This window comes from Phalangium opilio, unplaced genomic scaffold (assembly GCF_054372755.1).
Source record: "Phalangium opilio isolate 3A_F unplaced genomic scaffold, DU_Popi_V2 ptg000002l_1, whole genome shotgun sequence".
Lineage (NCBI taxonomy): Eukaryota > Metazoa > Arthropoda > Arachnida > Opiliones > Phalangiidae > Phalangium > Phalangium opilio.
This window is the reverse complement of record NW_028324144.1, coordinates 17,424,280-17,479,647: the sequence shown is the minus strand read 5'-3', so window position 1 is coordinate 17,479,647 and position 55,368 is coordinate 17,424,280. Positions and strand designations below refer to the sequence as shown.

Sequence of the window (55,368 nt, the reverse complement as noted above, 5' to 3'; positions counted from 1 at the left end):
AATTATAATAAAGTTCCTACTTAATATTTGAATGGAGTATTTGCTAGATAATTTATATTTTCCTTTATATCTCCGTTATTTTACAACAATTGCTTTCTAGTTTTTTCCCTACAATTTCTTCCTAGTTTTTCCCCCACAATTTCTCCCAAGTTTTTCCCCTGCAATTTCATTATTTTCTCGGTAACATTTTACGCCAATATCTGCGTATATTTCAAGGGCAAATTTCCCATGTTTCCTTAATTTACCACTTTTTATTGATCACTCTGAACAACGCCAGTTTTGCTGGGTTCTCTTTAAAAAAGAGAGACTTTCTCTAGAAGGATGATTGAGACGTCAGTCAAGTTACTGAGGAATCTGTCTCGCTTGGTGATTGTTGTGTCACTAACCTCGTACCAGCTGTTATCTTTTCGAATAAAGTTTAGATAGTGACCTTGGTTTAAAGAAGAACCTTTATGAATGATCACGCCCCTAGTTTTGTAAACGCTGTGGTTTAAAACCACTTTCTGATTTTCGAATCCAGATATTTTGGTTAAAATCTTAATTGGGTGACCATTTACTACAGTATCTCTTGGAAACCACAGAAATACGTACTTACCGGCTGAAATCAATACATCACGTTCATCAATCTCTCTGCGTTTACAAGTTTCGCAAGGCATCATTGTTGGTCTCATCCTTTCGACTAATAGTTTCCAATCAATTTTACAGAGGTTTGGCAAAGGAAGAGTGAAGATGCAGCTTTGGATAATGTTTCCAGAACTTTTTTCCAGGTGACAGCTGGGGCATTTGGTAACGTTTTGCGACTTTGTCCATAATAGTTCCCGTAGAGCGTTAGAGTCAGGAGTTTCCATTTCTTCGCAAAGTCTTGGCAAGAGAACCCATAAGAATTCACTAGCATCTTGCTGTTCGTTGTGGGTAAAAGGCAACCCAACAGCCGTTCGCAAATTGAAACCATCGTCGCTGAAACTCTCATTGGAATTTTCAACATGCTCAATAGTGTTACGAAGGCAAGTCAAAATGGGCTTATCGCTCAATGATCCTTTGTGCTCTTTAATAATGTTCCTTAATTCCGGAATCAGTAACAACAATTGCAAAACGCTATTTGCGTAGCACGTTACTCCATCTCCATTTTCAAATCCCTTCAAGGGAAAAATGTCTATACTCTGAAGACCTAGTCTGATCTTTTTATTTGGTCTTTCTTTTGCCGTTTCATCAGATCTCTCTCCTTCAACTTCTAAAATACACCTCGACGTCGGCCTTTTTGTACCTCTCTTTCCTTCCGACCCGACGATTTCTATAAGTGGAAGATCAGGTCTGTGTTTTTGACGCAGCCTGTTATACTCCGCAATGGCTCGTCCATCTGCCGTAATTTTATTCGGGTCTAATTGCAAGAGATGGAGACCGGCCAAGGAAGTCACTCGCGATAAAGCGACGTATGCCATGCCAGTTCCAAATAAATTTGATCCCAAATCCATAATTGCGCATTTTAAACTCATTCCCTGGCTTTTGTGTATAGTAATGGCATATGCCAAGATTACCGGAAATTGCGTTCGTTTGACGTATAAATTGGTCATTAGCAAGAACTTGACGCTCATTTTCTCGACTAAAAAGTCGGGCTTATTGTTCTCGTCGCTTGGTTCCCGATCTACTCTGATACGGATACCAGTGATGTTCCCACTGTCGTTCTTTTGGAATCCCGTTATAATGGCCATGGTGCCGTTAATAACACCTTCTTCAAAATTGATGTTTCTCCTAACCATTATTCGAGATCCAACGCAGAGATACAGCTTGCTCTCTAGACCTCCAGTTTTTGACGGCTCATTGTCTAACATTTTCAATCTCCTGACAATGTTTTTGGTAATTTTTTTGTCGTAATCAACGAGTTTGTCTTCGCATTGAACGCATTCAACTTTCTGTCGGCTTTCCTCTAGCATTTTTATGTTGAATTTATCGCACATGGCCAATTTCGGCATCAAACAGATGGGATGAAATCCTTCTTTAACCAGCTTAAGGTAAAGATTCATAGCCACCTGAATTTTGTTCCCTCCCGTAACTAGTCTACTTTCTAAGGTTGAAACGTCATCTTTCGTAACAGTTCCGACTCTAATTCGGTTAAGAAGGTCGCCATAAACTCGGTCGTCCGCCTGACGAACGTTTTGCGTTAGTTCATCGTATCCGAAATACTTCCAAAGATCAGTGCCTCCAATGCTATTAAATCTTAGTCTAGCTTCCTGGGAAGTGACTTTTAAAAACGCAGGATTACCCTGTACAGGCGGCAATTGGAAGAAATCTCCAAAAACAAGAACGCAAACCACACCGCCGAAAGGCTTGTTCATTTCCCAAAATTCATTTAGCCTCAAATGAACGTAAGTTAGTAGTACCGAAGACACCATAGAAATCTCATCGACAATCAAGAGTTTCAAATTTCCCAGAGTTTGTTTCATAATGGAAATATTTTCGGAATTGAGGGAATGGTATTCCGCGGTACGCCCATGTTCTACTGGCAACATAAGTAATCTGTGCAACGTTACGCCGTTGACATTTAGGGCAGCCAAGCCCGTAGGAGCGGCTATCGCGACGCTACCGGCATTTTTAAAGTGACGTCTAACGGCGTTGGCGATAGTAGCAATAAGAAAGGACTTTCCAGTGCCGCCCGGACCAGATACAAAGTGGCAGAAATTCTCAAATTTTCCTCCCTCTTGAGTGAAGTGATCCATGACTTTGTCATAAACCCTTTTTTGATCATTGTTGAGTAACGCAACTTGGTCTAGTGCCGTGCCCTCGAAATCAATTTCCATAGCGGCTTCGACATCATGCATCGCATTTTCTGTTTCAACGACGATTTCTTTCCCTTGAAGGGCATTTTCATCGTCATAGCTTTCTGCATCCGAAATCGCGGCAATCTCTTTAGCCTTTTCGGAGGCTTTGCGCTTCTTTAGAACTTCTTTGGATACCGAGAATTTCTCGTGGTATTCTCTCATGGGTTTTAGCGTTGATAATGTGCTTTCGAAAGCTTCAGCGAAGGTTGCAAACTCGCCCAATAACTCAGTCTCGTTTCGCCATGGTTTGAACAGAATTAGTAGAGCGTGGCAGTACTTTTCTGGTTCCTCTATTGGGTCGTGAACGTAATGTTCTATTATGTAGGGCTTAATCCTCTTTCTCATCAAACCGAGATTATTTTTCAACTCGATTACATTTTCAGATTTTTTCGCTCCCTCCGAGTACTTTACGTAATCGTAAAACCGTCCGAACTCTCGCAAGCTTAAATCTTCCAAACTATCGGGTCTGTTGGGATACTTGTCGTCCACAAACCCTTTTAGGCAAATGTCTTCGCTGTCAGGATCAATTTCCCTCAAGCGTGCAAGATCCTTGTAACATTTCAAAACTTTGCATCGGTTTTCTTTCACGTTAGTGTTAATAAACTTGGTGCTGTCAGACTTTTGAAACAATTTCTGACCCAACATCATGTCCAAAGCTTCGTAAATTCCGACCGACTTATTTGTGAAAGATTTCAGTCCATAAGCGAACAATCTTTTTGACAAGCTTTCGTGTGCCAACTCAGCGAAACACTGATCCATTTCAGCCCGATCTCCCTTTGTCACGTACGACGTGACGTATATCGCCACTTGTTCCGAGGAATCGGCGACAAACTGCAAATCCATATTGGCTTTCAAAGCCAAAAGTAATGCCGGATTGTAGTCATTGATAAAAACTTCGTTTTCATTTCTGGGCAAATCGTACAAACGTTTTTGGCCTCGTTTCAATTTACGATGACGCGTAACTGATTCAACAGAGTTCAAAGTCGCAACGTTTGTTACGTTTCGAGGAAAACCGTAGCGACACACTTTCAGCTCCTTATTTCCTCTCTTAACCTTTCGGTAGCAACTGCTGCAACATTTATGTGTTTGAAATTTTTTTATTAGCCGGTAAAGTTCTGGACTTTCAGCAGCTTTTGGGATTGAACACGTGACATACTTCTGCACGTACTCCAAAATAGCTATTGCCGAACAGGAACCAATCATGGGAGCTTCCTCAGCCCACAACAAGCAATGATAATGCGCCAAGCCGCGAGATTGGTACTCGACGCGCACAAAATGATGCGCTATCGGTCCAAGAACCGGATTTTCTTTACATAGCACAAAGTTGTTTAGTAGCGACCTCACTTTGTTGTGAAAATGCAAACTGACGCTAAGTGGATCTAAATTTAATAGTTCAGCCACCGACATAGATTCGATCCCTGGCACGTCAGCATTCACCCGTCGTAGGTGGTCGTGAAGTTCAATGTCATCGTATTCGGCCGGATTAAAGGTTAAAAGCCAAGTAGGTGGGCCATACTCTCTAATCATGGCCAAAACACATTTGAGAACTTTATACCAATAATCCTTAGTTCCTCGAATGTGGCCCATGAAAGTCGCTAAATTACTCTCGAGCTCGGAGTCTCGAGATTCAACTTGATTCACGAGATTATTGACAGATACGTTCATGGGTTTTTTCACTCGTAGAACGTAATTCAAACTACTGTTAATGGATTTCATTTCGGCCTCTTGGTATAAATGGAACATGAACGCATAATCTCGTCTAAACATTGGATTCGCGTTCAAAAGACGAGAAAGTCGGTATTCAGTTTCCGTCATTTTCCCAAACGGTCTTTCGTCGTGCTTGCCATAGCGAGCCATTGGGAACAAGTGCACGAATGACATGTATTCTAGATTTTTGTCCCAATTACTGATAGGCTCGGCTTCGACACGCTTCATTTGGTAAGAAGCCAACAAATCTTTTGACGGCTGAACATTCACCGGGTGAATTGTATAGTGATCGTACAGCTCATTCACTTCATCTTTTGAGAGTTTTCGCAACAGTGCCTCAGGTTGAGTTAAAATTTTATAACGGTCGTCTTGCGAAAGATTTGATTCGATCACACCATCGTTGATAACATCGATATCGATTTGGTGCGATTCCGCTTGCGGATTTTTTTCAACTGTAGTGAAGCCGATTTTATTGACCTCGTCGAGGTTGTTTAACAGCGCCAGCGGATCCGTTTTTACCATTAATTCATCGGGAGTTAATGAATTTTCATGTTCAATAGTTCCGTTAATCTCTTCGGTGCCATAAATATAATCCTCATTGATCTGAGTAATATCTATGTCTTTGTACAGGGGATTAATTTTTTTCAGCTCAGTGACGGCCCTTTTCAAAGCATCAAGGCGAACAATTTTTTGCCAAACCTTTTTGTCACTAGTGGGCAGACCATTAACCAAGACGTGCAATTCGTGATCTTTAGGCAGTGCTGTTGGTATCATATCCAAATTTTTTTGGACTGGAATTGGCAAGTATATGATTCTACCTTTCAAAGCTTTCACCGCACCAAACTGCATATTGGAATTAGTTTTGGTACCTAACCGGACCACAGTGTGAAATGCTTTCACAAGCTGAATTAAGGCCTTTTCAAACATGTTCAAACTCGTGACTTCTGTCGGAGGGACGTCAACTCCCAAGCCGTTGAGGAAACATCTAATTGGAATTTTTCCCTTTCGCAACTCTTTAGAACAATAAGGGCATAAAAGCATGTCCATTTCTCTAAAGTCAGGATTTTTCAATAGCAAACCAGCTCTTAAAATGAGAAAGGCGTGGTTGTCAAAAACTGAAGTGCATCCCAGTTTTTCCACTGTCCTCAAATCTGAATTTTTTAATAATCTAGCGCAACAATCGCAAGATGTGTCGTGAAATTCATTAATATCACGCTCAGCTCTAGCAAATTGTTTATTGTAGAAAGCCAAGATTTCACTCTCATCGAGACAAGGCCTTATATCACTTTCATCGCCTTTCGCCGCCTCGTTTTCCGCATTCGACATTTTCAAGCCACGTGCCTCAACAATTTTTCTCATTTTGGGTATAACATTTTGAAGAGATTCGAAATCACCATGATCTATCTCATCAGTCAATGTTGATAAAGCGCTAAGCAACGCTCGAACAGAGTAGAGTTTACTCAAAATTGTTCTGATCCCCGAGTAATGCGAAGCCAATTCTCTGAAGGCTCTCAAGTAACTTTGGCATTCCTCGCTTTCAGAGCAATATAAGAAATGACCAAGATACGGAAGAACTTGCACTTCAAAATCTGAATCGTCCGATGGCAATTTGACAATGGATTTCTGGCAAAACTTATTTTTGTAGGAGCAAACGTCAAAATCAGAACTCAAAAGTTCATTTAAGACGCTATCACTGGCCTTTGCCGCCTGATTAATGAAAGCTATGACTTTAAAAATAGTCCGCTCTCTAACGTTGCAAATGTCACTGCATTCCCAATAAGAAGCTTTTTCTTTGGTTTCAATAAACCCAGATTCGTTAATTACGATATTCGCTTTGGGATTTTTGTCCTTTGAAACGTTTTCTACTGCATTGAATAGATTCGTGACAACACCGAAATCATTAACTTGCAAGCAGCGTTCAATGCCTCTGTTCAGTCTTTTCTGGTCAATAAAATTACCAGTTTCATCAACCCATAATTCATTAACATTTTCGCCGCTACGAGAGCTTTCTCGTAGCACCTTTATTAGAAGACCATTTTCGTCGAACTGCAAAATCTTTTCAAAACGTGTTTCGTGGTCCTCGTTTTTTAAAATTCTGCCATCATTCCCCAAAGTAAAATATGTTGTCTCGTGATAAAAAGCTTCTTCAAGACTATTGTGAAGCCTTTTTCCTCCAATGACTTTGATAAAATTGTCACTATCTACCAATCCAATTTCTTGCACTTTCTTGGCAAAACTTTTGAAATCTTCAATAAGTAACGAACGTCTTGCCTGGAAGGCCGAATATATTTGCCTTTTTAAGTGAAATGTTTTTCCAGATAGCAACTGGCATTGGAGTTTGTGGGATGTAAATTTGGAACTTTGCTTTTTACATGAATTTGCAGAAGTTTTTGTCGTCATCAACCGTTCCGTAAGTCGCGTGATCAAAAACCGCTTGAAACTTTCGGCAATCATCTTTTTATTTTTTGTTTTAAAAATTCCTTTGTTGAAGGAGATTTTTTTAACATAATAATTGGTAGGGTTCGTACCACCTTTTCTTTGTCGCGAAGCGCCACCTATTTTAGGGGCCTGCAAAACCTTTTGTATTTTTGTTGAACTTGTCAATAATGACTTGCGATTGAGGCCATCACTCGATTTTTTACTCTGAGAGAGGTGTTTTTTTTTTAAATAGTACCTTTTACACCTAACTCGGTTTGTTGCAGATTTTTCCAAAATCTTTTTCATCCTAGCCTGAGCTTGGTCTTTCAACGCCATTCGCTTTATATGTTTTAGGCGTTCTTTTTGTTTCTTAGCACGTTGAGAAACCATTTTAGTTCTCTTTCAAAGCCAGAAAAGCTTCTTTTAGAGCAAGAAAGGACCCCCTCTCTGTTGAGCCACGAAAAAAGGTCTCTCTGTTGAGCCACGAAAAAAGGCCTCTCTGTTGAGCCACGAAAAAAGGTCTCTCTGTTGAGCCACGAAAAAAGGTCTCTCTGTTGAGCCACGAAAAAAGGTCTCTCTGTTGAGCCACGAAAAAAGGTCTCTCTGTTGAGCCACGAAAAAAGGTCTCTTTGTTGAGCCACGAAAAAAGGTCTCTCTGTTGAGCCACGAAAAAAGGTCTCATAAAACACAAATTGAAACAATACACAGACAATGAAGTAAGAAAATTTTCCTTACCTTTAAAAAGACGCTAAGAAACAGCAATGTACAGCTTAGTCCGCTTTTAGAAAAGCGTCAAACCCAAGTGAACTGAAATGCTGCTTAGCAAATTCCACAACTGAAAAAATTAAAACTTAAACTCTTGAAAATGTAATTAGGCTTACCTATAACCTTTCACGAGTAAAGTGAATGTCTTTGCCTGAAGCGCTTCAACCAGCAGAACGTGACCGGACGAACTTAATATTCAGTTCAGTTTAGTTCACATGTAGATCAAAAAATCTATTTCTTGCAGTCACTGTCCCACTGGGCCTATTTAGCCAACTCGATCACGCGCTCAACGACGAAACCTGCAGCAGGCTTGGAAATAAGGTTTATTTCTGAACTAGTCATCCGGACCAGTGACCCCTATGTCTTAAATATGAAACTGGTCCCGGGACCAGTGACCCTTCCCCTATTTATTTTTCTACTGGTCCCAGGACTTCTAAAAAAATCTCTCTCGGCTTAGGGTTGTATACACAACTGGACTCATGGAGTCGAAATTTATGTTAAAATGAAAATAATTAAAGAGGTCCCCATATCAATTTTTAATAAAAGTAGGAATTAATAAACTAGTGATTGGGACCAGTGACCCTCACGTTTTGAATAAAAAAAGTGGTCCAAGCTATTAATAAACTGGTTTTTGACTTGTAAACCTGTCTTATTTCCTAGCCTGACCTGCAGAGCCTGCTCCTGTAAGTGTAAGCCCATCATCATTGCTCGATAGAAAGTTTCTACTGAAACTTCTCCAAGCTAGTATTTATACTCTATGGCAGGTCTAGGGAACATTTTGTATGCCATTTACAATGGTTTTTTCTATGGAGTAATTATCTTGGATTGAGATTTGAGAACGAAACCAAATTTCGAATTGCATTAAAGGGAGGGTGAAGAGGAAAATCAAGTGATTTTTTTATCGATTCTTCTACTAATTATAAGACCAGCCTGCATAGTGAAACATTCAGGAAATACTTCCGAATGATTTTAAAATTCAAATTAGGTTCAGATTTTGACTTAAATAAATAAATAAATTATTTCTTTGTTTTTCAATAGTTCTTTTATTGGTAAAAAAATAATAATAATACTTATAATAGTTAAAATGAAAAGAAATAAATTATAAAATTTTTTAACAGAAAAAAAAAGTTTTTGTTACAAAAAAAATAATAATAATAATGGGGAAAAAAATGACAATATGGAAAAAAAGTAATAATGAGAAAATGGTTTGTTTTCTTTAAAAAAAAAATATTATCAAAATTAAAAAAAGTTATCATTAAAAAAAAATTATTTATTGATTCCCACCCTGCAGTAAAATCAATATATATTATTAAAAATTGGCATAGTCTAAAGGAAAATTATCAAACAATTATGCGCAAGTTTCAAAATTAAGAAGACTAGCTGTTAAAAGATTGTTAAAGGGAGTATGAACTGGCCATAGAACAATTTTTTATCAAATTTATATTTTTAAAATAACATGAAAATCATTGATAAAATTTACAGCAAATTCTACTGTCAAATTACTTTTTAATTATTTTTCAAGGTATCAAAAGTCGATTCTCTAAGCCTAAGAATGGTCTAAGTAAATTGCATAATATAATTGTAATTTTCTTAACAAAATTTGAATATCTCTAATCTAACCTCTTATTTTAGAGAAAACATTACTGTATTGTTTTGAAAACCTATTTTCCCACGATTAAAAGTGCACGCTGTTGCTAAGCAAAGGCAAACTCTAAGCACCCCTTTTTGATTACTAATTGCTTTTCATAAAAGTACAGTTAGCGTTTCTCCAAAATTAGAATTATGCTTAGAGAGCACACTTTTGAAATTTTTAAAATGGCAATCAATTAATTGGTATAAGTCTTATCAATGATTTCAAAGTTATTTTTGGTTGTCTGACCATTGTATTCTCCCTTTTAAAGATGTAAAATCAATGTTTTGTCTACTAATGGAAAGCTTTCGTCTTTTAAAATCAGACACAGCAGAAAAAGTATTGATGAAATAAGCTTTTTGGTAAAATTTCCCTGTAGACCATTCCATTAAATATTTGCCGGGAAACCAACTCACAGGGGCGCTTGTGGTGCTTCTTATCGGGAGGGAAACTAGCCTAATATGGCGGGCTTGCCTATGTGCTGTTTACTTTCCTATGGCATTACAGGAATGGTCTATTGGTCATCTATCTCGAACCTTATATTTGTTTTGTGCCCAACACTTAATTTTTTAGGTTAATTTTATAATTTTAGATGTCCTTAGCTAATACTAGTCATAATAGTTTGATAGAATCCCTCTGGTAGAACCTGTAAAGCTACTTACGAATCCATCTGCTCCTTCAATTCCTGAAGGAGCTTTTCCACCGTAGCGGCGTCTTTAGGAGCGGCCGCCTCACCGACAGGCGCCACCTCTGACCCCGCCGCCTCCCCCAACTCCATCCCCACCTGGGACTCCTCCGCCCCCTCAGAATCCATCGGTAGGGGCACCTGGGTGCCCTCCGCCCCCGATGACACGGGCAACTGGGACCCCACTGCCCCCTCCGCCGGCTCCTGCGCCGCCCCCTCCACCGGCCCCTGCGCCGCCCCCTCCGCCGCGACTTGCGTGGCCACTTGTTGGCTTCGTGGGCCTGTTTTATTAATAATAAAATTTTAGAATACGTACAGCATTTTATATCGTTTAGCAATGAATGAATTACTATACCTTGTTGACCCCAGCAATCACGGCCTAGGTGGCCGTAGCGGTGACAATGATTGCATCGGCGTCTTCTACCGATGCCGCCGCTACGGCCAAAATTTTGTGCGCTGCCCGCGCCCGGCTGACCCCTTCCGGTTCCACGCCCTCTTCTGGGCCCACGCCCACGCCCACGCCCCCTTCCTCGCCCCCGCCCCGTATCACTGGCTAAGGCACCGTTAAAATTTACATTAACGGTGGAATGTGCACCACTCACGCTGAAGTATTTATCCATTTGAAACTAAATTTGGAAATAAATAGAGACTCTTGAAATGAGATTTCGTGGCAACTCTGGTGCGGAGGGAACAGAGGTTTTGCGCCAAACTACATGTTATAATTTTAGTGTGAAACACAACAACAGTTTATAAAACCAAGTACCATTTATTATACCATTTTTTGTATAATACCCTTTTCAGACGAGGATTAGAAACCCTGTATAATAAACCAAAGTTTGTTTCATAAATTATATAGTTATAGTGTCATATACCACTTAACCTTTTTCATGGAAAACACTTCTTACTGCGGTTTATGAAACAATCTTCGGTTTATTGTACCCGGTTTCTATTCCTCGTCTGAAGAGGGTATTATATAAAAACCCGGTGTAATAAAAGAAACTTTGTTTGACAATCTTTGATAAGTTCCAAATCACGCTTAATCTTTTCCGTGTGAAACACTGACCACGGTTTCATTATCCCACATTTTTTTTAATTATACCCGCTTCAGACGAAATGTAAAAACCTGGTAAAATAGACCGATGTTTGTTTCATAAACTGAGGTTAGCGCCAAATTAGTGTCAGACGCTAACCACAGTTTATGAAAATATCTTTGGTTGGTAACACACAAGGTTTTTACACATCATCCGACGAGGGCTTCACGTGGCATGATTCATGCACTCTTCAGATAGCTGCAATCGCGCAATTGAAACGAACAAAGTAAACAGCGCTCATTAGCCAAGGCTTAATATCTATATGGTCAAGAAAACGTTTTAAAATATTTATTAAACTATAGATATAAACTATGTGTCGCGGAGAGAGTGTAAAATAAGATATTCTAAGCTTAAAATTATATAATTTGTTACTAAATTTTGAGTTTAAGAACGTAAGGAAATAAAATTAGAAGCTCCGTATTAAAACCACTTACTTGTTTTTTCGCGTCTAAAAAGGAAATGACTGCGTTCAGCAACCAACATCAATGCACCGGTTTACTACGGCATCATTGTTCTCTTTATGGTACGGCTGACCAGCCATTTAACCACTTTTTTCGGTGGTTTAGCTGAACGCACTCAAATAAACCGCGAGAAACCTTTAAATGCTACAGATAATATTGTTTATTCACTATTAAAAGTTAGAGTCTGGTGTTTGAAGCACACACAAGGGAAAAAGTAGGCAACCGATATAATTTTATTGCTTTTCTTGAATTAGAATTTAGAAAAACCCACATAATGGTTTTAAAAGTGGCGGTATAACAGATTTGTCCGGTTTCAAGCGACTTCTCACGGGAAAAGTGATAAACATATATCATAATCTTTCACAGAACAAACAAAAATAAGATTTCTGCTGGATAATGGATTATAGTGTAAATTTTTTAAGTCAATTTTACCCTATGATTTCATTTACTGAATTGCAATTAAACGTTATTCGTGAACATAACTTAAAGGATATTTGGTGTCAGTATTTTCGCCTAAGGGAAATTATCATTTCTCAACAAAACCATATCACCAAGACCAACAGAAGGGGGCAATCCTCAGCTTGTAGATATAGTAAGCAGTATATAAAGCTAAAAACGTATCACCAAAGGTAAAGGTTTCCTAGATTATGTTACATTGACATATATCATAATCTTTCACAGAACAAACAAAAATAAGATTTCTGCTGGATAATGGATTATAGTGTAAATTTTTTAAGTCAATTTTACCCTATGATTTCATTTACTGAATTGCAATTAAACGTTATTCGTGAACATAACTTAAAGGATATTTGGTGTCAGTATTTTCGCCTAAGGGAAATTATCATTTCTCAACAAAACCATATCACCAAGACCAACAGAAGGGGGCAATCCTCAGCTTGTAGATATAGTAAGCAGTATATAAAGCTAAAAACGTATCACCAAAGGTAAAGGTTTCCTAGATTATGTTACATTGACTGGTAGAAGTGTTACTTCTTGGTCTTGGTGATATGGTTTTGTTGAGAAATGATAATTTCCCTTAGGCGAAAATACTGACACCAAATATCCTTTAAGTTATGTTCACGAATAACGTTTAATTGCAATTCAGTAAATGAAATCATAGGGTAAAATTGACTTAAAAAATTTACACTATAATCCATTATCCAGCAGAAATCTTATTTTTGTTTGTTCTGTGAAAGATTATGATATATGTCAATGTAACATAATCTAGGAAACCTTTACCTTTGGTGATACGTTTTTAGCTTTATATACTGCTTACTATATCTACAAGCTGAGGATTGCCCCCTTCTGTTGGTCTTGGTGATATGGTTTTGTTGAGAAATGATAATTTCCCTTAGGCGAAAATACTGACACCAAATATCCTTTAAGTTATGTTCACGAATAACGTTTAATTGCAATTCAGTAAATGAAATCATAGGGTAAAATTGACTTAAAAAATTTACACTATAATCCATTATCCAGCAGAAATCTTATTTTTGTTTGTTCTGTGAAAGATTATGATATATGTTTATCACTTTTCCCGTGAGAAGTCGCTTGAAACCGGACAAATCTGTTATACCGCCACTTTTAAAACCATTATGTGGGTTTTTCTAAATTCTAATTCAAGAAAAGCAATAAAATTATATCGGTTGCCTACTTTTTCCCTTGTGTGTGCTTCAAACACCAGACTCTAACTTTTAATAGTGAATAAACAATATTATCTGTAGCATTTAAAGGTTTCTCGCGGTTTATTTGAGTGCGTTCAGCTAAACCACCGAAAAAAGTGGTTAAATGGCTGGTCAGCCGTACCATAAAGAGAACAATGATGCCGTAGTAAACCGGTGCATTGATGTTGGTTGCTGAACGCAGTCATTTCCTTTTTAGACGCGAAAAAACAAGTAAGTGGTTTTAATACGGAGCTTCTAATTTTATTTCCTTACGTTCTTAAACTCAAAATTTAGTAACAAATTATATAATTTTAAGCTTAGAATATCTTATTTTACACTCTCTCCGCGACACATAGTTTATATCTATAGTTTAATAAATATTTTAAAACGTTTTCTTGACCATATAGATATTAAGCCTTGGCTAATGAGCGCTGTTTACTTTGTTCGTTTCAATTGCGCGATTGCAGCTATCTGAAGAGTGCATGAATCATGCCACGTGAAGCCCTCGTCGGATGATGTGTAAAAACCTTGTGTGTTACCAACCAAAGATATTTTCATAAACTGTGGTTAGCGTCTGACACTAATTTGGCGCTAACCTCAGTTTATGAAACAAACATCGGTCTATTTTACCAGGTTTTTACATTTCGTCTGAAGCGGGTATAATTAAAAAAAATGTGGGATAATGAAACCGTGGTCAGTGTTTCACACGGAAAAGATTAAGCGTGATTTGGAACTTATCAAAGATTGTCAAACAAAGTTTCTTTTATTACACCGGGTTTTTATATAATACCCTCTTCAGACGAGGAATAGAAACCGGGTACAATAAACCGAAGATTGTTTCATAAACCGCAGTAAGAAGTGTTTTCCATGAAAAAGGTTAAGTGGTATATGACACTATAACTATATAATTTATGAAACAAACTTTGGTTTATTATACAGGGTTTCTAATCCTCGTCTGAAAAGGGTATTATACAAAAAATGGTATAATAAATGGTACTTGGTTTTATAAACTGTTGTTGTGTTTCACACTAAAATTATAACATGTAGTTTGGCGCAAAACCTCTGTTCCCTCCGCACCAGAGTTGCCACGAAATCTCATTTCAAGAGTCTCTATTTATTTCCAAATTTAGTTTCAAATGGATAAATACTTCAGCGTGAGTGGTGCACATTCCACCGTTAATGTAAATTTTAACGGTGCCTTAGCCAGTGATACGGGGCGGGGGCGAGGAAGGGGGCGTGGGCGTGGGCCCAGAAGAGGGCGTGGAACCGGAAGGGGTCAGCCGGGCGCGGGCAGCGCACAAAATTTTGGCCGTAGCGGCGGCATCGGTAGAAGACGCCGATGCAATCATTGTCACCGCTACGGCCACCTAGGCCGTGATTGCTGGGGTCAACAAGGTATAGTAATTCATTCATTGCTAAACGATATAAAATGCTGTACGTATTCTAAAATTTTATTATTAATAAAACAGGCCCACGAAGCCAACAAGTGGCCACGCAAGTCGCGGCGGAGGGGGCGGCGCAGGGGCCGGTGGAGGGGGCGGCGCAGGAGCCGGCGGAGGGGGCAGTGGGGTCCCAGTTGCCCGTGTCATCGGGGGCGGAGGGCACCCAGGTGCCCCTACCGATGGATTCTGAGGGGGCGGAGGAGTCCCAGGTGGGGATGGAGTTGGGGGAGGCGGCGGGGTCAGAGGTGGCGCCTGTCGGTGAGGCGGCCGCTCCTAAAGACGCCGCTACGGTGGAAAAGCTCCTTCAGGAATTGAAGGAGCAGATGGATTCGTAAGTAGCTTTACAGGTTCTACCAGAGGGATTCTATCAAACTATTATGACTAGTATTAGCTAAGGACATCTAAAATTATAAAATTAACCTAAAAAATTAAGTGTTGGGCACAAAACAAATATAAGGTTCGAGATAGATGACCAATAGACCATTCCTGTAATGCCATAGGAAAGTAAACAGCACATAGGCAAGCCCGCCATATTAGGCTAGTTTCCCTCCCGATAAGAAGCACCACAAGCGCCCCTGTGAGTTGGTTTCCCGGCAAATATTTAATGGAATGGTCTACAGGGAAATTTTACCAAAAAGCTTATTTCATCAATACTTTTTCTGCTGTGTCTGATTTTAAAAGACGAAAGCTTTCCATTAGTAGACAAAACATTGATTTTACATCTTTAAAAGGGAGAATACAATGGTCAGACAACCAAAAATAACTTTGAAATCATTGATAAGACTTATACCAATTAATTGATTGCCATTTTAAAAATTTCAAAAGTGTGCTCTCTAAGCATAATTCTAATTTTGGAGAAACGCTAACTGTACTTTTATGAAAAGCAATTAGTAATCAAAAAGGGGTGCTTAGAGTTTGCCTTTGCTTAGCAACAGCGTGCACTTTTAATCGTGGGAAAATAGGTTTTCAAAACAATACAGTAATGTTTTCTCTAAAATAAGAGGTTAGATTAGAGATATTCAAATTTTGTTAAGAAAATTACAATTATATTATGCAATTTACTTAGACCATTCTTAGGCTTAGAGAATCGACTTTTGATACCTTGAAAAATAATTAAAAAGTAATTTGACAGTAGAATTTGCTGTAAATTTTATCAATGATTTTCATGTTATTTTAAAAATATAAATTTGATAAAAAATTGTTCTATGGCCAGTTCATACTCCCTTTAACAATCTTTTAACAGCTAGTCTTCTTAATTTTGAAACTTGCGCATAATTGTTTGATAATTTTCCTTTAGACTATGCCAATTTTTAATAATATATATTGATTTTACTGCAGGGTGGGAATCAATAAATAATTTTTTTTTAATGATAACTTTTTTTAATTTTGATAATATTTTTTTTTTAAAGAAAACAAACCATTTTCTCATTATTACTTTTTTTCCATATTGTCATTTTTTTCCCCATTATTATTATTATTTTTTTTGTAACAAAAACTTTTTTTTTCTGTTAAAAAATTTTATAATTTATTTCTTTTCATTTTAACTATTATAAGTATTATTATTATTTTTTTACCAATAAAAGAACTATTGAAAAACAAAGAAATAATTTATTTATTTATTTAAGTCAAAATCTGAACCTAATTTGAATTTTAAAATCATTCGGAAGTATTTCCTGAATGTTTCACTATGCAGGCTGGTCTTATAATTAGTAGAAGAATCGATAAAAAAATCACTTGATTTTCCTCTTCACCCTCCCTTTAATGCAATTCGAAATTTGGTTTCGTTCTCAAATCTCAATCCAAGATAATTACTCCATAGAAAAAACCATTGTAAATGGCATACAAAATGTTCCCTAGACCTGCCATAGAGTATAAATACTAGCTTGGAGAAGTTTCAGTAGAAACTTTCTATCGAGCAATGATGATGGGCTTACACTTACAGGAGCAGGCTCTGCAGGTCAGGCTAGGAAATAAGACAGGTTTACAAGTCAAAAACCAGTTTATTAATAGCTTGGACCACTTTTTTTATTCAAAACGTGAGGGTCACTGGTCCCAATCACTAGTTTATTAATTCCTACTTTTATTAAAAATTGATATGGGGGCCTCTTTAATTATTTTCATTTTAACATAAATTTCGACTCCATGAGTCCAGTTGTGTATACAACCCTAAGCCGAGAGAGATTTTTTTAGAAGTCCTGGGACCAGTAGAAAAATAAATAGGGGAAGGGTCACTGGTCCCGGGACCAGTTTCATATTTAAGACATAGGGGTCACTGGTCCGGATGACTAGTTCAGAAATAAACCTTATTTCCAAGCCTGCTGCAGGTTTCGTCGTTGAGCGCGTGATCGAGTTGGCTAAATAGGCCCAGTGGGACAGTGACTGCAAGAAATAGATTTTTTGATCTACATGTGAACTAAACTGAACTGAATATTAAGTTCGTCCGGTCACGTTCTGCTGGTTGAAGCGCTTCAGGCAAAGACATTCACTTTACTCGTGAAAGGTTATAGGTAAGCCTAATTACATTTTCAAGAGTTTAAGTTTTAATTTTTTCAGTTGTGGAATTTGCTAAGCAGCATTTCAGTTCACTTGGGTTTGACGCTTTTCTAAAAGCGGACTAAGCTGTACATTGCTGTTTCTTAGCGTCTTTTTAAAGGTAAGGAAAATTTTCTTACTTCATTGTCTGTGTATTGTTTCAATTTGTGTTTTATGAGACCTTTTTTCGTGGCTCAACAGAGAGACCTTTTTTCGTGGCTCAACAAAGAGACCTTTTTTCGTGGCTCAACAGAGAGACCTTTTTTCGTGGCTCAACAGAGAGACCTTTTTTCGTGGCTCAACAGAGAGACCTTTTTTCGTGGCTCAACAGAGAGACCTTTTTTCGTGGCTCAACAGAGAGGCCTTTTTTCGTGGCTCAACAGAGAGACCTTTTTTCGTGGCTCAACAGAGAGGGGGTCCTTTCTTGCTCTAAAAGAAGCTTTTCTGGCTTTGAAAGAGAACTAAAATGGTTTCTCAACGTGCTAAGAAACAAAAAGAACGCCTAAAACATATAAAGCGAATGGCGTTGAAAGACCAAGCTCAGGCTAGGATGAAAAAGATTTTGGAAAAATCTGCAACAAACCGAGTTAGGTGTAAAAGGTACTATTTAAAAAAAAAACACCTCTCTCAGAGTAAAAAATCGAGTGATGGCCTCAATCGCAAGTCATTATTGACAAGTTCAACAAAAATACAAAAGGTTTTGCAGGCCCCTAAAATAGGTGGCGCTTCGCGACAAAGAAAAGGTGGTACGAACCCTACCAATTATTATGTTAAAAAAATCTCCTTCAACAAAGGAATTTTTAAAACAAAAAATAAAAAGATGATTGCCGAAAGTTTCAAGCGGTTTTTGATCACGCGACTTACGGAACGGTTGATGACGACAAAAACTTCTGCAAATTCATGTAAAAAGCAAAGTTCCAAATTTACATCCCACAAACTCCAATGCCAGTTGCTATCTGGAAAAACATTTCACTTAAAAAGGCAAATATATTCGGCCTTCCAGGCAAGACGTTCGTTACTTATTGAAGATTTCAAAAGTTTTGCCAAGAAAGTGCAAGAAATTGGATTGGTAGATAGTGACAATTTTATCAAAGTCATTGGAGGAAAAAGGCTTCACAATAGTCTTGAAGAAGCTTTTTATCACGAGACAACATATTTTACTTTGGGGAATGATGGCAGAATTTTAAAAAACGAGGACCACGAAACACGTTTTGAAAAGATTTTGCAGTTCGACGAAAATGGTCTTCTAATAAAGGTGCTACGAGAAAGCTCTCGTAGCGGCGAAAATGTTAATGAATTATGGGTTGATGAAACTGGTAATTTTATTGACCAGAAAAGACTGAACAGAGGCATTGAACGCTGCTTGCAAGTTAATGATTTCGGTGTTGTCACGAATCTATTCAATGCAGTAGAAAACGTTTCAAAGGACAAAAATCCCAAAGCGAATATCGTAATTAACGAATCTGGGTTTATTGAAACCAAAGAAAAAGCTTCTTATTGGGAATGCAGTGACATTTGCAACGTTAGAGAGCGGACTATTTTTAAAGTCATAGCTTTCATTAATCAGGCGGCAAAGGCCAGTGATAGCGTCTTAAATGAACTTTTGAGTTCTGATTTTGACGTTTGCTCCTACAAAAATAAGTTTTGCCAGAAATCCATTGTCAAATTGCCATCGGACGATTCAGATTTTGAAGTGCAAGTTCTTCCGTATCTTGGTCATTTCTTATATTGCTCTGAAAGCGAGGAATGCCAAAGTTACTTGAGAGCCTTCAGAGAATTGGCTTCGCATTACTCGGGGATCAGAACAATTTTGAGTAAACTCTACTCTGTTCGAGCGTTGCTTAGCGCTTTATCAACATTGACTGATGAGATAGATCATGGTGATTTCGAATCTCTTCAAAATGTTATACCCAAAATGAGAAAAATTGTTGAGGCACGTGGCTTGAAAATGTCGAATGCGGAAAACGAGGCGGCGAAAGGCGATGAAAGTGATATAAGGCCTTGTCTCGATGAGAGTGAAATCTTGGCTTTCTACAATAAACAATTTGCTAGAGCTGAGCGTGATATTAATGAATTTCACGACACATCTTGCGATTGTTGCGCTAGATTATTAAAAAATTCAGATTTGAGGACAGTGGAAAAACTGGGATGCACTTCAGTTTTTGACAACCACGCCTTTCTCATTTTAAGAGCTGGTTTGCTATTGAAAAATCCTGACTTTAGAGAAATGGACATGCTTTTATGCCCTTATTGTTCTAAAGAGTTGCGAAAGGGAAAAATTCCAATTAGATGTTTCCTCAACGGCTTGGGAGTTGACGTCCCTCCGACAGAAGTCACGAGTTTGAACATGTTTGAAAAGGCCTTAATTCAGCTTGTGAAAGCATTTCACACTGTGGTCCGGTTAGGTACCAAAACTAATTCCAATATGCAGTTTGGTGCGGTGAAAGCTTTGAAAGGTAGAATCATATACTTGCCAATTCCAGTCCAAAAAAATTTGGATATGATACCAACAGCACTGCCTAAAGATCACGAATTGCACGTCTTGGTTAATGGTCTGCCCACTAGTGACAAAAAGGTTTGGCAAAAAATTGTTCGCCTTGATGCTTTGAAAAGGGCCGTCACTGAGCTGAAAAAAATTAATCCCCTGTACAAAGACATAGATATTACTCAGATCAATGAGGATTATATTTATGGCACCGAAGAGATTAACGGAACTATTGAACATGAAAATTCATTAACTCCCGATGAATTAATGGTAAAAACGGATCCGCTGGCGCTGTTAAACAACCTCGACGAGGTCAATAAAATCGGCTTCACTACAGTTGAAAAAAATCCGCAAGCGGAATCGCACCAAATCGATATCGATGTTATCAACGATGGTGTGATCGAATCAAATCTTTCGCAAGACGACCGTTATAAAATTTTAACTCAACCTGAGGCACTGTTGCGAAAACTCTCAAAAGATGAAGTGAATGAGCTGTACGATCACTATACAATTCACCCGGTGAATGTTCAGCCGTCAAAAGATTTGTTGGCTTCTTACCAAATGAAGCGTGTCGAAGCCGAGCCTATCAGTAATTGGGACAAAAATCTAGAATACATGTCATTCGTGCACTTGTTCCCAATGGCTCGCTATGGCAAGCACGACGAAAGACCGTTTGGGAAAATGACGGAAACTGAATACCGACTTTCTCGTCTTTTGAACGCGAATCCAATGTTTAGACGAGATTATGCGTTCATGTTCCATTTATACCAAGAGGCCGAAATGAAATCCATTAACAGTAGTTTGAATTACGTTCTACGAGTGAAAAAACCCATGAACGTATCTGTCAATAATCTCGTGAATCAAGTTGAATCTCGAGACTCCGAGCTCGAGAGTAATTTAGCGACTTTCATGGGCCACATTCGAGGAACTAAGGATTATTGGTATAAAGTTCTCAAATGTGTTTTGGCCATGATTAGAGAGTATGGCCCACCTACTTGGCTTTTAACCTTTAATCCGGCCGAATACGATGACATTGAACTTCACGACCACCTACGACGGGTGAATGCTGACGTGCCAGGGATCGAATCTATGTCGGTGGCTGAACTATTAAATTTAGATCCACTTAGCGTCAGTTTGCATTTTCACAACAAAGTGAGGTCGCTACTAAACAACTTTGTGCTATGTAAAGAAAATCCGGTTCTTGGACCGATAGCGCATCATTTTGTGCGCGTCGAGTACCAATCTCGCGGCTTGGCGCATTATCATTGCTTGTTGTGGGCTGAGGAAGCTCCCATGATTGGTTCCTGTTCGGCAATAGCTATTTTGGAGTACGTGCAGAAGTATGTCACGTGTTCAATCCCAAAAGCTGCTGAAAGTCCAGAACTTTACCGGCTAATAAAAAAATTTCAAACACATAAATGTTGCAGCAGTTGCTACCGAAAGGTTAAGAGAGGAAATAAGGAGCTGAAAGTGTGTCGCTACGGTTTTCCTCGAAACGTAACAAACGTTGCGACTTTGAACTCTGTTGAATCAGTTACGCGTCATCGTAAATTGAAACGAGGCCAAAAACGTTTGTACGATTTGCCCAGAAATGAAAACGAAGTTTTTATCAATGACTACAATCCGGCATTACTTTTGGCTTTGAAAGCCAATATGGATTTGCAGTTTGTCGCCGATTCCTCGGAACAAGTGGCGATATACGTCACGTCGTACGTGACAAAGGGAGATCGGGCTGAAATGGATCAGTGTTTCGCTGAGTTGGCACACGAAAGCTTGTCAAAAAGATTGTTCGCTTATGGACTGAAATCTTTCACAAATAAGTCGGTCGGAATTTACGAAGCTTTGGACATGATGTTGGGTCAGAAATTGTTTCAAAAGTCTGACAGCACCAAGTTTATTAACACTAACGTGAAAGAAAACCGATGCAAAGTTTTGAAATGTTACAAGGATCTTGCACGCTTGAGGGAAATTGATCCTGACAGCGAAGACATTTGCCTAAAAGGGTTTGTGGACGACAAGTATCCCAACAGACCCGATAGTTTGGAAGATTTAAGCTTGCGAGAGTTCGGACGGTTTTACGATTACGTAAAGTACTCGGAGGGAGCGAAAAAATCTGAAAATGTAATCGAGTTGAAAAATAATCTCGGTTTGATGAGAAAGAGGATTAAGCCCTACATAATAGAACATTACGTTCACGACCCAATAGAGGAACCAGAAAAGTACTGCCACGCTCTACTAATTCTGTTCAAACCATGGCGAAACGAGACTGAGTTATTGGGCGAGTTTGCAACCTTCGCTGAAGCTTTCGAAAGCACATTATCAACGCTAAAACCCATGAGAGAATACCACGAGAAATTCTCGGTATCCAAAGAAGTTCTAAAGAAGCGCAAAGCCTCCGAAAAGGCTAAAGAGATTGCCGCGATTTCGGATGCAGAAAGCTATGACGATGAAAATGCCCTTCAAGGGAAAGAAATCGTCGTTGAAACAGAAAATGCGATGCATGATGTCGAAGCCGCTATGGAAATTGATTTCGAGGGCACGGCACTAGACCAAGTTGCGTTACTCAACAATGATCAAAAAAGGGTTTATGACAAAGTCATGGATCACTTCACTCAAGAGGGAGGAAAATTTGAGAATTTCTGCCACTTTGTATCTGGTCCGGGCGGCACTGGAAAGTCCTTTCTTATTGCTACTATCGCCAACGCCGTTAGACGTCACTTTAAAAATGCCGGTAGCGTCGCGATAGCCGCTCCTACGGGCTTGGCTGCCCTAAATGTCAACGGCGTAACGTTGCACAGATTACTTATGTTGCCAGTAGAACATGGGCGTACCGCGGAATACCATTCCCTCAATTCCGAAAATATTTCCATTATGAAACAAACTCTGGGAAATTTGAAACTCTTGATTGTCGATGAGATTTCTATGGTGTCTTCGGTACTACTAACTTACGTTCATTTGAGGCTAAATGAATTTTGGGAAATGAACAAGCCTTTCGGCGGTGTGGTTTGCGTTCTTGTTTTTGGAGATTTCTTCCAATTGCCGCCTGTACAGGGTAATCCTGCGTTTTTAAAAGTCACTTCCCAGGAAGCTAGACTAAGATTTAATAGCATTGGAGGCACTGATCTTTGGAAGTATTTCGGATACGATGAACTAACGCAAAACGTTCGTCAGGCGGACGACCGAGTTTATGGCGACCTTCTTAACCGAATTAGAGTCGGAACTGTTACGAAAGATGACGTTTCAACCTTAGAAAGTAGACTAGTTACGGGAGGGAACAAAATTCAGGTGGCTATGAATCTTTACCTTAAGCTGGTTAAAGAAGGATTTCATCCCATCTGTTTGATGCCGAAATTGGCCATGTGCGATAAATTCAACATAAAAATGCTAGAGGAAAGCCGACAGAAAGTTGAATGCGTTCAATGCGAAGACAAACTCGTTGATTACGACAAAAAAATTACCAAAAACATTGTCAGGAGATTGAAAATGTTAGACAATGAGCCGTCAAAAACTGGAGGTCTAGAGAGCAAGCTGTATCTCTGCGTTGGATCTCGAATAATGGTTAGGAGAAACATCAATTTTGAAGAAGGTGTTATTAACGGCACCATGGCCATTATAACGGGATTCCAAAAGAACGACAGTGGGAACATCACTGGTATCCGTATCAGAGTAGATCGGGAACCAAGCGACGAGAACAATAAGCCCGACTTTTTAGTCGAGAAAATGAGCGTCAAGTTCTTGCTAATGACCAATTTATACGTCAAACGAACGCAATTTCCGGTAATCTTGGCATATGCCATTACTATACACAAAAGCCAGGGAATGAGTTTAAAATGCGCAATTATGGATTTGGGATCAAATTTATTTGGAACTGGCATGGCATACGTCGCTTTATCGCGAGTGACTTCCTTGGCCGGTCTCCATCTCTTGCAATTAGACCCGAATAAAATTACGGCAGATGGACGAGCCATTGCGGAGTATAACAGGCTGCGTCAAAAACACAGACCTGATCTTCCACTTATAGAAATCGTCGGGTCGGAAGGAAAGAGAGGTACAAAAAGGCCGACGTCGAGGTGTATTTTAGAAGTTGAAGGAGAGAGATCTGATGAAACGGCAAAAGAAAGACCAAATAAAAAGATCAGACTAGGTCTTCAGAGTATAGACATTTTTCCCTTGAAGGGATTTGAAAATGGAGATGGAGTAACGTGCTACGCAAATAGCGTTTTGCAATTGTTGTTACTGATTCCGGAATTAAGGAACATTATTAAAGAGCACAAAGGATCATTGAGCGATAAGCCCATTTTGACTTGCCTTCGTAACACTATTGAGCATGTTGAAAATTCCAATGAGAGTTTCAGCGACGATGGTTTCAATTTGCGAACGGCTGTTGGGTTGCCTTTTACCCACAACGAACAGCAAGATGCTAGTGAATTCTTATGGGTTCTCTTGCCAAGACTTTGCGAAGAAATGGAAACTCCTGACTCTAACGCTCTACGGGAACTATTATGGACAAAGTCGCAAAACGTTACCAAATGCCCCAGCTGTCACCTGGAAAAAAGTTCTGGAAACATTATCCAAAGCTGCATCTTCACTCTTCCTTTGCCAAACCTCTGTAAAATTGATTGGAAACTATTAGTCGAAAGGATGAGACCAACAATGATGCCTTGCGAAACTTGTAAACGCAGAGAGATTGATGAACGTGATGTATTGATTTCAGCCGGTAAGTACGTATTTCTGTGGTTTCCAAGAGATACTGTAGTAAATGGTCACCCAATTAAGATTTTAACCAAAATATCTGGATTCGAAAATCAGAAAGTGGTTTTAAACCACAGCGTTTACAAAACTAGGGGCGTGATCATTCATAAAGGTTCTTCTTTAAACCAAGGTCACTATCTAAACTTTATTCGAAAAGATAACAGCTGGTACGAGGTTAGTGACACAACAATCACCAAGCGAGACAGATTCCTCAGTAACTTGACTGACGTCTCAATCATCCTTCTAGAGAAAGTCTCTCTTTTTTAAAGAGAACCCAGCAAAACTGGCGTTGTTCAGAGTGATCAATAAAAAGTGGTAAATTAAGGAAACATGGGAAATTTGCCCTTGAAATATACGCAGATATTGGCGTAAAATGTTACCGAGAAAATAATGAAATTGCAGGGGAAAAACTTGGGAGAAATTGTGGGGGAAAAACTAGGAAGAAATTGTAGGGAAAAAACTAGAAAGCAATTGTTGTAAAATAACGGAGATATAAAGGAAAATATAAATTATCTAGCAAATACTCCATTCAAATATTAAGTAGGAACTTTATTATAATTTCATGGTTTCTGAGTTCAACAAAACTAATCAAAATCAAATGTTATAACTTCACTATTGCGAGTTAAATTCCAGCAATTTTGAAATTCATCCAAGATACAGGAAATAGTTATAGTTATAGAAGTTATATACTAACCCCCAGAAGTGAGATGAGACTAGAAGTGAAGGGCTCTAGCATTGATAGTAGATCCTGGCACTAGTGAACAAATTTCAGGATTTTACGCCGCTTCCCAAGCGCTAAAACTAGAGAGAAAAAAATTGGTCGAGTTCCAAAAACATTTCCTACCCCTTTCCCCTCAATCTAAAGCGGCGGAACACGGACCCGGCTCCTTGAATCTAGTTCGGCCGTCTACCACCGCGAGGGTCTCACGTTTTGGAGGGAAAATTCTGAAACCGCCACCAGAGGGCCAACCGTTGGTGTGTTATCAAGAATATTCACTTTCGCCGAGTGAAGAATTTGGTTAGCTCAGTACTTCTGGTTTCATCTCACTTCTGAAACCCCCAAGAAACTAATTCCCTGGCGACTATTGCTATTGCTAAATATTCCCCGCAAACGAAGAACGCTTAGGAATATTCCAAAATGAAACTTTTCCGTTTTAATTTCAATATATCATTAACATAGTTCGCAAAATCACCAGCGCCAATTAAATCTAGGAACATTAAATTATATAATGCTGCCAAACAAAACAAGGGGATCTAGCTCATAATTAAGCCATATCACTTGTGATCTCTCGCCATCCCTGATTCAATCAATTTTCTCTTACTGAAATATCCTCTAGTATACGGGTGAATGGGGGGGGGGCGGGCGGGTATTTTTCCTTTGCCAACGATGCAACGTGGATCACACTTGTCTAAGGCCATACTTACTTCCGTTAAAAAGATACTGCGGCCATAATCTTCCAAGCACGCGCCTAGACAATCCTCTTTAGGCTCTTTCCCTCTGACCGCTTCAATCTCCTTTTTCTCTCTCTTGAGGCTGATTTAGCACCGTTAAAAGTATTATAGACATCGTCTTCAAGCTCTTCTACTCATGATGCATTCCTCAAAAATTCTCATTGATATATGTATAGAGTGTTCACAACAAATAAAAAATTTTATTCTACATTTCAAATACTGTCATTTTTAAACTAACTTTTTATATATAAAATACAACATTATACTTATCGAAAACTATGTTATTGGATATGAGTTCATATAATTAACGATACTTAAGTACTTCTTTAAGCTATTAGAAATAGATCAACCCCAAATGTATGTCAGTACATAAAACATGAAATTATTCAAATTTTAATTACATTAAGACTGAAGGGACAGATATTATAAAAAAACGTCTTGGTTTGGACCAAGGCCGAAAAAACAAACGATATGTCTGAGGTTTATCAATTGACTGAAGTTTCAGATATTGCAATTTCTTTTTAAATTATTTTTATTCCTTTAATCCTTAATCAATATTTGATTCAATCAACTGATTTTTACTGTTAATCGATCTATTCCCTCTAAATTAATTTAAAAAAATACATATCTACGCTTTTTCAAGAATAATTCCATTTTCCGAAAACATTTTATCATGAAATTAATTATTTTGAAGGGATTTCGTGTCGATGCTCTTTAACTTCTAAGCACCTTGACGGACACAGTTTTAATTCTTGCTGCCTTGACAAATTTTCAAGTTTGCACCAAAATAGTTTAAATCTGTTGTAAGTTGCTGAGAAATTATGATAAAGAATTTATTTTGCTCAAACTAATTTATAAACTTATGTCGTCTACTTAAGACAAAGCAACAACCTCGGTCATGTGTGGTTTCTTTTAATAGGTAGCTCTCCTTTTATGCACTGGAAAAATATGACATCGGTATAAATATAACCAAAGGAAAAGGTAAATACTTCTCAGTTCCAATGACTTGTTATTTCCCGAGGAAATAAAATGGTTGAACACATCATACCTTACCAGTTCTGCCAAGGACCGATCACACAGAAATTACATAAGGATAAACTAAAACACAGGGGCGATGCCGCCATTGGGGTCTTCTCCCTCTCGCCTAGAAGCACCGCTATAGGCAGTGCGAGTTGACTTGCCTCCCGCCTGTAGTGAACTTTGGCACCGTCTGGCGATGGCCCTTGGTGCAAGGAAGAATACCCCAATGGTCGCCTCGCCCCTGTGTGTTTTCCGAAATGGTCTCTACGCCTGATAAAATGATTACGCGTAATACGTAACCGGTGTACAAGTTGCGCCAACAATGTAGTAAGGGGTTCCAAATCTAGATTGAGTTATGGCCAAGAAGCTTTGATGTTCGGAGAGGGAAACTGCAGTGCAACCTTTCTTTCATAGTCGCGACAAAAAATGTAACATTTCGATATTCGAAGTTAAATGTATAAATTCGTGCCCCCAATATATGCATCCACTATTAAATATTTACATTTTCCTTTCGAGTTATATCAAAGATCGCTTGCTCTTTTTAGACACTTCGTATAATATTTCAAATATTCAATATTCATTCCCCAACACGTACTCCCTTCAAAATAATTAATTTCATGATAAAATGTTTTCGGAAAATGGAATTATTCTTGAAAAAGCGTAGATATGTATTTTTTTAAATTAATTTAGAGGGAATAGATCGATTAACAGTAAAAATCAGTTGATTGAATCAAATATTGATTAAGGATTAAAGGAATAAAAATAATTTAAAAAGAAATTGCAATATCTGAAACTTCAGTCAATTGATAAACCTCAGACATATCGTTTGTTTTTTCGGCCTTGGTCCAAACCAAGACGTTTTTTTATAATTATTATCTAGCACTCTCGGCAACGGTCATATCACGCTGAATACACCGGTTCTCGTCCGATCAGCGAAGTTAAGCAGCGTCGAGCGCAGTCAGTACTTGGGAGGGAGACCACTTAGGAACACTGCGTGCCGTTGGGTTTTTCACTTTTTTTCCTCTTTTAAATTTTAATAGATATGAAAAAAGCAAACATGTTTTTTTTGTTATTGTTTTAAAATTATGAAGGTTAATTTGTCTCACTTAATTTAAATTCGAATTATTAACTAGCACTCTCGGCAACGGCCATATCACGCTGAAAACACCGGTTCTCGTCCGATCACCGAAGTTAAGCAGCGTCGAGCGCAGTCAGTACTTGGGATGGAGACCACTTAGGAACACTGCGTGCCGTTGGCTTTTTCACTTTTTTTTCCTCTTTTAAATTTTAATAGATATGAAAAAAGCAAACACATCTTCTTTTAAAGATGAAAGTTAATTAAATTCAAATTATTAACTAGCACTCTCGGCAACGGCCATATCACGCTGAATACACCGGTTCTCGTCCGATAACCGAAGTTAAGCCGCGTCGAGCGCAGTCAGTACTTGGGAGGGCGACCACTTAGGAACACTGCGTGCCGTTAACTTTTTCACTTTTTTTTCCTCTTTTAAATTCCAATAGATATGAAAAAAGCAAACATATTTTCTTTTTTGTTATTGTTTGAAAAAGATGAAGGTTAATTTGTCTCACTTAATTTAAATTCGAATTATTATCTAGCACTCTCGGCAACGGCCATATCACGCTGAATACACCGGTTCTCGTCCGATAACCGAAGTTAAGCAGCGTCGAGCGCAGTCAGTACTTGGGAGGGAGACCACTTAGGAACACTGCGTGCCGTTGGCTTTTTCACTTTTTTTTCCTCTTTTAAATTTTAATAGATATGAAAAAAGCAAATATATTTTCTTTTTTGTTATTGTTTGAAAAAGATGAAGGTTAATTTGTCTCACTTAATTTAAATTCGAATTATTATCTAGCACTCTCGGCAACGGCCATATCACGCTGAATACACCGGTTCTCGTCCGATCGCCGACGTTAGCAGCGTCGAGCGCAGTCAGTACTTGGGAATACTGCGTGCCGTTTGCTTTTTCACTTTTGTTTCCTCTTTCAAATTCCACCAGATATGAAAAAAGCAAACATATCTTCTTTTTGTTATTGTTTTATAAAGATGAAAGTTAATTAAATTCAAATTATTAACTAGCACTCTCGGCAACGGCCATATCACGCTGAATACACCGGTTCTCGTCCGATAACCGAAGTTAAGCAGCGTCGAGCGCGGTCATTACTTGGGAGGGAGACCACTTAGGAACACTGCGTGCCGATGGCTTTTTCACTTTTTTTTCCTCTTTTAAATTTTAATAGATATGTAAAAAGCAAACAGGTTTTCTTTTTGTTATTGTTTTAAAATGATGAAGGTTAATTTGTCTCACTTAATTTAAATTCGAATTATTAACTAGCACTCTCGGCAACGGCCATATCACGCTGAAAACACCGGTTCACGTCCGATCACCGAAGTTAAGCAGCGTCGAGCGCATACAGTACTTGGGAATACTGCGTGCCGTTGGCGTTTTCACTTTTGTTTCCTCTTTCAAATTCCACCAGATATGAAAAAAGCAAACTTATCTTCTTTTTGTTATTGTTTTACAAAGAAAAAAGTTAATTAAATTCAAATTATTAACTAGCATTCTCGGCAACGGCCATATCACGCTCAATACACCGGTTCTCGTCCGATAACCGAAGTTAAGCAGCGTCGAGCGCAGTCATTACTTGGGAGGGAGACCACTTAGGAACACTGCGTGCCGTTGGCTTTTTCACTTTTTTTTCCTCTTTTAAATTTTAATAGATATGTAAAAAGCAAACAGGTTTTCTTTTTGTTATTGTTTTAAAATGATGAAGGTTAATTTGTCTCACTTAATTTAAATCCGAATTATTAACTAGCACTCTCGGCAACGGCCATATCACGCTGAAAACACCTGTTCACGTCCGAATACCGAAGTTAAGCAGCGTCGAGCGCATACAGTACTTGGGAATACTGCGTGCCGTTGGCTTTTCACTTTTGTTTCCTCTTTCAAATTCCACCAGATATGAAAAAAGCAAACATATCTTCTTTTTTGTTATTGTTTTATAGTGATGAAAGTTAATTAAATTCAAATTATTAACTAGCACTCTCGGCAACGGCCATATCACGCTGAATACACCGTTTCTCGTTCGATAACCGAAGTTAAGCAGCGTCGAGCGCAGTCACTACTTGGGAGGGAGACCACTTAGGAACACTGCGTGCCGTTGGCTTTTTCACTTTTTTTTCCTCTTTTAAATTTTAATAGATATGAAAAAAGCAAACATGTTTTCTTTTTGTTATTGTTTTAAAATGATGAAGGTTAATTTGTCTCACTTAATTTAAATTCTTATTATTAACTAGCACTCTCGGTAACGGCCATATCACGCTGAATACACCGGTTCTCGTCCGATAACCGAAGTTAAGCAGCGTCGAGCTCAGTCAGTACTTGGGAGGGCGACCACTTAGGAACACTGCGTGCCGTTGGCTTTTTCACTTTTTTTCCTCTTTTAAATTCCAATAGATATGAAAAAAGCAAACATATTTTCTTTTTGTTATTGTTTGAAAAATATGAAGGTTAATTTGTCTCACTTAATTTAATTTCGAATTATTAACTAGCACTCTCGGCAACGGCCATATCACGCTGAAAACACCGGTTCACGTCCGATCACCGAAGTTAAGTAGCGTCGAGCGCATACAGTACTTGGGAATACTGCGTGCCGTTTGTTTTTTCACTTTTGTTTGCTCTTTCAAATTCCACCAGATATGAAAAAAGCAAACATATCTTCTTTTTGTTATTGTTTTATAAAGATGAAAGTTAATTAAATTCAAATTATTAACTAGCACTCTCGGCAACGGCCATATCACGCTGAATACACCGGTTCACGTCCGATCACCGAAGTTAAGCAAAACGTGAACAAACAAACCCCTCCATAGAAAATGTCTTAGACTATACTTTGCAGGCTCGTAACTCTGTTTTTACTGGAGATACGGGGATGTCCTTTGAGTATGTTATACTCCAATTTGTCCCCCATCTAACTATACTAAAAATATTGAGCTACGACAAACAGGGGCCGAGTAATTAAGCTAAACGTAAACAAACAACCCGTCCATAGGAAATGCATTAGACTATATTTTGCAGGCCCATAACTCTGTGTCTACTAGAGATACGGGGATGTCCTTACGATATGATATAGTCCAAATTGTCCCCCATCTTACCATACTAAAAACATTAAGCTACGACAAACAGGGGCCGAGATATTAAGCAAAATGTTCGTCAACTTTGGTATCGTCTCACTTATTTTTATTATGTTACTTATGATTTTTGCACTAAACTTTGGAGGCTCATAACTCTTGTTCTACAAGAGATACTGGGATATCCGTTGGATATGTTATAGTACTCTTTGCTCCCCATACAAGGATACTTTAAACTTGAGGCTACCTCAATATCGTCGTCAACTTACTTTTTGTCTCACTTATTGTTAGAAGGTTACTTTTGATTTTTGAAAATATAATTTGCAGGCTCGTAACTCTGTTTCTACTGGAGATACGGGGATGTCCTTAGAGTATGTTATAGACCAATTTGTCCCCCATCTAGCCATACTAAGAATTAGGGCTACGACAAACAGTAGTCGAGTAATTAAGCTAATCGTAAACAAACAAACCCCTCCATAGGAAACACATTAGACTAAATTCTGGAGGCTTGTAACTCTGGTTCTACCAGAGATACGGGGATGTAAATAATGTGACCTTGACACAAATGTTCGGATAATTATAAAGGTCTTTGCATGTTCCAAGCAAAAAAAAAAACTTCGCGGTTTCGAACCTGTGGCCTTCCGGGAGTGAGGCGGATGCGATAACCGCTACACTAAAGATATGTTATTATTTTTAATCGAAAGAACAGGGTCAAGTAATTAAGCAATACGTGAACAAACAAACCCCTCCATAGAAAATGCATTAGACTATACTTTGCAAGGCCCATAACTCTGTGTCTACTAGAGATACCGGGATGTCCTTAGGATATGTTATAGTCCAATTTGTCAATTATCTAACCATTCTAAAAACTTTGGGCTACGACAAACAGGGGCCGAGTACTTAAGCAAAACGTAAAGAAACAAACCCCCTCCTTAGGAAATGAGTTAGACTATACTTTGCAGGCTCGTAACTCTGTTTCCACTGGAGATACGGGGATGTCCTTTGAGTATGTTATACTCCAATTTGTCCCCCATCTAACTATACTAAAAATATTGAGCTACGACAAACAGGGGCCGAGTAATTAAGCTAAACGTAAACAAACAACCCGTCCATAGGAAATGCATTAGACTATATTTTGCAGGCCCATAACTCTGTGTCTACTAGAGATACGGGGATGTCCTTACGATATGATATAGTCCAAATTGTCCCCCATCTTACCATACTAAAAACATTGAGCTACGACAAACAGGGGCCGAGATATTAAGCAAAATGTTCGTCAACTTTGGTATCGTCTCACTTATTTTTATTATGTTACTTATGATTTTTGCACTAAACTTTGGAGGCTCATAACTCTTGTTCTACAAGAGATACTGGGATATCCGTTGGATATGTTATAGTACTCTTTGCTCCCCATACAAGGATACTTTAAACTTGAGGCTACCTCAATATCGTCGTCAACTTACTTTTTGTCTCACTTATTGTTAGAAGGTTACTTTTGATTTTTGAAAATATACTTTGCAGGCTCGTAACTCTGTTTCTACTGGAGATACGGGGATGTCCTTAGAGTATGTTATAGACCAATTTGTCCCCCATCTAGCCATACTAAGAATTAGGGCTACGACAAACAGTAGTCGAGTAATTAAGCTAATCGTAAACAAACAAACCCCTCCATAGGAAATACATTAGACTAAATTCTGAAGGCTCGTAACTCTGGTTCTACCAGAGATACGGGGATGTAAATAATGTGACCTTGACACAAATGTTCGGATAATTATAAAAAAAACTTCGCGGTTTCGAACCTGTGGCCTTCCGGGAGTGAGGCGGATGCGATAACCGCTACACTAAAGATATGTTATTATTTTTAATCGAAAGAACAGGGTCAAGTAATTAAGCAATACGTGAACAAACAAACCCCTCTATAGAAAATGCATTAGACTATACTTTTCAGGCTCGTAACTCTGTTTCTACTGTAGATACGGGGATGTCCTTTGAGTATGTTATAGTCCAATTTGTCCCCCATCTAACCATACTAAAAACATTGAGCTACAACAAACAATAGTCGAGTAATTAAGCTAATCGTAAACAAACAAACCCCTCCATAGGAAATCCATTAGACTAAATTCTGGAGGCTCGTAACTCTGGTTCTACCAGAGATACGGGGATGTAAATAATGTGACCTTGACACAAATGTTCGGATAATTATAAAAAAAAACTTCGCGGTTTCGAACCTGTGGCCTTCCGGGAGTGAGGCGGATGCGATAACCGCTACACTAAAGAAATGTTATTATTTTTAATCGAAAGAACAGGGTCAAGTAATTAAGCAATACGTGAACAAACAAACCCCTCCATAGACAATGCATTATACTATACTTTGCAGGCTCGTAACTCTGTTTCTACTGGAGATACGGGGATGTCCTTTGAGTATGTTTTAGTCCAATTTGTCTCCCATCTAACCATACTAAAAACATTGATCTACGACAAACAGGGGCCGAGATATTAAGCAAAATGTTCGTCAACTTTGGTATCGTCTCACTTATTTTTATTATGTTATTTATGATTTTTGCACTAAACTTTGGAGGCTCATAACTCTTGTTCTACAAGAGATACTGGGATCTCCTTTGGATATGTTATAGTACTCTTTGCTCCCCATACAAGGATACTTTAAACTTGAGGCTACCTCAATATCGTCGTCAACTTACTTTTTGTCTCACTTATTGTTAGAAGGTTACTTTTGATTTTTGAAAATATACTTTGCAGGCTCGTAACTCTGGTTCTACCAGAGATACGGGGATGTAAATAATGTGACCTTGACACAAATGTTCGGATAATTATAAAGGTCTTTGCATGTTCCAAGCAAAAAAAAAAAACTTCGCGGTTTCGAACCTGTGGCCTTCCGGGAGTGAGGCGGATGCGATAACCTCTACACTAAAGATATGTTATTATTTTTAATCGAAAGAACAGGGTCAAGTAATTAAGAAATACGTGAACAAACAAACCCCTCCATAGAAAATGCATTAGACTCTACTTTGCAGGCTCGTAACTCTGTTTCTACTGGAGATACGGGGATGTCCTTTGAGTATGTTATAGTCCAATTTGTCCCCCATCTAGCCATACTAAGTATTAGGGCTACGACAAACAGTAGTCGAGTAATTAAGCTAATCGTAAACAAACAAACCCCTCCATAGGAAATACATTAGACTAAATTCTGGAGGCTCGTAACTCTGGTTCTACCAGAGATAAGGGGATGTAAATAATGTGACCTTGACACAAATGTTCGAATAATTATAAAGGTCTTTGCATGTTCCAAGCAAAAAAAAAAAAAACTTCGCGGTTTCGAACCTGTGGCCTTCCGGGAGTGAGGCAGATGCGATAACCGCTACACTAAAGATATGTTATTATTTTTAATCGAAGGAACAGGGTCAAGTAATTAAGCAATACGTGAACAAACAAAGCCCTCCATAGAAAATGCATTAGACTATACTTTGCAGGCTCGTAACTCTGTTTCTACTGGAGATACGGGGATGTCCTTTGAGTATGTTATAGACCAATTTGTCCAACATCTAGCCATACTAAGAATTAGGGCTACGACAAACAGTAGTCGAGTAATTAAGCTAATCGTAAACAAACAAACCCCTCCATAGGAAATACATTAGACTAAATTCTGGAGGCTCGTAACTCTGGTTCTACCAGAGATACGGGGATGTAAATAATGTGACCTTGACACAAATGTTCGATTAATTATAAAGGTCTTTGCATGTTCCAAGCAAAAAAAAAAAAACTTCGCAGTTTCGAACCTGTGGCCTTCCGGGAGTGAGGCGGATGCGATAACCGCTACACTAAAGATATGTTATTATTTTTAATCGAAGGAACAGGGTCAAGTAATTAAGCAATACGTGAACAAACAAAGCCCTCCATAGAAAATGCATTAGACTATACTTTGCAGGCTCGTAACTCTGTTTCTACTGGAGATACGGGGATGTCCTTTGAGTATGTTATAGACCAATTTGTCCAACATCTAGCCATACTAAGAATTAGGGCTACGACAAACAGTAGTCGAGTAATTAAGCTAATCGTAAACAAACAAACCCCTCCATAGGAAATACATTAGACTAAATTCTGGAGGCTCGTAACTCTGGTTCTACCAGAGATACGGGGATGTAAATAATGTGACCTTGACACAAATGTTCGGATAATTATAAAGGTCTTTGCATGTTCCAAGCAAAAAAAAAAACTTCGCGGTTTCGAACCTGTGGCCTTCCGGGAGTGAGGCGGATGCGATAACCGCTACACTAAAGATATGTTATTATTTTTAATCGAAAGAACAGGGTCAAGTAATTAAGCAATACGTGAACAAACAAACCCCTCCATAGAAAATGCATTAGACTATACTTTGCAAGGCCCATAACTCTGTGTCTACTAGAGATACCGGGATGTCCTTAGGATATGTTATAGTCCAATTTGTCAATTATCTAACCATACTAAAAACTTTGGGCTACGACAAACAGGGGCCGAGTACTTAAGCGAAACGTAAAGAAACAAACCCCCTCCATAGGAAATGAAATAGACTATACTTTGCAGGCTCGTAACTCTGTTTCCACTGGAGATACGGGGATGTCCTTTGAGTATGTTATAGTCCAATTTGTCCCCCATCTAACCATACTAAAAACATTGAGCTACGACAAACAGGGGCCGAGTAATTAAGCTAAACGTAAACAAACAACCCGTCCTTAGGAAATGCATTAGACTATACTTTGCAGGCCCATAACTCTGTGTCTGATAGAGATATGGGGATGTCCTTAGGATATGTTATAGTCCAAATTGTCCCCCATCTAACCATACTAAAAATATTGAGCTACGACAAACAAGGGCATAGATATTAAGCAAAATGTTCGTCAACTTTGGTATCGTCTCACTTATTTTGATTATGTTACTTATGATTTTTGCACTAAACTTTGGAGGCTCATAACTCTTGTTCTACAAGAGATACTGGGATCTCCTTTGGATATGTTATAGTACTCTTTGCTCCCCATACAAGGATACTTTAAACTTGAGGCTACCTCAATATCGTCGTCAACTTACTTTTTGTCTCACTTATTGTTAGAAGGTTACTTTTGATTTTTGAAAATATACTTTGCAGGCTCGTAACTCTGTTTCTACTGGAGATACGGGGATGTCCTTAGAGTATGTTATAGACCAATTTGTCCCCCATCTAGCCACACTAAGAATTATTGCTACGACAAACAGTAGTCGAGTAATTAAGCTAATCGTAAACAAACAAACCCCTCCATAGGAAATACATTAGACTAAATTCTGGAGGCTCGTAACTCTGGTTCTACCAGAGATACGGGGATGTAAATAATGTGACCTTGACACAAATGTTCGGATAATTATAAAGGTCTTTGCATGTTCCAAGCAAAAAAAAACTTCGCGGTTTCGAACCTGTGGCCTTCCGAGAGTGAGGCGGATGCGATAACCGCTACACTAAAGATATGTTATTATTTTTAATCGAAAGAACAAGGTCAAGTAATTAAGCAATACATGAACAAACAAACCCCTCCATAGAAAATGCATTAGACTATACTTTGCAGGCTCGTAACTCTGTTTCTACTGGAGATACGGGGATGTCCTTAGAGTAGGTTATAGACCAATTTGTCCCCCATCTAGCCATACTAAGAATTAGGGCTACGACAAACAGTAGTCGAGTAATTAAGCTAATCGTAAACAAACAAACCCCTCCATAGGAAATACATTAGACTAAATTCTGGAGGCTCGTAACTCTGTGTCTACTAGAGATACGGGGATGTCCTTAGGATATGTTATAGTCCAAATTGTCCCCCATCTAACCATTCTAAAAACTTTGGGCTACGACAAACAGGGGCCGAGTACTTAAGCAAAACGTAAAGAAACAAACCCCCTCCTTAGGAAATGAGTTAGACTATACTTTGCAGGCTCGTAACTCTGTTTCCACTGGAGATACGGGGATGTCCTTTGAGTATGTTATACTCCAATTTGTCCCCCATCTAACTATACTAAAAATATTGAGCTACGACAAACAGGGGCCGAGTAATTAAGCTAAACGTAAACAAACAACCCGTCCATAGGAAATGCATTAGACTATATTTTGCAGGCCCATAACTCTGTGTCAACTAGAGATACGGGGATGTCCTTACGATATGATATAGTCCAAATTGTCCCCCATCTTACCATACTAAAAACATTGAGCTACGACAAACAGGGGCCGAGATATTAAGCAAAATGTTCGTCAACTTTGGTATCGTCTCACTTATTTTTATTATGTTACTTATGATTTTTGCACTAAACTTTGGAGGCTCATAACTCTTGTTCTACAAGAGATACTGGGATATCCGTTGGATATGTTATAGTACTCTTTGCTCCCCATACAAGGATACTTTAAACTTGAGGCTACCTCAATATCGTCGTCAACTTACTTTTTGTCTCACTTATTGTTAGAAGGTTACTTTTGATTTTTGAAAATATACTTTGCAGGCTCGTAACTCTGTTTCTACTGGAGATACGGGGATGTCCTTAGAGTATGTTATAGACCAATTTGTCCCCCATCTAGCCATACTAAGAATTAGGGCTACGACAAACAGTAGTCGAGTAATTAAGCTAATCGTAAACAAACAAACCCCTCCATAGGAAATCCATTAGACTAAATTCTGGAGGCTCGTAACTCTGGTTCTACCAGAGATACGGGGATGTAAATAATGTGACCTTGACACAAATGTTCGGATAATTATAAAAAAAAACTTCGCGGTTTCGAACCTGTGGCCTTCCGGGAGTGAGGCGGATGCGATAACCGCTACACTAAAGAAATGTTATTATTTTTAATCGAAAGAACAGGGTCAAGTAATTAAGCAATACGTGAACAAACAAACCCCTCCATAGACAATGCATTATACTATACTTTGCAGGCTCGTAACTCTGTTTCTACTGGAGATACGGGGATGTCCTTTGAGTATGTTTTAGTCCAATTTGTCTCCCATCTAACCATACTAAAAACATTGATCTACGACAAACAGGGGCCGAGATATTAAGCAAAATGTTCGTCAACTTTGGTATCGTCTCACTTATTTTTATTATGTTATTTATGATTTTTGCACTAAACTTTGGAGGCTCATAACTCTTGTTCTACAAGAGATACTGGGATCTCCTTTGGATATGTTATAGTACTCTTTGCTCCCCATACAAGGATACTTTAAACTTGAGGCTACCTCAATATCGTCGTCAACTTACTTTTTGTCTCACTTATTGTTAGAAGGTTACTTTTGATTTTTGAAAATATACTTTGCAGGCTCGTAACTCTGGTTCTACCAGAGATACGGGGATGTAAATAATGTGACCTTGACACAAATGTTCGGATAATTATAAAGGTCTTTGCATGTTCCAAGCAAAAAAAAAAAACTTCGCGGTTTCGAACCTGTGGCCTTCCGGGAGTGAGGCGGATGCGATAACCTCTACACTAAAGATATGTTATTATTTTTAATCGAAAGAACAGGGTCAAGTAATTAAGAAATACGTGAACAAACAAACCCCTCCATAGAAAATGCATTAGACTCTACTTTGCAGGCTCGTAACTCTGTTTCTACTGGAGATACGGGGATGTCCTTTGAGTATGTTATAGTCCAATTTGTCCCCCATCTAGCCATACTAAGTATTAGGGCTACGACAAACAGTAGTCGAGTAATTAAGCTAATCGTAAACAAACAAACCCCTCCATAGGAAATACATTAGACTAAATTCTGGAGGCTCGTAACTCTGGTTCTACCAGAGATAAGGGGATGTAAATAATGTGACCTTGACACAAATGTTCGAATAATTATAAAGGTCTTTGCATGTTCCAAGCAAAAAAAAAAAAAAACTTCGCGGTTTCGAACCTGTGGCCTTCCGGGAGTGAGGCAGATGCGATAACCGCTACACTAAAGATATGTTATTATTTTTAATCGAAGGAACAGGGTCAAGTAATTAAGCAATACGTGAACAAACAAAGCCCTCCATAGAAAATGCATTAGACTATACTTTGCAGGCTCGTAACACTGTTTCTACTGGAGATACGGGGATGTCCTTTGAGTATGTTATAGACCAATTTGCCCAACATCTAGCCATACTAAGAATTAGGGCTACGACAAACAGTAGTCGAGTAATTAAGCTAATCGTAAACAAACAAACCCCTCCATAGGAAATACATTAGACTAAATTCTGGAGGCTCGTAACTCTGGTTCTACCAGAGATACGGGGATGTAAATAATGTGACCTTGACACAAATGTTCGATTAATTATAAAGGTCTTTGCATGTTCCAAGCAAAAAAAAAAAAAAACTTCGCGGTTTCGAACCTGTGGCCTTCCGGGAGTGAGGCAGATGCGATAACCGCTACACTAAAGATATGTTATTATTTTTAATCGAAGGAACAGGGTCAAGTAATTAAGCAATACGTGAACAAACAAAGCCCTCCATAGAAAATGCATTAGACTATACTTTGCAGGCTCGTAACACTGTTTCTACTGGAGATACGGGGATGTCCTTTGAGTATGTTATAGACCAATTTGCCCAACATCTAGCCATACTAAGAATTAGGGCTACGACAAACAGTAGTCGAGTAATTAAGCTAATCGTAAACAAACAAACCCCTCCATAGGAAATACATTAGACTAAATTCTGGAGGCTCGTAACTCTGGTTCTACCAGAGATACGGGGATGTAAATAATGTGACCTTGACACAAATGTTCGATTAATTATAAAGGTCTTTGCATGTTCCAAGCAAAAAAAAAAAAACTTCGCGGTTTCGAACCTGTGGCCTTCCGGGAGTGAGGCGGATGCGATAACCGCTACACTAAAGATATGTTATTATTTTTAATCGAAGGAACAGGGTCAAGTAATTAAGCAATACGTGAACAAACAAAGCCCTCCATAGAAAATGCATTAGACTATACTTTGCAGGCTCGTAACTCTGTTTCTACTGGAGATACGGGGATGTCCTTTGAGTATGTTATAGACCAATTTGTCCAACATCTAGCCATACTAAGAATTAGGGCTACGACAAACAGTAGTCGAGTAATTAAGCTAATCGTAAACAAACAAACCCCTCCATAGGAAATACATTAGACTAAATTCTGGAGGCTCGTAACTCTGGTTCTACCAGAGATACGGGGATGTAAATAATGTGACCTTGACACAAATGTTCGATTAATTATAAAGGTCTTTGCATGTTCCAAGCAAAAAAAAAGAAACTTCGCGGTTTCGAACCTGTGGGCTTCCGGGAGTGAGGCGGATGCGATAACCGCTACACTAAAGATATGTTATTATTTTTAATCGAAAGAACAGGGTCAAGTAATTAAGCAATACGTGAACAAACAAACCCCTCCATAGAAAATGCATTAGACTATAATTTGCAGGCTCGTAACTCTGTTTCTACTGGAGATACGGGGATGTCCTTTGAGTATGTTATAGTCCAATTTGTCCTTCATCTAACCATACTAAAAACTTTGGGCTACGACAAACAGGGGCCGAGTACTTAAGCAAAACGTAAAGAAACAAACCCCCTCCATAGGAAATGAGTTAGACTATAATTTGCAGGTTCGTAACTCTGTTTCTACTGGAGATACGAGGATGTCCTTTGAGTATGTTATAGACCAATTTGTCCAACATCTAGCCATACTGAGAATTAGGGCTACGACAAACAGTAGTCGAGTAATTAAGCTAATCGTAAACAAACAAACCCCTTCATAGGAAATACATTAGACTAAATTCTGGAGGCTCGTAACTCTGGTTCTACCAGAGATACGGGGATGTAAATAATGTGACCTTGACACAAATATTCGGATAATTATAAAGATCTTTGCATGTTCCAATAAAAAAAAAACTTCGCGGTTTCGAACCTGTGGCCTTCCGGGAGTGAGGCGGATGCGATAACCGCTACACCAAAGATATGTTATTATTTATAATCGAAAGAACAGGGTCAAGTAATTAAGCAATACGTGAACAAACAAACCCCTCCATAGAAAATGCATTAGACTATAATTTGCAGGCTCGTAACTCTGTTTCTATTGGAGATACGGGGATGTCCTTTGAGTATGTTATAGTCCAATTTGTCCCCCATCTAACCATACTAAAAACATTGAGCTACGACAAACAAGGGCCGAGATATTAAGCAAAATGTTCGTCAACTTTGGTATCGTCTCACTTATTTTTATTATGTTACTTATGATTTTTGCACTAAACTTTGGAGGCTCATAACTCTTGTTCTACAAGAGATACTGGGATCTCCTTTGGATATGTTATAGTACTCTTTGCTCCCCATACAAGGATACTTTAAACTTGAGGCTACCTCAATATCGTCGTACACTTATTTTTTGTCTCACTTATTGTTAGAAGGTTACTTTTGATTTTTGAAAATAAACTTTGCAGGCTCGTAACTCTGTTTCTACTGGAGATACCGGGATGTCCTTAGGATATGTTATAGTCCAATTTGTCCTTCATCTAACCATACTAAAAACTTTGGGCTACAACAAACAGGGGCCCAGTACTTAAGCAAAACGTAAAGAAACAAACCCCCTCCATAGGAAATGAGTTAGACTATACTTTGCAGGCTCGTAACTCTGTTTCTACTGGAGATACGGGGATGTCCTTTGAGTATTTGATAGTCCAATTTGTCCCCCATCTAACCATACTAAAAACATTGAGCTACGACAAACAGGGGCCGAGTAATTAAGCTAAACGTAAACAAACAACCCGTCCATAGGAAATGCATTAGACTATACTTTGCAGGCCCATAACTCTGTGTCTACAAGAGATACGGGGATGTCCTTAGGATATGATATAGTCCAAATTGTCCCCCATCTAACCATACTAAAAACATTGAGCTACGACAAACAGGGGCCGAGATATTAAGCAAAATGTTCGTCAACTTCGGTATCGTCTCACTTATTTTTATTATGTTACTTATGATTTTTGCACTAAACTTTGGAGGCTCATAACTCTTGTTCTACAAGAGATACTGGGATCTCCTTTGGATATGTTATAGTACTCTTTGCTCCCCATACAAGGATACTTTAAACTTGAGGCTACCTCAATATCGTCGTCAACTTACTTTTTGTCTCACTTATTGTTAGAAGGTTACTTTTGATTTTTGAAAATATACTTTGCAGGCTCGTAACTCTGTTTCTACTGGAGATACGGGGATGTCCTTTGAGTATGTTATAGACCAATTTGTCCCCCATCTAGCCATACTAAGAATTAGGGCTACGACAAACAGTAGTCGAGTAATTAAGCTAATCGTATACAAACAAACCCCTCCATAGGAAATACATTAGACTAAATTCTGGAGGCTCGTAACTCTGGTTCTACCAGAGATACGGGGATGTAAATAATGTGACCTTGACACAAATGTTCGGATAATTATAAAGGTCTTTGCATGTTCCAAGCAAAAAAAAAAAAAACTTCGTGGTTTCGAACCTGTGGCCTTCCGAGAGTGAGGCGGATGCGATAACCGCTACACTAAAGCTATGTTATTATTTTTAATAGAAAGAACAGGGTCAAGTAATTAAGCAATACGTGAACAAACAAACCCCCTCCATAGGAAATGAGTTAGACTATACTTTGCAGGCTCGTAACTCTGTTTCCACTGGAGAAACGGGGATGTCCTTTGAGTATGTTATAGTCCAATTTGTCCCCATCTAACCATACTAAAAACATTGAGCTACGACAAACAGGGGCCGAGTAATTAAGCTAAACGTAAACAAACAACCCGTCCAAAGGAAATGCATTAGACTATGCTTTGCAGGTCCATAACTCTGTGTTTACTAGAGATACGGGGATGTCCTTAGGATATGTTATAGTCCAAATTGTCCCCCATCTAACCATACTAAAAACATTGAGCTACGACAAACAAGGGCCGAGATATTAAGCAAAATGTTCGTCAACTTTGGTATCGTCTCACTTATTTTTATTATGTTACTTATGATTTTTGCACTAAACTTTGGAGGCTCATAACTCTTGTTCTACAAGAGATACTGGGATCTCCTTTGGATATGTTATAGTACTCTTTGCTCCCCATACAAGGATACTTTAAACTTGAGGCTACCTCAATATCGTCGTCAACTTACTTTTTGTCTCACTTATTGTTAGAAGGTTACTTTTGATTTTTGAAAATATACTTTGCAGGCTCGTAACTCTGTTTCTACTGGAGATACGGGGATGTCCTTTGAGTATGTTATAGACCAATTTGTCCCCCATCTAATCATACTAAAAACATTGAGCTACGACAAACAGGGGCCGAGTAATTAAGCTAAACGTAAACAAACAACCCGTCCATAGGAAATGCATTAGACTATACTTTGCAGGCCCATAACTCTGTGTCTATTAGAGATACGGGGATGTCCTTAGGATATGATATAGTCCAAATTGTCCCCCATCTAACCATACTAAAAACATTGAGCTACGACAAACAGGGGCCGAGATATTAAGCAAAATGTTCGTCAACTTCGGTATCGTCTCACTTATTTTTATTATGTTACTTATGATTTTTGCACTAAACTTTGGAGGCTCATAACTCTTGTTCTACAAGAGATACTGGGATCTCCTTTGGATATGTTATAGTACTCTTTGCTCCCCATACAAGGATACTTTAAACTTGAGGCTACCTCAATATCGTCGTCAACTTACTTTTTGTCTCACTTATTGTTAGAAGGTTACTTTTGATTTTTGAAAATATACTTTGCAGGCTCGTAACTCTGTTTCTACTGGAGATACGGGGATGTCCTTTGAGTATGTTATAGACCAATTTGTCCCCCATCTAGCCATACTAAGAATTAGGGCTACGACAAACAGTAGTCGAGTAATTAAGCTAATCGTAAACAAACAAACCCCTCCATAGGAAATACATTAGACTAAATTCTGGAGGCTCGTAACTCTGGTTCTACCAGAGATACGGGGATGTAAATAATGTGACCTTGACACAAATGTTCGATTAATTATAAAGGTCTTTGCATGTTCCAAGCAAAAAAAAAAAAAAACTTCGCGGTTTCGAACCTGTGGCCTTCCGGGAGTGAGGCGGATGCGATAACCGCTACACTAAAGATATGTTAGTATTTTTAATCGAAGGAACAGGGTCAAGTAATTAAGCAATACGTGAACAAACAAAGCCCTCCATAGAAAATGCATTAGACTATACTTTGCAGGCTCGTAACTCTGTTTCTACTGGAGATACGGGGATGTCCTTTGAGTATGTTATAGACCAATTTGTCCAACATCTAGCCATACTAAGAATTAGGGCTACGACAAACAGTAGTCGAGTAATTAAGCTAATCGTAAACAAACAAACCCCTCCATAGGAAATACATTAGACTAAATTCTGGAGGCTCGTAACTCTGGTTCTACCAGAGATACGGGGATGTAAATAATGTGACCTTGACACAAATGTTCGATTAATTATAAAGGTCTTTGCATGTTCCAAGCAAAAAAAAAGAAACTTCGCGGTTTCGAACCTGTGGGCTTCCGGGAGTGAGGCGGATGCGATAACCGCTACACTAAAGATATGTTAGTATTTTTAATCGAAAGAACAGGGTCAAGTAATTAAGCAATACGTGAACAAACAAACCCCTCCATAGAAAATGCATTAGACTATAATTTGCAGGCTCGTAACTCTGTTTCTACTGGAGATACGGGGATGTCCTTTGAGTATGTTATAGTCCAATTTGTCCTTCATCTAACCATACTAAAAACTTTGGGCTACGACAAACAGGGGCCGAGTACTTAAGCAAAACGTAAAGAAACAAACCCCCTCCATAGGAAATGAGTTAGACTATAATTTGCAGGTTCGTAACTCTGTTTCTACTGGAGATACGAGGATGTCCTTTGAGTATGTTATAGACCAATTTGTCCAACATCTAGCCATACTGAGAATTAGGGCTACGACAAACAGTAGTCGAGTAATTAAGCTAATCGTAAACAAACAAACCCCTTCATAGGAAATACATTAGACTAAATTCTGGAGGCTCGTAACTCTGGTTCTACCAGAGATACGGGGATGTAAATAATGTGACCTTGACACAAATATTCGGATAATTATAAAGATCTTTGCATGTTCCAATAAAAAAAAAACTTCGCGGTTTCGAACCTGTGGCCTTCCGGGAGTGAGGCGGATGCGATAACCGCTACACCAAAGATATGTTATTATTTATAATCGAAAGAACAGGGTCAAGTAATTAAGCAATACGTGAACAAACAAACCCCTCCATAGAAAATGCATTAGACTATAATTTGCAGGCTCGTAACTCTGTTTCTATTGGAGATACGGGGATGTCCTTTGAGTATGTTATAGTCCAATTTGTCCCCCATCTAACCATACTAAAAACATTGAGCTACGACAAACAAGGGCCGAGATATTAAGCAAAATGTTCGTCAACTTTGGTATCGTCTCACTTATTTTTATTATGTTACTTATGATTTTTGCACTAAACTTTGGAGGCTCATAACTCTTGTTCTACAAGAGATACTGGGATCTCCTTTGGATATGTTATAGTACTCTTTGCTCCCCATACAAGGATACTTTAAACTTGAGGCTACCTCAATATCGTCGTACACTTATTTTTTGTCTCACTTATTGTTAGAAGGTTACTTTTGATTTTTGAAAATAAACTTTGCAGGCTCGTAACTCTGTTTCTACTGGAGATACCGGGATGTCCTTAGGATATGTTATAGTCCAATTTGTCCTTCATCTAACCATACTAAAAACTTTGGGCTACAACAAACAGGGGCCCAGTACTTAAGCAAAACGTAAAGAAACAAACCCCCTCCATAGGAAATGAGTTAGACTATACTTTGCAGGCTCGTAACTCTGTTTCTACTGGAGATACGGGGATGTCCTTTGAGTATTTGATAGTCCAATTTGTCCCCCATCTAACCATACTAAAAACATTGAGCTACGACAAACAGGGGCCGAGTAATTAAGCTAAACGTAAACAAACAACCCGTCCATAGGAAATGCATTAGACTATACTTTGCAGGCCCATAACTCTGTGTCTACAAGAGATACGGGGATGTCCTTAGGATATGATATAGTCCAAATTGTCCCCCATCTAACCATACTAAAAACATTGAGCTACGACAAACAGGGGCCGAGATATTAAGCAAAATGTTCGTCAACTTCGGTATCGTCTCACTTATTTTTATTATGTTACTTATGATTTTTGCACTAAACTTTGGAGGCTCATAACTCTTGTTCTACAAGAGATACTGGGATCTCCTTTGGATATGTTATAGTACTCTTTGCTCCCCATACAAGGATACTTTAAACTTGAGGCTACCTCAATATCGTCGTCAACTTACTTTTTGTCTCACTTATTGTTAGAAGGTTACTTTTGATTTTTGAAAATATACTTTGCAGGCTCGTAACTCTGTTTCTACTGGAGATACGGGGATGTCCTTTGAGTATGTTATAGACCAATTTGTCCCCCATCTAGCCATACTAAGAATTAGGGCTACGACAAACAGTAGTCGAGTAATTAAGCTAATCGTATACAAACAAACCCCTCCATAGGAAATACATTAGACTAAATTCTGGAGGCTCGTAACTCTGGTTCTACCAGAGATACGGGGATGTAAATAATGTGACCTTGACACAAATGTTCGGATAATTATAAAGGTCTTTGCATGTTCCAAGCAAAAAAAAAAAAAACTTCGTGGTTTCGAACCTGTGGCCTTCCGAGAGTGAGGCGGATGCGATAACCGCTACACTAAAGCTATGTTATTATTTTTAATAGAAAGAACAGGGTCAAGTAATTAAGCAATACGTGAACAAACAAACCCCCTCCATAGGAAATGAGTTAGACTATACTTTGCAGGCTCGTAACTCTGTTTCCACTGGAGAAACGGGGATGTCCTTTGAGTATGTTATAGTCCAATTTGTCCCCATCTAACCATACTAAAAACATTGAGCTACGACAAACAGGGGCCGAGTAATTAAGCTAAACGTAAACAAACAACCCGTCCAAAGGAAATGCATTAGACTATGCTTTGCAGGTCCATAACTCTGTGTTTACTAGAGATACGGGGATGTCCTTAGGATATGTTATAGTCCAAATTGTCCCCCATCTAACCATACTAAAAACATTGAGCTACGACAAACAAGGGCCGAGATATTAAGCAAAATGTTCGTCAACTTTGGTATCGTCTCACTTATTTTTATTATGTTACTTATGATTTTTGCACTAAACTTTGGAGGCTCATAACTCTTGTTCTACAAGAGATACTGGGATCTCCTTTGGATATGTTATAGTACTCTTTGCTCCCCATACAAGGATACTTTAAACTTGAGGCTACCTCAATATCGTCGTCAACTTACTTTTTGTCTCACTTATTGTTAGAAGGTTACTTTTGATTTTTGAAAATATACTTTGCAGGCTCGTAACTCTGTTTCTACTGGAGATACGGGGATGTCCTTTGAGTATGTTATAGACCAATTTGTCCCCCATCTAATCATACTAAAAACATTGAGCTACGACAAACAGGGGCCGAGTAATTAAGCTAAACGTAAACAAACAACCCGTCCATAGGAAATGCATTAGACTATACTTTGCAGGCCCATAACTCTGTGTCTATTAGAGATACGGGGATGTCCTTAGGATATGATATAGTCCAAATTGTCCCCCATCTAACCATACTAAAAACATTGAGCTACGACAAACAGGGGCCGAGATATTAAGCAAAATGTTCGTCAACTTCGGTATCGTCTCACTTATTTTTATTATGTTACTTATGATTTTTGCACTAAACTTTGGAGGCTCATAACTCTTGTTCTACAAGAGATACTGGGATCTCCTTTGGATATGTTATAGTACTCTTTGCTCCCCATACAAGGATACTTTAAACTTGAGGCTACCTCAATATCGTCGTCAACTTACTTTTTGTCTCACTTATTGTTAGAAGGTTACTTTTGATTTTTGAAAATATACTTTGCAGGCTCGTAACTCTGTTTCTACTGGAGATACGGGGATGTCCTTTGAGTATGTTATAGACCAATTTGTCCCCCATCTAGCCATACTAAGAATTAGGGCTACGACAAACAGTAGTCGAGTAATTAAGCTAATCGTAAACAAACAAACCCCTCCATAGGAAATACATTAGACTAAATTCTGGAGGCTCGTAACTCTGGTTCTACCAGAGATACGGGGATGTAAATAATGTGACCTTGACACAAATGTTCGATTAATTATAAAGGTCTTTGCATGTTCCAAGCAAAAAAAAAAAAAACTTCGCGGTTTCGAACCTGTGGCCTTCCGGGAGTGAGGCGGATGCGATAACCGCTACACTAAAGATATGTTATTATTTTTAATCGAAGGAACAGGGTCAAGTAATTAAGCAATACGTGAACAAACAAAGCCCTCCATAGAAAATGCATTAGACTATACTTTGCAGGCTCGTAACTCTGTTTCTACTGGAGATACGGGGATGTCCTTTGAGTATGTTATAGACCAATTTGTCCAACATCTAGCCATACTAAGAATTAGGGCTACGACAAACAGTAGTCGAGTAATTAAGCTAATCGTAAACAAACAAACCCCTCCATAGGAAATACATTAGACTAAATTCTGGAGGCTCGTAACTCTGGTTCTACCAGAGATACGGGGATGTAAATAATGTGACCTTGACACAAATGTTCGATTAATTATAAAGGTCTTTGCATGTTCCAAGCAAAAAAAAAGAAACTTCGCGGTTTCGAACCTGTGGGCTTCCGGGAGTGAGGCGGATGCGATAACCGCTACACTAAAGATATGTTATTATTTTTAATCGAAAGAACAGGGTCAAGTAATTAAGCAATACGTGAACAAACAAACCCCTCCATAGAAAATGCATTAGACTATAATTTGCAGGCTCGTAACTCTGTTTCTACTGGAGATACGGGGATGTCCTTTGAGTATGTTATAGTCCAATTTGTCCTTCATCTAACCATACTAAAAACTTTGGGCTACGACAAACAGGGGCCGAGTACTTAAGCAAAACGTAAAGAAACAAACCCCCTCCATAGGAAATGAGTTAGACTATAATTTGCAGGTTCGTAACTCTGTTTCTACTGGAGATACGAGGATGTCCTTTGAGTATGTTATAGACCAATTTGTCCAACATCTAGCCATACTGAGAATTAGGGCTACGACAAACAGTAGTCGAGTAATTAAGCTAATCGTAAACAAACAAACCCCTTCATAGGAAATACATTAGACTAAATTCTGGAGGCTCGTAACTCTGGTTCTACCAGAGATACGGGGATGTAAATAATGTGACCTTGACACAAATATTCGGATAATTATAAAGATCTTTGCATGTTCCAATAAAAAAAAAACTTCGCGGTTTCGAACCTGTGGCCTTCCGGGAGTGAGGCGGATGCGATAACCGCTACACCAAAGATATGTTATTATTTATAATCGAAAGAACAGGGTCAAGTAATTAAGCAATACGTGAACAAACAAACCCCTCCATAGAAAATGCATTAGACTATAATTTGCAGGCTCGTAACTCTGTTTCTATTGGAGATACGGGGATGTCCTTTGAGTATGTTATAGTCCAATTTGTCCCCCATCTAACCATACTAAAAACATTGAGCTACGACAAACAAGGGCCGAGATATTAAGCAAAATGTTCGTCAACTTTGGTATCGTCTCACTTATTTTTATTATGTTACTTATGATTTTTGCACTAAACTTTGGAGGCTCATAACTCTTGTTCTACAAGAGATACTGGGATCTCCTTTGGATATGTTATAGTACTCTTTGCTCCCCATACAAGGATACTTTAAACTTGAGGCTACCTCAATATCGTCGTACACTTATTTTTTGTCTCACTTATTGTTAGAAGGTTACTTTTGATTTTTGAAAATAAACTTTGCAGGCTCGTAACTCTGTTTCTACTGGAGATACCGGGATGTCCTTAGGATATGTTATAGTCCAATTTGTCCTTCATCTAACCATACTAAAAACTTTGGGCTACAACAAACAGGGGCCCAGTACTTAAGCAAAACGTAAAGAAACAAACCCCCTCCATAGGAAATGAGTTAGACTATACTTTGCAGGCTCGTAACTCTGTTTCTACTGGAGATACGGGGATGTCCTTTGAGTATTTGATAGTCCAATTTGTCCCCCATCTAACCATACTAAAAACATTGAGCTACGACAAACAGGGGCCGAGTAATTAAGCTAAACGTAAACAAACAACCCGTCCATAGGAAATGCATTAGACTATACTTTGCAGGCCCATAACTCTGTGTCTACAAGAGATACGGGGATGTCCTTAGGATATGATATAGTCCAAATTGTCCCCCATCTAACCATACTAAAAACATTGAGCTACGACAAACAGGGGCCGAGATATTAAGCAAAATGTTCGTCAACTTCGGTATCGTCTCACTTATTTTTATTATGTTACTTATGATTTTTGCACTAAACTTTGGAGGCTCATAACTCTTGTTCTACAAGAGATACTGGGATCTCCTTTGGATATGTTATAGTACTCTTTGCTCCCCATACAAGGATACTTTAAACTTGAGGCTACCTCAATATCGTCGTCAACTTACTTTTTGTCTCACTTATTGTTAGAAGGTTACTTTTGATTTTTGAAAATATACTTTGCAGGCTCGTAACTCTGTTTCTACTGGAGATACGGGGATGTCCTTTGAGTATGTTATAGACCAATTTGTCCCCCATCTAGCCATACTAAGAATTAGGGCTACGACAAACAGTAGTCGAGTAATTAAGCTAATCGTATACAAACAAACCCCTCCATAGGAAATACATTAGACTAAATTCTGGAGGCTCGTAACTCTGGTTCTACCAGAGATACGGGGATGTAAATAATGTGACCTTGACACAAATGTTCGGATAATTATAAGCAAAAAAAAAAAAAACTTCGTGGTTTCGAACCTGTGGCCTTCCGAGAGTGAGGCGGATGCGATAACCGCTACACTAAAGCTATGTTATTATTTTTAATAGAAAGAACAGGGTCAAGTAATTAAGCAATACGTGAACAAACAAACCCCCTCCATAGGAAATGAGTTAGACTATACTTTGCAGGCTCGTAACTCTGTTTCCACTGGAGAAACGGGGATGTCCTTTGAGTATGTTATAGTCCAATTTGTCCCCATCTAACCATACTAAAAACATTGAGCTACGACAAACAGGGGCCGAGTAATTAAGCTAAACGTAAACAAACAACCCGTCCAAAGGAAATGCATTAGACTATGCTTTGCAGGTCCATAACTCTGTGTTTACTAGAGATACGGGGATGTCCTTAGGATATGTTATAGTCCAAATTGTCCCCCATCTAACCATTAAGCAAAATGTTCGTCAACTTCGGTATCGTCTCACTTATTTTTATTATGTTACTTATGATTTTTGCACTAAACTTTGGAGGCTCATAACTCTTGTTCTACAAGAGATACTGGGATCTCCTTTGGATATGTTATAGTACTCTTTGCTCCCCATACAAGGATACTTTAAACTTGAGGCTACCTCAATATCGTCGTCAACTTACTTTTTGTCTCACTTATTGTTAGAAGGTTACTTTTGATTTTTGAAAATATACTTTGCAGGCTCGTAACTCTGTTTCTACTGGAGATACGGGGATGTCCTTTGAGTATGTTATAGACCAATTTGTCCCCCATCTAGCCATACTAAAAACATTGAGCTACGACAAACAGGGGCCGAGTAATTAAGCTAAACGTAAACAAACAACCCGTCCATAGGAAATGCATTAGACTATACTTTGCAGGCCCATAACTCTGTGTCTATTAGAGATACGGGGATGTCCTTAGGATATGATATAGTCCAAATTGTCCCCCATCTAACCATACTAAATACTTTGGGCTACGACAAACAGGGGCCGAGTACTTAAGCAAAACGTAAAGAAACAAACCCCCTCCATAGGAAATGAGTTAGACTATAATTTGCAGGTTCGTAACTCTGTTTCTACTGGAGATACGAGGATGTCCTTTGAGTATGTTATAGACCAATTTGTCCAACATCTAGCCATACTAAGAATGAATGAGACCCCACAAAACCTCTCTCGTTTGGGCTCGAACCACCAACCTTTCGGTTAACAGCTGAACGCGCTGACCATTGCGCCACTGAAGCCCAAAAATTAAATGTTCGTCAGGTATTGTGGAAAAACTCTGACATTTTACGTTACATCTGAGACGTCACAACACTTCTCCCGGATGGGCTCGAACCACCAACCTATTGGTTAATAGCCGAACGCGCTAACCATTGCGCCACTGAAGCCCAAAAATTAAATTTTCGTCAGGTATTGAGGTAAAACTTTGACTTTTTACTTCACATCTGAGGCCTCACAACACCGCTCCCGGATGGGCTCGAACCACCAACCTTTCGGTTAACAGCCGAATGCGCTAACCATTCGCCACGGACGCCCAAAAATTAAATGGTCGTCAGGTATTGTGGAAAAACTTTGGCTATTTACGTTACATTTGAGATCCAAAAACACCGCTCCCGGGTGGGCTCGAACCACCAACCTATTGGTTAACAGCCGAACGCGCTAACCATTGAGCCACGAAAGCTCAGAAAATAAATGGTTGTCACGTATTGTGGAAAAGTTTTGACTTTTTACGCTACATAAGAGACCCAACAACACCTCTCCCGGGTGGGCTCGAACCACCAACCTTTCGATTAACAGCTGAACGCGCTAACCATTGCGCCACGCAAGCCCAAAAATTAAATGTTCGTCAGGTATTGTGGAAAAACTCTGACATTTTACGTTACATCTGAGACGTCACAACACTTCTCCCGGATAGGCTCGAACCACCAACCAATTGGTTAACAGCCGAACGCGCTAACCATTGAGCCACAGAAGCTCAGAAATTAAATGGTTGTTAGGTTTTGTGGATAAGTGTGACATTATGCTTTGTATTATTAGTAGGCCAGTTTATGAACAGCCCCATATTAGCTTAATGTCTATTATTTATCTAATCTCTCGTGTATAAAAAGGCCCCCTCTCTGTGTTAAAAATTCAGTCTATCTCGGACCTCGATCATGTATAAATCATTGTAAATAAAACCATAGTTTTAAAGTATCAACTCCTGTGTAGTCGTACAAACACACAACATGGTGTCAGAAGTTCGTTAATTTGGTATTTAGTCGCGCGATATCACGGTTAGCTTTAATTCGTTAATCAGTAATCGACTAGATTTGCGGTCTACCTCGACACGGAAAATGCAGAACGCCGCAGCCTTTCAAGTGCAACCGCCTTGCCAATTCAACTTTTCGAATTCCAATGAGTGGCCCCGATGGAGGAGGAGGTTCGATATATTCAGATCCGCGTCCGGTCTTAGTTCCAAGACAGGAGAGGAACAAGTCAACGCGTTAATATACATGATGGGCGACAAAGCTGATGACGTATTCTTGTCATTTACGTTTGCCACCGATGCAGAGAAGTCTGACTTCAATGTCGTTATGAATAAATTCGAAGGACATTTCATTCTCCGGAGGAACGTTATCTACGAGCGAGCAACCTTCAACTCACGAGTTCAGCAAGATGGCGAACCGGTAGAAGAGTTTATCACCGCGTGTCGAGCCCAGATTGAGAAATGTGCCTACGGAACTCTCCAAGACGAATTGCTGAGAGACCGAATAGTAGTCGGGGTGCGAGACAAAGCCCTGTCGGAAAAAATGCAATTAGACGGAAACCTTACACTGGAGAAAGCGATCTCAACCGCCCGCCATGCCGAAGAAGTTCGCCGACAACAACAAGAATTAAACGCAGGAAGTTATAAAAACGGAACTCCGGCTGTTGTCGAAAAGCTTGGCTCTCGAAACATCTCTCAGACGAAGGAGAACAGGCGACCAAGAGCAACTCATCCTTCAAGACCAATTCAACGCGATCAAAAGGTTACTTCAGATACCTGCAAGAAATGCGGAATGTTCGAGAAACACAATCGAGAGCGATGCCCAGCATATAGAGCAGTTTGCAGGAAGTGTAAGAAGATTGGCCACTACGAGCGTGTGTGTCAAAGGTCAACCACCAACTACAATCGTGAGGTCACATCGCAAATGATCTCTGTGGATGATGATGACTCAACGCCAATGGATACGTTCTTGGGAAAAGTCAGCAGCGACGAGATACAAGATCGTTGGATGGTAAACATTAGGATTAATGCAAAACAAGTTCAATTCAAGATAGATACCGGCGCGGACGTTTGCGTATTACCAGACTCGCTGTACAAGGCGAAATTTCAAGACTTAGCACTGAATAAATCTGACGGACGTCTGTTTGGACCAGGGAAGACCTTGATTAACTGCAAAGGTTTCATTGAAGCCTACCTGTCAAGTAGAGATACCACCATCCATGACAAGGTCTATGTCATCGACCAATTGCAAGTTCCACTTCTAAGCCTCAGAGCAAGTGAAGACCTGAAAATAGTTCAAAGAATCGATGAGCTGCAACTCACGGAGACGAGTATAAGACCAAAGGACCATTATCCTCAACTATTTACCGGCTTAGGACGAGTCAAACGAAGCTACAAACTGAAGCTGAAACCGAACGCAGTACCGTATGCAGTGACGACTCCACGTCGAGTTGCGATTCCTTTGATGTCACAAGTCGAAGCTGAATTGAAACGAATGGTGGACTTGGGAGTAATCCGGAGAGTCGAGGACCCCACAGACTGGTGCGCTCCCATGGTGGTCGTGAGAAAGGATTCTGGCGAATTAAGGATATGCGTGGATTATACGCAACTGAATAACTACGTACAACGTGAACGGTACCAGATACCGGCTGTAGACCATACGCTTGGACGACTGGCTGGAGCCGAGATCTTCTCAAAACTTGATTGTAATTCCGGTTATTGGCAGATACCGCTACATCCGGACTCCATATTACTAACGACTTTCATGACGCCATTTGGAAGATATTGCTGCAATTGCCTGCCCTTTGGTTTAACATCTGCATCCGAGCACTACCAAAGCCAAATGTCTTCGTATATTGAAGGCGTCAAGAACACAGTTTGTCATCAGGACGACATTCTAGTATGGGGCAAGGACATGGCCGAACATGATGAAAACCTAAAGGAAGTTCTCGAAAGATTGAAAGACCAAGGAGTCACGCTCAATGAAAGCAAATGCCTCTTTGGAGTCAAAAGGATCAAGTTTTTGGGGCACGTAATAGACAGTGCCGGGATCAGTCCAGACGAGGAGAAGGTTCGAGCCATAGTCGCGATGAAATCACCATCTGATGTCGCAGAGCTACGTCGTCTATTAGGAATGGTAAATTATCTTGGAAAGTTCA

General features: G+C 39.0%; 4 protein-coding genes and 9 pseudogenes across 8 annotated transcripts; 11 read left to right on the top strand and 2 right to left on the bottom strand.

The window, feature by feature from the left end:
* Window positions 1-137: 137 nt before the first annotated feature.
* On the bottom strand, window positions 138-3,710 carry LOC149722304 (uncharacterized). 3 transcript variants are annotated; one of them, XR_016377740.1, is made up of 3 exons: window positions 596-3,710; window positions 387-536; window positions 174-313 (listed from the first exon to the last, which is right to left on the bottom strand). XR_016377740.1 is itself a non-coding variant. In XM_089860658.1 (2 exons), the coding sequence occupies exons 1-2, from the start codon at window positions 3,657-3,659 to the stop codon at window positions 242-244; spliced, it is 3,345 nt and encodes a 1,114-aa protein (XP_089716784.1). In that variant the 5' UTR covers window positions 3,660-3,710; the 3' UTR covers window positions 138-241. The 3 variants fall into 3 exon arrangements, 1 of the variants encoding a protein (XP_089716784.1); XR_016377741.1 differs by having other exon boundaries at window positions 387-503; XM_089860658.1 differs by having other exon boundaries at window positions 138-313; window positions 387-3,710.
* Window positions 3,711-3,762: 52 nt separating this feature from the next.
* On the bottom strand, window positions 3,763-7,904 carry LOC149722303 (uncharacterized). Its single transcript, XM_089864678.1, has 5 exons — window positions 7,823-7,904; window positions 7,677-7,756; window positions 4,919-7,596; window positions 3,973-4,702; window positions 3,763-3,778 (listed from the first exon to the last, which is right to left on the bottom strand). Exons 3-5 carry the CDS (start codon window positions 7,329-7,331, stop codon window positions 3,763-3,765), a joined length of 3,159 nt encoding a protein of 1,052 aa, XP_089720804.1. The 5' UTR covers window positions 7,332-7,596; window positions 7,677-7,756; window positions 7,823-7,904.
* A 9,200-nt stretch (window positions 7,905-17,104) lies between these two features.
* On the top strand, window positions 17,105-21,246 carry LOC149722302 (uncharacterized). The gene is made up of 5 exons (XM_089864668.1): window positions 17,105-17,186; window positions 17,253-17,332; window positions 17,413-20,090; window positions 20,307-21,036; window positions 21,231-21,246. The coding sequence occupies exons 3-5, from the start codon at window positions 17,678-17,680 to the stop codon at window positions 21,244-21,246; spliced, it is 3,159 nt and encodes a 1,052-aa protein (XP_089720794.1). The 5' UTR covers window positions 17,105-17,186; window positions 17,253-17,332; window positions 17,413-17,677.
* Window positions 21,247-21,298: 52 nt separating this feature from the next.
* LOC149722301 (uncharacterized) lies at window positions 21,299-24,871 on the top strand. 3 transcript variants are annotated; one of them, XR_016377736.1, is made up of 3 exons: window positions 21,299-24,413; window positions 24,506-24,622; window positions 24,696-24,835. XR_016377736.1 is itself a non-coding variant. In XM_089860639.1 (2 exons), the coding sequence occupies exons 1-2, from the start codon at window positions 21,350-21,352 to the stop codon at window positions 24,765-24,767; spliced, it is 3,345 nt and encodes a 1,114-aa protein (XP_089716765.1). In that variant the 5' UTR covers window positions 21,299-21,349; the 3' UTR covers window positions 24,768-24,871. The 3 variants fall into 3 exon arrangements, 1 of the variants encoding a protein (XP_089716765.1); XR_016377735.1 differs by having other exon boundaries at window positions 24,473-24,622; XM_089860639.1 differs by having other exon boundaries at window positions 21,299-24,622; window positions 24,696-24,871.
* A 2,936-nt stretch (window positions 24,872-27,807) lies between these two features.
* LOC149722300 (5S ribosomal RNA) lies at window positions 27,808-27,926 on the top strand (annotated as a pseudogene).
* Window positions 27,927-28,060: 134 nt separating this feature from the next.
* On the top strand, window positions 28,061-28,179 carry LOC149722299 (5S ribosomal RNA; annotated as a pseudogene).
* A 108-nt stretch (window positions 28,180-28,287) lies between these two features.
* On the top strand, window positions 28,288-28,406 carry LOC149722298 (5S ribosomal RNA; annotated as a pseudogene).
* Window positions 28,407-28,544: 138 nt separating this feature from the next.
* On the top strand, window positions 28,545-28,663 carry LOC149722297 (5S ribosomal RNA; annotated as a pseudogene).
* A 362-nt stretch (window positions 28,664-29,025) lies between these two features.
* On the top strand, window positions 29,026-29,144 carry LOC149722296 (5S ribosomal RNA; annotated as a pseudogene).
* A 137-nt stretch (window positions 29,145-29,281) lies between these two features.
* Window positions 29,282-29,384, top strand: LOC149722295 (5S ribosomal RNA; annotated as a pseudogene).
* A 122-nt stretch (window positions 29,385-29,506) lies between these two features.
* LOC149722294 (5S ribosomal RNA) lies at window positions 29,507-29,625 on the top strand (annotated as a pseudogene).
* A 362-nt stretch (window positions 29,626-29,987) lies between these two features.
* LOC149722293 (5S ribosomal RNA) lies at window positions 29,988-30,106 on the top strand (annotated as a pseudogene).
* Window positions 30,107-30,243: 137 nt separating this feature from the next.
* On the top strand, window positions 30,244-30,362 carry LOC149722292 (5S ribosomal RNA; annotated as a pseudogene).
* The last annotated feature ends 25,006 nt before the right edge of the window (window positions 30,363-55,368 follow it).

Coding starts and splice junctions, on each gene's coding strand:
- LOC149722304 (XM_089860658.1), bottom strand. CDS start 3,659: ATGGATTTGCAGTTTGTCGCCGATTCCTCGGAACAAGTGGCGATATAC. Junction 314..386: donor AAGATAACAGCTGGTACGAG/GTTAGTGACACA, acceptor TCATCCTTCTAG/AGAAAGTCTCTCTTTTTTAA.
- LOC149722303 (XM_089864678.1), bottom strand. CDS start 7,331: ATGGTTTCTCAACGTGCTAAGAAACAAAAAGAACGCCTAAAACATATA. Junction 4,703..4,918: donor TATCGATGTTATCAACGATG/GTGTGATCGAAT, acceptor ACAAAAATCTAG/AATACATGTCATTCGTGCAC.
- LOC149722302 (XM_089864668.1), top strand. CDS start 17,678: ATGGTTTCTCAACGTGCTAAGAAACAAAAAGAACGCCTAAAACATATA. Junction 20,091..20,306: donor TATCGATGTTATCAACGATG/GTGTGATCGAAT, acceptor ACAAAAATCTAG/AATACATGTCATTCGTGCAC.
- LOC149722301 (XM_089860639.1), top strand. CDS start 21,350: ATGGATTTGCAGTTTGTCGCCGATTCCTCGGAACAAGTGGCGATATAC. Junction 24,623..24,695: donor AAGATAACAGCTGGTACGAG/GTTAGTGACACA, acceptor TCATCCTTCTAG/AGAAAGTCTCTCTTTTTTAA.